At 49.9% G+C, this 60,948-nt stretch overlaps 1 protein-coding gene across 1 annotated transcript; it reads right to left on the bottom strand.

Annotated features, from left to right (window-relative positions):
• Positions 1–1,299: 1,299 nt before the first annotated feature.
• Ptpn1 (protein tyrosine phosphatase non-receptor type 1) lies at positions 1,300–45,925 on the bottom strand. Its single transcript, XM_090352518.1, has 9 exons — positions 45,747–45,925; positions 13,544–13,634; positions 10,097–10,197; positions 8,220–8,318; positions 5,453–5,590; positions 4,070–4,279; positions 3,672–3,833; positions 3,330–3,547; positions 1,300–2,665 (listed from the first exon to the last, which is right to left on the bottom strand). Exons 1-9 carry the CDS (start codon positions 45,807–45,809, stop codon positions 2,446–2,448), a joined length of 1,302 nt encoding a protein of 433 aa, XP_090208644.1. The 5' UTR covers positions 45,810–45,925; the 3' UTR covers positions 1,300–2,445.
• Between the last annotated feature and the right edge of the window lie 15,023 nt (positions 45,926–60,948).

The raw sequence follows: 60,948 nt of genomic DNA, 5'->3' as shown, positions 1-60,948 counted from the left end.
AAGTGACAGTTCTGTGAGGTCACAGAAGAACCTGAGACACCCCCACCCGCATGCACCCCGTATTCACCCACCTGGAAACACCTGGTTTTTAAATTTTATTTCTGTAAAAACGGTTGATTCCACGGCCATTGGAAAAGGTAAGGCCTGATGAGTAAATACCAGTTTAAGGCATGTGGCAGAGCAGCTCGCCCCCTCCTTCCACGTGGACACTCGCGCGTGTGCGGCCTCAGGCGGGCTCCAGGAGGCCAAATCTGGTGCCCCCGGCGCCCGCGCCAGGGCCCTGCAGGGTCGGCTCCAGGCTCCCCAGTCACTCTGGACCGGCTTCTCCCTCGGGAAAGGCAAAACGTGAAATGCTGGCGAGAGCAGGTGCAGCTCAGAGCCACAGGCGCCGTGGTTCTGGTAGGCCGTGGTGAGCACCGTGGTCCCGTGGCCGGGGTGGAGATGGCAGTGGCTGGCAGGCTGTCACCGAGTGCTTCCTGCAGCTGCCTGGCTTCAAACCTGGTCAGCTCCAGAAGGCGTGGTCGTGGAAGAGGAGGCTGGGACCAGTGTGGGGCTCCTGCTTGCTTCTGTCCAGAGTGTAGGTGTCCACAGGGCTGGCCATGCCCGTGGAATGTCTGAGTTTCAGTGGGATCTAGGCCAGGCCAGGCCTCACCGGGAAGTCACCAGAGTTGCAGTGGCCGAGGACCACAGACACATAACAGGCCACACAGCCGGCACTGGGGCAGGCCAGGGGCTCAGCAGTAAGCAGGAGTCAGCTCCTCATTCCAACACGGTGCTGGGCCGGCCCACGAAGACCTTGCATGCATTCTAGAATGAGGAAAGTACTCAAGAACAAGGTTCCAGCAGGTAAAGGAGACCAGGACAAAGCCACCAGACGCCATGCGCCATGTCAAGTCCCAGAGGTCCAGAACCATGAGACCATGTGCCACCGCCCTCACCACGGCACCACCTGAGGATTCTGTCATTACTGTACTGCGAAAAGTCCTGGCGCAAAAACTCTTCAGTACTTTAAGAAAATGCTAGTGCAGTATGGATGCCTTTGGGGGAACATTAAAAATAAATACACAACAGAGAGGTTTATAGCACACAGGCTGCGAGGGGGCTTGGGGGGATGTCGGGTATTGCCCACATGGGGCATGCCACCAAGAAGCACTCCAAGATGGGAGCACCGCCAGTCCCCTCCTCCACCCTCCTCACAGAGTGAAGGATTGGATGCTGACAGGAGGAGGAAGAGGAGGAAGAGGAAGAGGAGGAGGAGGAGGAGGAGGAGGAGGAGGAGGAGGAGGAGGAGGAGGAAGGCATGGGAGCCACACCTGGGGGGAGCATAGCACCCTTCCAGGCTCCACTCTGCTCTTTGCACTGGCTGGCATCCCGCACCCCAAGGGCAGGCTGCCAGTCAGCGGGGCTCTGCGGGCAGAGGCAGACGGGGGGGGGGGGGCAGGCGGTGGGGGCCGAGGTGGACTGTGGAGGGTCAGACTGTGCCATGCTGTTCAACAGGAGCCAGAATCTAGCCATGCCCCCCAGCCACGGCTCCCAAGGTCAAAGGCGCTTTGTGGTTTGTATTTTCAAACAGTAATTGCCACCTTCAAAAACTGTCCCAAGGGGGGAAAAAAACCCCTCTGCATCTTGATGCCCTCTGAGATGGCCTCCTCGAAGGAGGTAAGTATCTGCAAGGATGGCAGAGGCTGCATCTTGAGAGTACGCACGCGTGCGCAGACTCCACTGCAGGGCGCCTTCTGCTCTGGGGAGACCTATCGAGGCGTGTGGCTGCCCGGCGTCCAGGGACGGGCTCCTGCTGCTTGTCTCCTCAACACAGGGCAGCTGGCGGCCACCGCCCAGGCTCAAGTGCACGTGCTGGGGGCGGGCACCCCTCCCACACCGGGGTTCTCCTCTCCCGGGGAGCACACAGTCATCAAGCATGGGATTCTTTCCCCGGGGAATCACATATAAATTGTGAATCTGGTTACACCACCTCCTGCATGAGAAAGTCATTAAGTGCTAGTCTTCAAAAATAAAAAAAGCGGTACAGATATACATATATATGTATATATACATATACACACATATACATATATATGTATGTAGGTTAAAAACAACAATGTGTTGTAATTCTGCATTTTTTCCAAAAACAAACGAAAATAAAAGGAAAAAAAAAAAGAGTGTGTAAGAGAGAGACATAGAGAGACAGACAGACAGACAGACATATTTGGCATTTTCTCTACTTACTCCTGAATAGGTTAAGGCCCTGAGATTAGACTCTTATACTCTTGGGACCACAGGGCTTCCTGCACCCCAGTGCAGAGTCCTCGGCTCTCGGGGTAGCCCATCCACAGCGGCAGACGCCTGGACCTGTGATCTGTGTCTTCTGAGACTGGCTCAGGTCTCCACAGAATCAAATCCTACCGCCGGGCTGTGCCGGCGCCCACCTGTCTGCCGGCATGCCGGTCAGTGAAAACACACCCTGTAGCAGAGGTATGCACTCGCCGTGAGGACCGTGGCCATACACACGTGGACCAGGAAGGGCTTCCAGGGAGTTGGTGCGTGGCCTGGTGGCCGCTGCTCCTCTTCCTCCTCCTCTTGCTCTGCTGTGATGGGGAAGGCGGCCTGGGGACCTCGTAGCCCACTGCCTGCGATCCGCTTTCTCACTTCAGTGTCTTGCCGCGTGCTACGGGAGGGGAGAACGACAGGAAGTTTTTGCCCAGGGAACCGGGAGGCCACGCATGCTCTCCTCATGAAGGAGTCCAGTACAAACAAACCACGACGGTACTCTGGGTAATACCTATGCCAAGGCAGCTCCAAGGATGCCTGGGTGGTTGGCACCATGAGGTCCAGGTGCTGCTGGGCACAATGTGTGGCTGGCTTTCAGGGCAGCACACACCCAGCTGTGCCTAGTGCCTCCCCTACAAAGGCTGTCTCAGGGCACGGTCACCAGCGTCAAGACAGGGCTCACTGCTATGCAGCGCCACCTGCCGCCGGCTGCCTTCCCAACCACTGCCGCCCTTACAGACTACTCTGAGTTTGCCTTTCCCAACAGCATGGTCTACAACACACCATGGACAGTTTTTATTTTAGCGCCCCTCATTTTTCATGAAAAGCGAAGGCTTCCTGTGGGGACGGAAGTACACGGGCTGGAGGACCGTTTGGATGGAATGTCATGGCAGGCACAGACACGCTGGTCCCATCCAGACATCCCCACAAGGTGGCGCTAAGACCACTGGGTTGGGAGCGCCACTTGCCAAGGAGAGGCTGTGTGGCAGGTTCTCAGTGCGAAGGCATTTCTGGAATGGAAGGTCATTTCCCTCTGCCTCAAGGCACCCCTCTTGCATTACCTGTCCAGGCTGTCGGGGACGTTTAAGAGGGTTCTGGCTTCTTCCTTGATGGGCCTGTCCTGATCCTCCATCTCACCCTTTACCCACTGCTGGGTAGAGAAGAACTCCTTGCATTTCCCATTGTGTGGTTCCAGGATTCGTTTAGGGGGTCGGGGGGGTGGGGGCACGTGATCGGGTGGGGGTTCTAGGTCCTCGTGGGAGAGCTCCTTCCACTGATCCTAGGAAGAAGAGAAACAAGGGCAAAGCCATGAGCGGGCAGTACTGACTGGCCTGGACGTCGGGTCCAGCGGCTGACCACCCCCGCCCAGCCCTGAAAATCCCCGCAGTGGACTGAAGAAGGACCTGCACCGAGGCGTCTCCCATGATGAACTTGGCGCCTTCGATCACGGCCAGGTAGGAGAAGCGCAGCTGGTCGGCCGTCTGGATGAGGCCCATGCGGAACTTCCTCATCTCCAGCAGCACTTGCTTGATGTCCACAGAGGACGGCTCCTTCCTTTTGTCCATCTGGAAGCAGAGAGCAGATGTGTTCAGCCAGCACCACTCTCCAGCGGGAAAACCCCCGTGCTGCACATGGGTTCGAGGGGACTCTGACTACGAGGCCCTGTCAACCTGTAGACGGTGCTGTGCTCAAGACAGATATAGGGGCAGGGCAGCAAGGTCAAGGCTGTGTTTCCTGAGGGGACCCACGAGCAGCCTGGCAGTAGGTGGGGGAACTGGGTCTCCCCCTCTTCCCTCCTCACCAGCAAGAGGCACGTGTCGGCCAGGCAGAAGGTCCCCGACCTGCCAATGCCAGCACTGCAGTGCACCACCGCTGGGCCGTGCTCAGAGCTCAGAGACCCCGACTCCCGGACTTTAAAAAGAAAGTTCAGGAATGAGGCTGGTGATTCGGGGACGCCGAAGTCAGGCCACGTGGTATAGTGGAAATGTAAGATCTCTCGAGTCTCTCGAGTCTGAAGGAGAAAAACACAAATGAACAATAAGAACCATCTGTGCAGGTCACTGTGCGTGCTCATGCTCGTGCGCGCGCTCTCTCTCTCTCTCTCTCGTATACCCTACACGCAGGCACTGACTGCCCCCCCCCCCCGCTCAGTCTCCCACACCCACTGCCTCACAGGTCACAATGACCCTCAGTGCCACCCACAGAGTGGCGGGCATGGGGTACACATCTCAGCACTTGGAAGGCTGAGGCGGTAGCACTATGAGTTCAAGACCAATCTGGGCCACATACTGAGACTGGTCTCAAAATAACCAATAAAAACCTCACTGAGCTTCCTGTGTTTGCTCTGCTAAGTGACAGAGCTCTCACGCTGCGAATCCTGTTACCCCAACAGGCATCGGGAAAGGCTCCTGCCTGCCTATAATCCTTGCTGCTTAGCAGGCTGAGATCTGAGGATCACTGTTTGAAGCCAGTCCAGGCAGGAAACATCTGTAATCAGCTACGCAGAAAAAGCCAGAAGTGGGTGCTATGGCTCACATGGTAGAGTGCTAGCCTCGAGCAAAAGGTGCTCAGGGATGGAGCCCAGGCCCAGATTTTAAGCCCAAGACTGGGGGTGGGGGGGAGATAAAATAAAAGCTCTTTCTGGTTGTCCTCTTCCTACCAGGCTTCCTCCGTGGGCCCTGCTACGGCCTGTGCCAGGCTCTGGATGCAAGTCAACTATGAAGCCGTGAGGAGGGGCTCCAAGGCCTACTCAATGCACGCAGCAGCACAGCCTGCCACGCAATGCTGTGGGGCAGGGAGAAGCGGCGCCCCCTCCCTCTCACAGACAGTTTGTGGACTGCCCCTTGCCACCTCTCCCCATAAACCCCTGCCTGACAGAAGAGGAAATGGAGACACTGGCAGGTGACAGCCTGGCTCCAGAAGTGCACTGTGCCTCCTATGGCACCATGGGCTAGCACAGGCCTTGCCTCTCTGCTGTCGCTAACGTGTCACGAAATGTCCACACAGCAAATGGCCCCAGGAGAGGGGCCAGAAAACTTCACTGGCCATAACAGTGGAGAACGCAGAGCACAGTGAGAAGGGGTCATTCCACATGTTCTCAGGCTCAGTGAGTGTGCAGACTGACAGCTGCAGGAAGGCTGCATCAGGTGACGCCCCGAGACCCTGAAGGGCCCTCCATACTCACCGACAGGTTTTCCAACTCTAACTGGCGGACTGTGTAATACGACTTGACGTCTTCAGAGATCAGCATCAATTTCAAGTTCGTGTCATCAAAGATCATCTCTTTTTCCTCCTTCTGAGGCCAGTACTGTGCACACTTTAACTGAAGGAGGAAAGAACATCACTTACTGGGCAAGAAACTGCTTTGCTAGGACAGTGGTAAGGCATGGACTCGAGGACTCTGAGGCCGGGGTTTCCTCCTGTCCTGCCCGCTGCACAGAGGTCAGACCTTCTGCCCGCAGCAGTGCGGGCTCTGCACCTTGTCTGCCAGTTACCAGGCCCAGGGCTTGCCACTCACCAGAGGCGCATGTGGCTACCTCCCTCACACTGCCAAGCTAACCACATTCTACCCACAGGGAAGCTCACGGGCCAGGAAGGATGGGCTGCAGGAAGCCTTTCGAAGGGCTGAGGGCCACAAAGGATGCTGGGAACTCTGAGATGCTCAGAGGTGGGGGAAAGGAGCAGGCTCTCCCTGTCATCCTGGTTTTGTAAGTTCAAAAACTACTTAATTAAAGCCAGGCGCAGTGGCTCACACCTGTAATCCTCCTAGCTGTTCAGGAGGCTGAGATCTGAGGATCAAGGTTCAAAGACAGCCCAAAGCCAGCCTGAGCACTAAAAAGTCTGGTAGCCTTGAGCTGAAGTGCTCAGGGACAGGGCCCAGGCCCAGAGTTCCAGAGTACCAAGAAATCAAATTCAGGTTGATGTGCATGCTAGGTAAGCACCACTAGGCCAAACTCCTGGTCCAAGCACTGAATCTGAACAAAGTGTATCTAGGCACTGAGCGCTGACTTCAAGATCCAGGACAGGCACAAAAAAATAGTTTTCTCTAACAAGGGGCTGGGGCATGGCTCAAGTGGTAGAGCACCTGGCACGCACTGTGATCCTGTGTTCAAGTCCCAGTGCCACCAAGAAATGGCAGATGGAGCTGTTTAAGCCCTCCCCCGGGAGCAATTACTTTCAGAAGGACAAAGCAATCTGTCATAAGGAAAAGCTAAGATCTCAGGCCACATGTCTGCTCATCAACCAGTGTTTACCTACGCGTCTACAGGATCGAGCTCTGCTCTATCATTACCCATAGGAAAATTTGTTTTAAACGTACAAAATTTAAAAAAGGACAGGAGATCACTCCTTTCAGTTACCCACCGCAAAGAGCCCAGCTCTTTCTGGAAAGCAGCCTACTACTGGGATCGAACCAGGGCCTTGTTGGGATGGCAAAGACAATGTGCCTGGTCCCCAGCAATTGTTTGAGCTTTCTAAACAGCCAGGGAGGGCCGGGAGTTTGGCCTAGTGGTGGAGTGCTTGCCTAGCATGCACGAAGACCCAGCTTTGATTCCTCGGTACCACATATATAGAAAAAAGCTGAAAGTGGTACTGAGGCTCAAATGGTAGAGCTCTAGCCTTGAGAAAGTCCAAGGACAGTGCTCAGGCCCTGAGCTCAAGCCCAGGACTAGCAAAAACAAAAACAAAAACAAAAACAGGAAGGAAGGAAGAAAAGAAAGAAGAAAAAACCCAAGAAAGCAAGAAAGAAAGCAAGAAAGAAGCAACGAACCCAGGTCACACTCTAGGTCAAGCGAAGGTCCCCAGCTCACTCCCTGACCATACAACAGTGTCAGCCTTATACATGCACTCTAGCCAACACCTCCAAAGTCAATTTAAAAGGCAAGCCAGGGAGGATCTGATCATTTGGCTGACCCTGCCTGCAGAGCTGGCTTCTGGGAAGTGGGAGGCCCGGTAACGGGCTAACATGTGTCCTTTCTCATGTGCTAAGTGGAGATGGGGAGCCCCATGCATTTATGGGGGCTACAGGCAGGCTTTCCCACAGGCTGTGGGGACAGTTTGCTGGGAGATGAGCGAAGACACTGTCAGCCCTTCCATGGGTGACAATATTGACACAGAGTTGAAAACCTCAGTCCCACAACACAAACTGTCCTGCACCCAATCACACGCCAGAGGAACCCACATACCAACTCTCACAGTCAACAACACCAGTTCCAAGTGCACCAGCAGGCTCCTTATCGTCAGCCTTGGATGGGACAACCAGAAGGCCCTGCAGCGCAACAATACCCAAGTCCATGGCACACGGTGAGACGCACAGGCGAGGAGAAGATAGTAGAGCCCTGGCCAGTGGGCAATGGCCAAGGGCTGTTTTTCTCTCCCTTGTGCATCTAATCCACTTGCTTATAACTAATCTATATTTTGCCATTCAGATTTTTTTTGTTTTTTGTTTTGCCAGTCCCTGGGCTTGAACTCAGAGCCTGAGCACTGTCCTTGGACTTTCTCAAGGCTAGAGCTCTACCACTTGAGCCACAGCACCACTCCAATCTTATTCTTTTCTTTTCCTTTCTTTTGTGGGCCATGGGACTTGAACTCTGGGCCTGGATGCTGTCCCTGAGCTCTTCAGCTCAAGGCTACCGCCCCCGACCCTTGAGGCAAGCCCCACTTTCTGCCTTTTGTGTCCAGGCTGGCTTTGACCTTTGATCCCGAGTAGCTAGGATAACAAGCGTGAGCCACCGCACCTGGCTCCACTCCCATCTTTTTCTGTGTATATGGTACTGAGGAATTGAACCCAGGTCTTCGTGCATGCTAGGCAGGCATTCTTCCACTAGGCAGTCATTCAGGTTTTTAAATCAAAGCTATGCCGTAGAGGGACTACGATGCGCTGAAGAGAAGGAAGCTCGAGTGTGAGTGGTGGCATTCTGGATGGGCACATGGACAGCCCAGCAGAGACTTACCGACCCTTTCTCCATCACACGGTTCAGCATGACCACACCCCTGCTTTTCTGCTCCCACACCATCTCCCAGAAGTGCCCACATGTGTTCGGCAAAGGGCCCTGCAAACAGACAAGATGCCCCGTGACTCGGGAGACATGGGTGATTAGCAGGTGCCAGGGCCTCCAGTGCTCACTGACTCATGTGAGTGGTGGCTGAGGCTAGCACAGGACCCATCCATCCTTTTCTGCCCAGTGGTCACTGCCGTCCAGTCTGGCTTTCTGGCGCATGGCAAAGATGGTGTTTACTAAATATGGACCATGTTGCCTCCTGGCCTGGCCTGGCCATGGAGGGTTTCCACCAGCTCTCTGCCAAGGACAGATGCAACGTGGGACAAAACCACCAAATGTGGGTGACAGGTAGTGTGGGTGACAAGTGGTGTAGGTGGAGACCAGCTTCCACGGCCACTTGTCCTTGTGACCTCAGGCAGGCCACCTCACTGCGGTGTGAATACTAGTGCATCCACCTTGAGAAGGCCAGACACGGTTTCCGGAGAACAGCCAGCACCATTCTCACAGGCAGCCATGAGCTGGGTCACGGCCTTCGCCCTGGGACAAGCGATCTAAGAGACATGGCAGAATGCTTTGGGAGCCTGGTGCCCGGGTTTGGGGTGCTTGCCAAGAGGTACGTGAGCACAGACACTGACTGGATCTAGAAGGCAGAGCCTGCCGTCGAATGCCAGCACTGCCTGGGAGGACCAGCTCGTGTGCAATCTGCCTGCTCTCCAGCTCTCAGCAGCCTCTTGCTCTCCTCTGAGCCAGACAGGTGCACTCTTGCCTGCACGTGCCTCATCTATCCTCAGCTAAGAGAAGGGCAGCTCTTGGCAGGGAGCAGTCCACAGCCCCCGGCTGGCCACCAGGCCTTGCTCCTGGCCCGGAAGGCCCCACTGGCTGGCCTCCACAGCTGCAGCTCTCTGCACATCACTCTCAATAGATGGGTTGGGTCTGAGGGATGGAAGACCAGAAGGGACACAGTCCCAGCTTAGCGGCCCCACCTTAGAAAATGGACACAACGCCACAGGTTCCAAGTAACGAGGGGGTGGAGGGAAAAGGAGGGCTGAGGGACGCGGAGGAGGAGGAGCAGTGTGAGCATGGGAATTTCTCCATGCTTGTTGGACTGTGGCATTACAAACCAAAGTCAACTAGTTGAAAAAAGTCCATAAGAACTTGAGGTTCTCTACAAAGATCCATCCTCGGGAAGCTCTTCCCACCCGCATCAACCCCCTAGCCATCAGCCCAGCCTGTGCCCACACCAACGCTGCCCTGCCCTGCGGACCCGACACAGCACCGTGCATGGGACCATGGTGGAGAAGCCCAAGGCCCGGCTTCATGGCGGCGTGGGGCCCACAGGCCCATCACCTGTAATGAAGCCGACAGGAAATTCACAAGGTGACCGAACGTTATGGTTTGGAAGGTTACGGCACACTCAGGGGACGCCCTGTGTGTTGGCATACACAGAATGGGCCTGTGGCAAGGACTGTGACTGGCTTTCTTCCAGAGATGCGCAGCCTCTGCTGACCCGTCCATCAGCCTCAGGAACTCAGTCCCCACAGGTTCCGGGCCTCCTCTGGCCCCGATGCTGCCGCCCTGGCCAAAAGACCACTGCCAGCTTCATCCTGGTTTTCTTATGCTTCCTTTCTCAGTAACCTATTTCACATGTCCTGGAAACACTGGCAGTGCTGCCAAACTGAGTGTCTTGAGGAAAATGTTCCTCCTTCCCGCGACACTCTCTGGTTTATAAAAACCATTCTCTAAAGGATGTGGAGATATCACTCGAGGTATAGACAATGGCATCCTGAAACAGGCTGCCACTGAAGAAATGACTGGGGCTGTCTGTGTACCTGGGTGAGAATGTAACTCCTCTGGGCTTCCTCCATGGTGATCAAGCTGGCATTAATGTAGTCGTTATCTTCCTGATGAAGCTTGATCCGACTGTGGTCAACTGAAAGGCAAAGTGCACTCAGCTTAGCGCTGGAGGGTCAAGTGTCCACACTGGCAACACACTCCACAGGGAATGTTCACACTCGTTCTGGTGGCACTGCTCCCCTCTGTGGGGTGACTGGCATTGCAGAAAGCTTTCTCTGAAATGTCTGAAACATCTCACTAAATCAAGTGCACTGAAGCGTAGACCAGGCTATGTCGGGGGCAGTCTGCCCTCAGCACAGAGCATTCTCACCAAACCTCGTGGGCTGCAGGGATTCGTGACAAAAATGTAGTGTCCTTACCAGGAGCTGGTGGCTCATGACTGTAATCCCAGCTACTAAGGACTGAGCTCTGAAGATTATGTTTGAAATCACCCAAGAAGACAAATGTATAGGACTTTCTCTCTGCCAAAGGCCAAGAAGAGCATGAAGCCCTGAGTTCAAGTCCCAATATTGGACCTACCTCCCATTCCCCTCAAAACACACACACACACACACACACACACACACACACACACACACACACACACACAATCATAGTGGCCTCAATCTTTAAAAGGGAACAAAATTGACGGATAGCAGATAGGCTAGAGGATTGCACCTCACCCTGGGCCCAGGAGTAAAGGACTTATGAATACAACAGCAAAGTTACAACTTCAATTCCTTTAAACAAGCTTTTGAGTTTTTTAAAGTTCAAGTATAATGAACTGGAATGACTCTACTTCCTTCATACATCATGATCAAGATAACGTAAGAGGAGTCAGGCACAGTGGTGTATGCTTATAATCCCAGCACCTGGGAAGAAGAGGCTTGAAGCTTCAGAATTCTAGGCCAACCTGAAGCACAGAGTAAGACCCTACCTCAAAAAAAAAAAAAAAAAAAAAAAAAAAAAAGAGAGAGATGGGGCTGAGAGAGTGGCCTAGTGGTAGAGTGCTTGCCTAGCATGCACAAAGACCCAGGTTTGTTTTCTTGGTACCATATACATAGAAAAAGCCGAAAGTAGTGCTGTGGCTCAAGTGGTAGAGCTCTAGCCTTGAGAAAGTCCAAGGACAGTGCTCAGACCCTGAGTTTAAGGCCCAGGACTGGCCAAAAAAAAAAAGAACAAACAAGGGGCCATGGCTTATACTTGTAATCCTAGCTATTCAGGAGGCTGAGATCTGAGAATCATGGTTTGAAGCTGGCCCAGGCTGGAAAGTCCATGAGACTCTACTAACACCAAAAAGCTGGGAGTGGAGTTGTGGCTCAAATGGTAGAACACTAACCTTGAGCACAAAAGTTCAAGGACTGCACTAAGCCTTGAGTTCAAGTCCTAAGAAAGGCATATACACACAAACCAAACCAAAACTCAAATGAACAAAAGACGTTTAAAAGATTTAAATTGGAAAAATTAAAAATTCACAAGCCCAAAACACTGAAGGCATACAAGTTTAACTTTCAGAAATACAGTTCTTAAAAATTCTAGGGCAGGAGCTGGGCACAGTGGCTCACGGCTGTAATCCTACCTTCTCAGGAGGCTGAGATCTGAGGATCAAGGTTCAAAGCCAGCCTGGGCACTAAAGAACTTGAGACTCTTATCACCGAATACTCACTAGAAAACAAACGGGAAGCGGGGCTGTGGCTCAGGGGTAGGGTGGTATCTGGAGCTGAAGAGCTCAAGAACAACCCCCACCCGGGCCCGGAGTTCAATTTCTAAGATCCACCAAAAAAAAAAAAAGAAAGAAAGAAAGTTCTAGGGCCAGGAGTTTGGCCCGGGTTTGTTTCCTTGTACCACATACATAGAAAAAGCCTGGGACTAGGTCGGGGGGGAGGAGGGAAGGGAAGGGAGTTCTGCCGTTATTAAAATACAAAACAAAAACCAAATAGTCCGCAATCATTCCTTTGTCTCAAACAGTGCAACCAGGGCCATTTTATTGTCTTGCTGGGTGGCCCAGCCCATGACACATGGGACTCAGTGACCCCTATACACAATATATTGTCCCTGGACCACAAGAAAAGGAGACAGATGTTAGTTACTAGGGCTGAGTGGTGTGTGGCTTCTGTTCTAAAGATCCCAGGAAGCGGAGTTGCTGAGAAGCAGCTTCTGTGGCGAGCAGCCTTCATCACCGTGGAGGCTGGCAGAAATGAGGACGTTAGGGATAGCTGGTGCTGTGGGACGACTAGGTTCAAGTAGCACGGATGAGCCAGAGAAAGCGTTTCGGCAGGCAAGGCTGCGCAGAGCCCTGCTCTGGTGGACGAAGGCCAGCGCTGTTATGGTCACCCCCAGCTCTGAGAGCAGGGTAGCAGGCCACCTCTCACCCAGTCGTCCTCCCTTCTCCGCTATTACCCCAACAGCAAGTCACGCTTCTACTGGAGAGCATGGGCAGCAGGGGAATGGGCGAGAGAAACGAGTCGACATGGTGAGGAAACACTGCTAGTGAGGGGGAAAAGGGCGAACAATGGCTGTTTCGTCACACTCACCAGCTGCCTAGCCAGAACTCCAGAGCAGAGGTGCTGCTATTTTCAACAATGACCAAGAGAGGATGCAGACTGGAGTGCCAGATCAAAAGCCCTGGTGTGGGGCATGGTCCCGTGTCCCCAAGGCCCTCACGGGGCCTGGTAATCATATTCTCTGGACTTGCACCTGAGTGAGACCCTGGGCTGAGCAGCTTGGACAGGCTAAGTATGACTCCTGTTTCACTGCCAACCAGAGAGAGAGGAGTCATTTGCCAAAGTCATGCCGTTCTCAGTGGCAGAGCTGAGATACACCAGGCTGGGAGGCACAGTCACTGCACCAGGGCTAGGCCTGTTCTTCAGTGTTCCCAGGCACTGAAGTAACTGCCTGAGTGCCATCAGCTGCCACAACGCCTTCCTCGAAGACGGACAACGTCCACAGGCCTCTGAGGCCCTGCAGGCCTGGCAAAGTCCAGTTCTGTACTTAGCTCCAGAGTGCCCTGCTTCCCCCAGACCCTAACCTGCCCAGTTATTTCCTTCCCTTCACTGGGAAGGCAGTCATGAGAGCAAAGGGCAGGGGAGAGAACTGGCAGAAGTGGGGTGTGGTAGGCTGCCCCCACGTTTGGCATAGTTCTGCTGCTGAGTCACCCAGAAGAGGTTGGGTATGCGGCCCCACTCCACTTCAGCTGGTGGGAAAATGACTCATCACACAACAGCCCAAGCTAAACAGAAATCCTTTGAACTTCGCAGAATTTTCCAGAAACTGAGACACCCCCCCCCCACTGGAGTGGTGGAGAAATGAACCATTACTGTAAGTGTCAAGTGCCCTTCTGATGGGCAACAGCAGTGATTAATCTCCACGAGAGCCTGGCCTAAGGGCTGAAGGATGCCAGCAAGGCCCTGGCTGAGGAAGGGGCTGCAAGCGCAGGTACTCACAGGGGCTCACGTCCCGGTACCGGTTCCGGTTTTTGTTCTTGGGTAGCTTTGCCACTCTGCACGGGAAGTCACTGGCTTCATGACGGATGTCCTGCAAAAAAGGATAGAGTTCTCTTTTGAAATGTCTGGCACTAGAAATTCATTCAGACATGTAATGGAGCTCCAGCCGTGTGCCAGGCATGGAGCGCTACTCAGACCTCAAAGTGGGCCGGACAGTACAGGAAGGGCAAGGTGCTATTTGAGAGGCCCATGCACGGGAGGAAAGCAAAAGGGATCACTCAAACCCCCTGGGATGTAGCTGGGGGGTGGGGGTGGAGGGTGGGCTAGAAACCACCAGCTGGAAGAAGGGGGCAGGAATGCCAGAATGACGAAGGCCTGGGGGCTGCAGAGCCCCACTCTATACCAAAAACAGTGGGTAGGCTGTGGGGAGGATGACAGACGGCTGGAGGACATGGGTGGGCAGGCCAGATCTTGAGCCTACAATGTCAGGAGTTCCAACTGGAACCTTTTGTACAGGGACACTGACACCAACAGCCATCAGCTGTTCTAGGAGAAGGCAAACAAAGCCACCGCCCCTGGATCACAGAAGTCTAGCTGCAGCTGAGTAAGTGTCCTACAGCACTGCTGACTTTAGGTACAGGCTACTCTGTCAGTGCTAAACAACAAGCACACGCAACAGCATGTACACAAGAACTGCCACGAAGCAGTGCGTCCAACACCTGGTGACAGTCCTAAGTTTTGCATTTTGTATGATTAAAAAAGAAAGCCAGGTATTGGTGGCTCCAAACCTGAAATCCTAGCTACTCAGGAGACTGAGCTCTGAGTATCATGGTTCAAAGCCAGAGTCAGCCCAACGAGGAACGTTCATGTGACTCCTATGTCCAATTAACCACCAAAAAGTCAGAGGTAAGTTGTTGTTCAAGTAGTAGAGCTATTCTTGAGCAGAAAACAATCAAGGGACAGCAACCAGGCCCGAAGTTCAAGCCCCAGTACTGGCACAAAAATAAAAGAAAGAAAGGAAGGAAGGAAGCAAGCAAGACAGGCAGATCCACAAGGGGAGAACAGAAGAGACAATGGCAACAGAATTCTGAAAGCTGGAAATCAGATGGCTCAGCTGGCCTGAGAAAGCACAACTTTAAACCATAGTAGGAAAAGCCCAGAGTCCATCAAGGAGCTGGAAATAGAGCTGTGACTCAAGTGGAAGAGCACTAGCTTTGAGTAGAAAAGTCACAAGACAGTATTCAGGCCTTGAGTTTGAACCTTAGCACTCATGTAAATAATAATAATAACATGCCACTGAGATTAACATATATACAAAATTTAGAAATAAACCACAGTACATATATATGTGTGTGCGCATGCACTCATGTGTTTTTTGTGGCATGACAGAGGCCCTACCACTTCAGCTACACCCCACCCCACCCCAGCTTTCTCTAGATGAGTCTCTGTGTGGTATACCTTTTCCCTTTCCCTTTCTCTACCTATCTACAACCTCCTCCTCCTCCTCCTCCTCCTCCTCCTCCTCCTCCTCCTCCTCCTCCTCCTCCTTCTTATTTATTTATTTATCACCAGGGCTGGGCTGTTCCTGAGTTTTGTTTCTCCCTCAAACCTAGTGCTCTATACCATTTGAGCCACAGCTCCCCTTCTGACTTTTCTGGTAGTTAATTGGAGATAAGAGTTTCATGGACTTTCCTGCCCAAGATGACATCAAATGGTGAGACTGAGATCTCAATTAGCTAGGATTATGACACCTGGCCATATCTCTCTTTTTTTTTTTTTTTTGCCAGTTCTAGGATTTGAACTCTGGGCCTGAGCACTGTCCTTGAGCTTCTTTTGCTCAAGAATAGCATTCTACCACTTGAGTCACAGAGCTACTTCTGGCTTTGTCTGTATATGTGATACTGAGGAATTGAACCTAGGGCTTCATACACTCAAGGCAAGCATTTTATCACTAAGCCATATTCCCACCCCATATCCTTATTATTATTGTTATTATTTTGGTCAGTAGTGGGGCCTGAACTCTTGGCCTGGGCACTGTCCTGAGATCTTCAGCTCAAGGCTACCATGTTGAGCCACAGCACCACTTCCAGTCTTCTGGTGGTCTCACAGACTTCCGTGCTAGGCTGTCTTTGAACTGCAATCCACCGATCTCAGCCTCTTGAGTAACAAAGATTATAGGCCTGAGCCACTGGCCCCCAGCGTCCATATCCTTATTTTTAAAGCATAATTCCTGTTGTCAGCATATAGCTGGGTTGTGCTTTTTAAATCTACTCTGATAAAGACCTTCCTTTAATGCTAGCATGTGCATCATCAACATTTGGTGAGGATGTTCTTGATGGTTTTCTTTTGCGCTAATCTGCTTCGAGTTTATGGAAATATGTGAGTTTTACTGCGTTCACTAATGATCTACACAACATTCTTCCAAAATTTTGGAGGGAGGGGCTGGGAGTTTGGCCTAGTGGTAGAGTGTTTGCCTAGCATGCACAAAGACCCAGGTTCGACTCCTCGGCACATATACACAAAAAGCTGGAAGTGGTGCTGCTAGCCTTGAGAAAGCCCAAGACAGTGCTTAGGCCCTGAGTTCAAGGCCCAGGACTGGCAAAAAAAAAAAAAATTTGGAGGGAAATTGAATTACACCATTTTGGTGCATCTTCAACCTCCAGGAGTGATTTCTTCTGCAGTGCCTGAACGGCTAACGATCTTCTAAGTGCAAGTTTCCATTTAGATCATGTATTTTTCTTCCATAAAACTGCTATCTTCTACTTACTTCTCGGTAGAGGTTACTATTCTTCATACATCCTGAATTATTTACACTGGTGCTTTAAGATCTTACCTGTCAATTGTAATTTGCATCTCTTGCCTGAGTCTTCCCAGGTTAAGACTCCCAGATCCTGCACATCTCAGCTCTCGGCCGTTTCCACTGTGCGGCCCATGAATCCCCAAGATGCTTTCCTCGCTGCTGCTATGAATTTGAGTGGACACTGGCAATTGTGCAGCTGATCTTTATCCAAGTTCAAGGAGCCTCACTCCATGGAGGACACACACTGTATGCAGCCAAAAAGGCAATCCTTTTGGAGCCTTCTGGAGTATTCTCTGTGCAGAGCAGTCATTGGTAATGGTCTGCTGGACAAGCTGTAGCCATTTTAGCCTCTTTGAATTCCAATCTCTGCCTCTCAAACTGAGGAGTCTGCCAGGCAGGAAGTTAGGGACTCACCGTAAGTCCTTTCTGTCTACTCAGGTGATACTTTAGGTGATATCAGATCAAGGCTGGCCCTACCTTTGGGTCTGGATGCTGTCCTTGAGCTCTTCAGCTCAAGGCTACCACCCTACCCTTGGAGCCACAGCACCACTCTGGTTTTCTAGTGGTTAATTGGAAATAAGGATCTCAGGGACTTTAGTGCCTGGGATGGCTTTGAACTGGGATCCTCAGATCTCAGCCTCCTGCACCTAGCTAGGATTGCAGGCGTGAGCTACTGCGCCGGGCTGGGCTTCAGGTGATACTTCTAACAGCTTCACAATTCAGTGTTAGTCACTAAGCAAAATTTCCACTTCAGAATATGTGCCCAACATTTTTCTGGATTTGGGAGCTGGCTAGAAACAAGGGGGAAAAATCCTTCCTTCATGGAATTTAGCTGCTCTAAAGGAAAAAGACAAATAAAACCGATTGTGTGTCATGATTCTAAGCTGCAAAATAGAGAAAGGCAGGAAAGGGCAGATTATTCTAAGCAGGATGGTCACAAGAGGCCTTGCTCACAGTCAAGTGGCATTAGAGTGGAGACCTGTAGGAGGCCAGGAGCCCAGGGGTGAAGAACGCCTGGCATGCCTGCAGGACAGCCAGGGCACCACTGAGGCTGGAGTCAAGGCAGGAGGGGTGGAGAGAGAGTTGTGAGGTGACAGAAGCAATCCTCAGCATTTGGCTCTAGTCTGAGGATTTCAGAGCTCCAAAGTCAGGGGGCCCTCCTGGCTGCTGCATGCAGGGAGATTGTCGGTGTGGTGTAGAGGGGATGCAGTGAGAAGCTGGTGCAGAAATGTGGACAAGGGGGTGAGAAGGAGTATCTCTTCTAGTGAATCCCGAGCGATGATAAAGGAGACAGGCATGCTCCAAGGACAGTGATGTCAGAATTACCAGTCCAGAGCCACAGGAGAGGGAGTGTGAGATCTGTGGCAGAGACGAGTATCTCTCCAACACACACACACACACACACACACACACACACACACACACACACACACTGAGGGCTGGTAGCACCTATACAGTTCAAGGTCACTATCAAGAAAGAAAATGCTGATCTATAAAACTTTAGAAAATTATCAGCAAAAGAGGATTTTTAAGATTTTAGGACAGTAGCAAAGATGATGCTGGGCTGGGATGTAGCTCAGTGGCAAAGCCTTTGCATAGTAAGTGCGTCCTGGGTTCAATCCCCAGTACTAGAAAAAAAGAAAAGGAAAAAAAAATGGTGCCACCTTGTTTCTTCCACCATCTGTAGGAAAAGCAGATTCCTGACTGGGGAACAAGGTTAAGTCCAGCCCACTGCCAGCATAAAACAAACTAGACCATTGTGCTATGAAGCTGATCCAGGATTAAATAAACACTTCTCATCTACCCAGTGAATGAACTTCCTATGAGAAAACAATAAAATAAAGGCCTCGAACTGATGAGACAGTGACAGCCTGTACAATGCAGAGCCAGAAAGAAATAAGAACCTGTCATGGAAATAAGTTCCAGAGGTGCCCCCACAAACAAGAGCCTGGAGTATGCCAGGGGTAGGCTACTTTGCAGTAGGAAATTAAATGGGCCAACAATCAATAGCAGATTCTTCGTTTCCTCTCTTCCCTGGCCCAGTGTTTTCAAGAGCCTACCTTCTCTTCTTGGTGTAGATTTCAGAAATGTGATAGACTAATAGTACGCCTTATGGCAAACAAGCATGCTGTCACATACAACTGGCCTGGTGCTCACAGTTCAGTGGATCCAGTTCCATTGTATATTTATATAGGCACCAAGACACCCTGAGAGATCAAAATCAGCTGTCTTCCAATTTTCAAGAGAGAAGAAAAGGTAACTTTTCCCAAAGTTCCCATTTAGCTGGACTCATCAACACTTGACCAAATTTAAATACAGCACCTCCTAGGCTGGAGATCTGGAGAGGTCCCAAGACCCGAAGAGCGCCTCCCAGGGAGTACATGAGGCCCTCGAACTAGCTTTTGTTAGTACTTACATCTCCCAAATCCAATTAGGCAGAGAGTCAAACATGGGTAAATGCTGGCATTTTTCTTTACTTCTGTGGTCTTGAGACAGGGTCTTGGCTCTATAGCCCCCAATGGCCTCAAACTCCTGCCTCTGCCTCTCAAGTGATCAGATTATAGACATATACTACCATGGCCTGGATCTGAGCTCTTACTTCTGAAATTGCTTCGCTAACCAAATAGGACTGCTGGCTCTAATGTGCTTCTTTCCACTTCCAAGACTAGGGGCCGTCTGTGTAAGCAGTTTGTGCTAAGGAGCAGAGGAGATTCCCATCATCAGCAGGCTGTATAGTCAGATCGCACAGGGTCCTAGCCCAGAGCTGCAGCAGGCACTCAGTAACTGCCGGTGCGTGGTCCTCAGCCACACACCAATGTGCTGCCAGGGCAGCACACTGAGCTCTGAGAAGGGGCAGAGACAATGCCAGATTGGTGCTATTTCTCTATTACTACAAAATGGAATATCTTGGAATTTTTGTTCCACTTTTGTAGTTGCCTGCTCAGCCTCGTGAAAACAGAACATTAAAACAGTTCTTAAAATGTGAGTTCCAAAGCAAAAAAGGTACGAGACGTGGTATTCACATCCATGCTAGAGGCTGAAGTGGGAGGATCCTGGGGCCAGGCTGGGCTACCCAGCGCAACAACACAAAACCTAAACACCAACCAAATAAAAAGCAGGCACAGTCCAACATTAAAACCAAATAAACAAGCCAGGCACTGTAGCTCACGCCTGTAATCCTAACTACTCAGAAGACTGAGATCTGAGGAGCAAGGTTCAAAGCCAGCCTGGGCACTAAAGTCCATGAGACTCATCTCCGACTAACCACCAGAAAACAGGAAGTGGTGCTGTGGCTCCAGGTGTAGAACAGTAGCTGAAGAGCTCAGAGACAGTGTCCAGGTCCAGACTTCAAGCCCTATGACCGACCAAAAAAAAAAAAAAAGAAAAGAAAAGAAAAATAAAAACTAAACCCTGGCAAACAAAGAAGAAAAACAAAAGGGCAGAAGGGCTATATTTGAACAGCGCCAGTAGTGATATGCTGCCCTAAGTACACAGGAAAAGAATCCTCCAGTGGCACTTTCTCTGCTAGAACTTCAGAGCGTGCAAAGCCCATGTACCCACAGCTCCTGCCCCAAGGTCCCTCCCCAAAGGGAATCTAAGGGGATTTGCTCACCTTGTTGCCTAGGACTTTAGGGAAGCTACTCCTTCTCAGAGTAGGCAGATAGGTAGGGCTTCCTGCAGGGAAATGCAAAGTAGAAAAGAGGACACCTCAAAGAAAGCAGGTGAGCCAGCAAGTGGGGCGTGCCACAGCAAGTCCAAGGAGGACACAAACAGAGTTGGGGACCTGCCTCAAATTCTACACACTAGGACATGTGCAGAACACATTCTGTTAATCAGGAAGCTCATTATCACTGAGCAAACAAAAATCCCATAGCATAGTCAACTCTAAGAACTACATACTGATTAGAGGTTAGCAGTCTTGCAAATAAAAAGCAAGGTATATTCTTTACAATAGTGAACTGGAAGGACAACATAATTTACTACAAACATCTTAGGAGACAACTGAGGACATACTTCAATGACAGATGCATCACGGCCCAGGATTTGATCCTTAGCACCACACGAAATGCCTTAGGGAAATGTTTTTTGTTTATTCGTACTCCATATAACATTAACTGGTACTATGCTCAGTATTACACTTTTATTTGTTTTAAGTAGAACTGGGGTTTGAATTCAGAGCCTTTCACAGGCTTGGCAAGAGCTCTGCCACTGAGCCATGTCTCTAGCCCTTTTCTGCATAGAGCATTTTGAGTCTTGCTCTTTGCCCAGACTGGCACCTAAACTAAGATCCACCAAGTCTAGGATTCTCACAATTGTTGTAATGGCAAGTAGGTGCCATGTCTAGCTTCTTCCACTGAGGTGAGGGTGTCATAGGCTCTTCTGCCTGAGCTAGCTAGCATCCGAGAGCCTCCTGACCTTACCCGGCCAAGCAGTGAGAATTACAACAGGGAGGGCCATGGGCAGACAGTAGTGGGGTTTTTTGTTGTTGTTATTTTTTGTTTGTTTGTTTTTGCTGTTGTTTTTCCATTGGTCATGGGGCTTGAACTCTGGGCCTGGGCACTGTCCCTGAGTTCTTTAGCTCAAGGCTGCACCCCTACCCCTGAGTCATACCACCACTTCTGCTTTTCTAGTGGTTAATTTTAGTGTCTGGGCTAACTGTGGATCCTCAGATCTCAGCCTCCTGAGTAGCTAGGATTACAGGCATGAGCCACCACGCCAGGCAGTTTGTTTTAAATAATAGGTAAAAGGCACAAAATTAAACTAATCAATACCAAGCCATTTTTTTTTTTTTGCCAGTCCAGGAGCCTGAACTCGGAGCCCAGACACTGTCCTTGGACACTTTTTACTCAAGGCTAGTGCTCTGCCACTAAAGCCACAGCACCACTTCTGGCTTTTTCCATGTATTTGGTACCGAGGAACCCAAACAGGTTCTTCATGCACGCCAAGACAAGCACTGTACCACTAGGCTACGCTCCTGGCTCCATTTTTTTTTGGTGGTGGGGAGGGAGGGTTGGTTGTGGGGCTTGAACTCTGGGCCTGGGCACTGTCCTTGAAGTCTTTAGCTCAAAGCTAGTATTCTACGACATAAGCCATAGCGCCACTTCTAGTTTTGGGGGACTTTCATGCCTGGGATGGGGCTTTCATGCTTGGGCAGGGTTGAACCTTGATCCTCAGATCTCAACCTCCTGAGTAGCTAGGATTGCAAGCATAAGCTTGTTTCTGGGCATCTGGGCATCTATAACAGGGTCTGGGCCACAGTTTAAAGAAATGGAGTTACAAATCACTAACATCAACTACCTACTACCTATACCATATAACCAAAACAGTCAAATTCCCTCACAAATAAGGGGATAAATAGGGGCAGGAATGGGACCATGGAATGCCCTCCACAAGGTTGGTGAAGGAAACTTCCGGTGCAGATGGGAGGCTAAATCACACGCTGATGTGATGCCCTCTCTGCACTGACCCCTCACACTCTGAGGTGCAGTGCACATTCCACGCGAAACAGAAGACACTGGTCAGTTACATTTAGAGAAAAGCATGAAGCACAGCTAGACTCCAAACAAGAATGAGAAGAATGAGAGGCTTCCTACCAAAATGGCCTATGAGGGAAGCAGTGTACAAAGCGGAGAAGGGAGCCAGCTCCAGACAAGATGAGCCGCTGATCAACGGTACTGGGAAGTTGCCCTGTGTCAGGGACTTAACTACCTAACTGTCCTTCACACCAGGGACCAGTGAAGGAACCATGTATAAAAAAAATGAACCAGAACAAGGAGGCAGGAGCTAGAACAGAACAAATGAGGAACTTAGAAGTCAAACTGATCATGGAACTTCTTTAACGGACAACATAAACTCTAGACAGATCAAAATGTTAGGAAATTCAATGATCAGGGAGGCATAACCCCCATGGCAGCCCAAAGCAGAGACTGGCCACAACTAGGTGGAGACAGGGGAGGGGCGGAGAGGAGGGAGGGGTGGAGACGAGGAGTAGAGCTGCAGACAGTGAACATGAAGAGCAAGAGGCTGCACGGCAAATCACACTACTGTCTGGAAGTTGAACAGAGCTTCCGTACTGCCGCTTAATTTAAAAAAGCTCCCAAGTATTCCAGCCCATTCCAAAGGCAGAATATAAAAAAGGGACCCCTGTCACTAGTGCTGACCCTGAATCATTTTCAGGAACAAAGCCACTTTGTGTACGTGAGTAATCGGCTATTTTTGATTCTCAAGGTCTGATGTACTTTCAGACCTGGAATTATCTCTCAGCCACACTAAATTGGCCTCGAATTGGAGCACCCTATTTTAAAAGCAACATTGTTATTAGTGGGAGCAGATTGATAAGGTGGTCTACACTGAAAACTTTAATGCAGACAAAATGAATTCACGCCTTAAACTAGAATTTAGAGTCCACTTTCCGAGTGTCTGCAGTGAGCTGCTTGGGACTGCCGACACAGAGGACTGCTTGTGCAGTTTTTTTGGGGGGAGGGGGCAGGAGCGGGAGTTTGGCTTAGTGGTAGAGTGCTCCCCTAGCACACACAAAGCCCTGGGTTCGATTTCTCAGTACCACATACATAGAAAAAGCTGAAAGTAGCACTGTGACTCAAGTGGCAGAGCGCAAGCCTTGAGCAAAAAGTGTTCAAGGACAGTGGCCAGGTCCTGAGTTCAGTCCCCAGGACGGGCAAAACAACCACCACCACCACCAAAAAAACCCAAAAAAAAACAAACTACCTTGTAAAAGTCACTGACTTTTCACCATATGTTTACAGACTTTGAACCTTATTTTCACAATAGCTATTGGTGTCATTGGTGTCAATGGGCAGAGAAAGAATCAGCCTTCCAGTAAGCACTGTCAATCAAATAGTTGGACGCAGCTGGACTTTTCCTGTAAGCTCAAAGCAGTCTAAACAATCAAAGCTCCTTTCGCTTCGGTTTGTTACCTTCTGCTTTCAGGCTCTGTGGGGAAGACAGTGAGACAGCTGACCAACACAGCAGCTGGCAGACACCAAGGCTGTAGTTCTCCTCTCAGGAGGGTGCTGCACCCCCCCTCCCCTCCACACCCAGCCCAGGTGCCTGTGTGGTATCAGCTCTCTGGTATCTGGGTATCTCAGCCGCCCTGACAAAGCTCCTACCATGCTTTGGAGCATAATTTACAAATCTGAATGGGAGAAACAAACTCAAAAGGACGACAACTTTGGTGAAGAATTTCTTAATTACTCTGCAAGTGATAGGAGGGTCTGTTGGCTAAAAACCAGGAAAAGCATGTGTAGGACCATGGGCTAAAAGAGTCCATGCAGGACTTGCCCACCCATCACGCACGTTCTCAATGCCGTTTGAGGGAATGAAGAAAATGCATGCCCCAGAAAACTGAAGTGAGACCACAGAAATAAAATGACAGGTTGGGGAGGGGGGAAGCAGGTAAGCAAACTCTTTCTATGGCTTTTCAAACAACTTTGAATATAGATCAATGAAGCAAGGTGTAAATCCCATGCCAAAGTCTACCAGCTACCATAGGGCAGCAGTAAGGACTGAGTGGAGAAGACACCGGGCCAACCAGGCCCCGTGTGGCAGCCCCCACAGATAGTCAAGGTGGCAGAAAACCAATAGTGAAAATGAACAGTCTGTCCAGGGCAAACAGCAGGAGTGGTCACTTGCACAGGGAGAATGGCTCAAAGGCCACAGTCTCTCAGGTCCTGCCTCTCTCTTCCTGCTTCTTCCGGGGCATAAATGAAGGATTCTAGCACTAAACATGCCTAAGACCCAGGCACCAGGCTGTTCCCAGAAACCCATATGTATCCCAAATATATGAGCCATTAAGGGTAACTTTGGCCTACACACATTCATTTTCGTTAGAATCTCATCTATGAGCAAGATAGAATTCTACTAAATTAAAGCTAATTTAGGATGATGGGGAATAAATAGCTTTTGATGGTCAGTAGAAAATCTCTGAGGCAGTTTGAAGAGTGAGAGCTGCCGCCTCCTCCTCTTCTTCCTTCTTTTTTTTTTTTGCCAGTCCTAGGGCTTAAACTCAAGGCCTAGGCAATACCCCTGAGCCTCTTTGTGCTCAAGGCTACTGCCCTACTATTTGAACCCCAGAGTCACCTCTGTCTTTTTTTTTGGGGGGGGGGGAGTCATGGGGCTTGAACTTGGCCTGGGCTCTGCCCCTGAGTTCTTCAGCTTAAGGTTACCGCCCAACCCCTGGGCCTGGGCATTGTCCCTGAGTTCTATTGCAAGTTCATGCTCTTAAATTATCTTCTGAAAATTCTCAAGAATTCTGTATATTTAAATTCCCCCCTGCCCACTGCTGGTGTCTTCCAAACACCACACCTGGCTTAAACTTATGTCTTATTTTTGCCTCACAATGATGCTAATAAAGTAATGCAAGCAATGATATAAACTGAGTAACTTTTTTTTCCCCTTTCTACAGTACTGGGATTTGAACTCAGGACTAATCCCACTTTCCAAGCAGGCTCTCCAGCCCTTTTTGGCTTTAGCAGTTATCACTTTTTGTCCAGGATGGCTTCAGGCAATGATCCTCCTAGCTCTACCTCCTGAGAAGTTGGATAACCGTGTGTCACTGTGTCCGGCTTGCATCTGCCCTTCTAGCAGCAGTTCATGCATACAATGTAACTTGGCTGGCAAGCGCCCTGTGCCTGCTGGGCACACAGTCATTCAAACCTATGACAGTTTGTCTCCCTGACTTTTGACTTCTAGTCATTTGGCATATTAGGCGAGTCTTCACTCAGCTTTTCATAGACATCAACTGCTGGAGAATACTTTTCAACTTTTTCACACAATTAAAAAGCTCTATATATGGGAAATTAAAGGTAGGAGAACAGATAATCACAAAATTGCCATTGGAGCAATAACAACAGAATCTCCCTGGCAGGCACAAGCCTTTGGTTCAAACTAGCACCACCATCAAAAGAATTACAAATTAAACAGAGGGGCCGGGAGTGTGGCCTAGTGGTAGAGCCACCCAACTCCCCTTGGGTAGCATGCACAAAGACCAGGATTCGACTCCTCGGCACCACAAACGTAGAAAAAGCCAGAAGTGCTGAGCGCCAGTGGTTCACGTCTGTCACCTAGCTACTCAGGAGGCTGAGATCTGAGGATCAAGGTTCAAAGCCAGCCTGGGCACTAAAGTCTGTGAGACTCTTATCTCCAATTAACAACCAGAAAACCAGAAGCAATGCTGTGGCTTAAGGGGTAGGGTGGTAGCCTTAAGCTGAAGAGCTCAAGGACAGTACCCAGGCCCAGAGTTCAAGTCCCATGACTGACAAGAAAGAAAGAAAGAAAGAAAGAAAGAAAGAAAGAAAGAAAGAGAGAAAGAAAGTGCTGTGGCTCAAGTGGTAGAGCTTTAGCTTTGAGAAAGCCCAAGGACAGTGCTCAAGTATTGAGTTCAAGCCCCAGGACTGCCCCCCCTCCAAAAAAAAATTAAACAGAAACAGATTATGGAGACTATGTTCACTCTTTGGATCTAGTAAATTTAAGATTGAGAGGAATGAGAGGTAAAAATTTAGGGATTATTCTAGCCAGGTGTGGTAGCACATGACCACGATCCCACCACTGAAGAACATGAGGCAGGAGGGCCTAGAGTTTGGCCTAGTGATAGAGTGCTCAACTAGCATGCACAAAGACTGGAGTTTTAATTCCTGGGTACCACATACCTAGAAAAAGCTGGAAGTGGTGCTGTGGCTCAAGTGGTAGAGCTCTAGCCTTGAGAAAGCCCAAGGACAGTGCTCAGGCCCTGAGCAAGCCTCAGGACTGGCAAAAAAAAAGATCAGGGAGGAGGATTGAGAGTTCAAGGCCAGCCTATCCTACAAAGAGAAACTCTATATCCAAGAAAGTAAGTATCATCCTTCTTCCTAAGAAACATTCCATTCATATCCAATACTTATCTGGCAGAGATGACTTTGCGATTTAACTTGAAGAGTTGAATATATTTTTAAAAATACATTTTCTGTACTATGGAGGCCAGCAATCAACCCTAGCTGATGACATGATCAATTTGAGAAAGCAGAGAGAAGCCAAATCCTTCCTTAAGAGGGCTTGCTCAATATCTCAATGCCACAAGTTAAAACAGACAGGAACCAGAATCCATACACATATTGCCAGATCCAGCCCAGGGCCGGAACTCTGACATAAATAACTTAAGCCTTCAAATAGTTGCTGTGGGGTAATAGCCTTTGAAAATGTTATACAATTTGCTATATAACTTTTCCTACAAATTTCAAGAAACAAGGACCTGCAAACCTTGGAAGGAAAGGAGCCATCTAACAAAATATTAGTTCTGTTTATCTGTGGATCTAAGGTGTGGACAGCAAAGCCACTTGCTGAGGATCCCTTCAGAGCCAAGCCCAGGGGCTGTCACGGCTCCTGATCTTGCTTCTTGGGGTGGGCCAAGTGTTGACAGGCAGTGGTTACATCATGACCCCTGTTGTCAGGGAGCTTGGTCTGGGGAGGAGACCAGGTAGCTTCAAAAACAGGCTGCCCAGTCGAAGGCCAGTTGAGAGAGAAAGATGTTCAGTGAGCTAGTAAAGTCTCAAGTTCCGAGGAACCCATGTAACTAGAGGAAGAAGACTGCACACCTGTCCATGCAGACTATGGCTAGCACAAATGGAGGAAAGCCATCAGATTCTATGTCCTAGCCATGTCCCCAGCCTGTCTTGATCTGGCTGCTCAAAAGGCAAGCTCAGCAACGAGGACCCCTTTCCAGTGTGTGCAAGCTCACAGACTGCCATCTGGCTCCCTCTCAAAGCTCCAGATGCTACACAAAAGGCACCACACAGAGTCGCCACTTGCTATGTCACAGCTCACTCGTGGCTTCACTAAAAACAACAACATAGTGATCCCTCACCTATTGCAGGAGTTATGTTTCCTAGACCCCCACAATAGGTGGAAATCCATGCAGTAGCATGAAGTGAACCGAGGGATGACTTTCTACTGGCTGCTACTTCATGGATTTTCACCTACAGTGAGGTCTCTGGAATATAATTCCCGCAATAAGCGAGGGATCACTGTACCTGCAACTCAGGAAGAAGGATGATACAATTTCCACCCTTGGACACAGGGTCTCTACATAAAAGATAGGCTGGCCTTGAACTCCCAATCCTCCTGCCTTACCCTCTTCAGTGCTGGGATTACAGTCATGTGCTACCATGCCTGGCTAAAAAATTCCTTGCCAGGCTTGTGGGCAAGCACTAGGCATAGGCTAAGCTCCTTGCCTCTGCTTAACCAGGCTGAAAAGGCCCTGGAGAAGAGGGGGAAAATGTGCCCCGCTCTACTCTAAAGGACTGGGCACTGCCAGTGTAGCACGATTCCTGCAGAGGGGACTCACTGCAAGATCAGGGAAAGCAGTGAAGCTGGATGATGAAAACAAGGGAAACACTAACTGCCGGAGACAGAGGCAGTAACTGAACCACCCCAAGAATGGACAGACTGCCAGAGGTGGAGCTTCAGCTCTGTGGTAAGACAGAGGCAGTAACTGAACCACCCCAAGAATGGACAGACTGCCAGAGGTGGAGCTTCAGCTCTGTGGTAAGTAGATTTATCTGCTCTGGGGGTCAGGGAGTTGCTGGCCAGGTGTGGGCAGAGGACCATTTCTGGAAGAACGTGCCTCTTCCCTCACTTCTCTTGCCGGCAACGCCCCTCCAGACAGGGCACATTACTGGAGAAGGTCACACGCCATTGGACATGGAACATGGCTCTCCCAGCCTCCCTATAAGCAGAGAAAATACAGGTCCACATCTGAATATCAGGAAGACTCCTCCAGGACAACCTGAGACATGCTGTCCAGCCGACACTAGTAGAGCACATAACAGCCCCCCAGAGAAAGGCCCATGGTTCAAGCACATGTGGTGAGCACCATCTCATTTACTGCTGGCCCTAAGAGCATACCACACCCACAGTAGCCCATGGACCTTAGGATGCACCTGCTGGTATAGGGCATGACAACAGCCTAGGCCCTGGACACAAGCACACTGCCTTTGTCCTTGAGTCCAAGTTAGTGGTGGTGCTGCTCTGACCTGTGCCTCCATGTATACGTATGTGTGCGTGTGCATATGAAAACGCTAAATCATAGTGGCAGTATTGAAGGGTTTACTATATTGATCTGTTTTTTTAAAGTGTGGGATGCTATAATCTGACCATGTTTCTGGGGGCTCAGCTTGGCTGTGTGATTCCAGGCACAAGGCAGAGGCAGTAGCAGAGGAGGACCTCACAAAGTTGGAGCAATCTTGGCCCCATGCTCTGGGCCTCTTAGAAGCTGAATGCTAAGCCAGAGAACCCCTGTGCTGAGAGAGTGCAGGGATGGAAGAGGAAGGAACAGGCTGAGATAAAGGCGGTAGGATGGAAGGAAGTGCAGGGACTCAGCCTTCAGAAAGTGCAAGGTCATCTATAAAGTCACTTCACAAAGGGGGAGCTCATGGCCCAGGCTAGAAAACCCATCCCGACCCACCCCTTCCTTCCTAAAGCCAGGGGAAGCCTGGTCCCTCCAACAACCACAGAAAAAGGAGTGGCTGGATTCCACAATGTCTAATTAGGAGCAAAAAAGAGGGGAAACCCCATTCTTTAGAAAAAAGGGACAAATTCATGAAAGGTAAAGGGGAAGGCTGAGGAATGAAGTGGCAGAAGGTACAAAAGCTGCAAAATGTCTTAGGTCTGAACGAGACGTCAAAGAAATAGTGACTGGACAGGCCAGAGGGCTGTCGTCCACCTGTAATCAGCACTCAGGAGGTGGAGGCAGGCAGGCAGGCAGCCAGACTACACAGTGAGACCTTGCCTAAAAAAAAAAAAGACTTTAAAACAGTGCAAGAAATCAGAAATCATAAACATGAACTATGGGGGGCAGCTCAGGTGAGGAATGATGGCCAGACAATAAGGACAGGAGTATAGAACTAAGAAACATAAGGAAGTACAGACATTCTTAAATACCAAAGAGTTTCATCATTATAAAAATCCTTCTGGAAACTACAAAACAGCATGTCCACAACCAACACCAAGTGTGCAGGTATGCAGGTGTGTCTTCTACACCTCTATCCAAACTCATGGAAACCAGTGAGTTGTCCCTGCATGCATCAGCCACCTGCCCCCCCATCCTCTCTCCCTGCACACCTGCTCTTGTATTTTCTCTCTCTCTCTCTCTCTCTCTCTCTCTCTCCCTCCCTCCCTCCCTCCCTCCCTCCCTCCCTCTCTCTCTCTCTCTCTCTCTCTCTCTCTCTCTCTCTCTCTCTCTCTCTCTCTCTCTCTTTTCTTTCTTTTGGTGGATCATGGGCTTAAACTAGACCTAGGCTCTGTCCCTGAGCTCTACAGCTCAAGGCTACCACCCTACCCTTGATCCAAGCCCCACTTCCTGTTTCCCCACTTCCCATTTTCTTGAGATTAATTGGAGATAAGAATCTCAGGTCCTTTTGTACCTGGGCTGGCTTTGAACCTTGATCCTCAGATCTCAGCCTCCTGAGTAGCTAGGATTAGAGGCGTGAACCACGGGCCCAGTCTGCTCTTGTATTTTCTAGACTGTTTTCCAGGCAAACACAGTACTCTTGTCTCTCCCTTACAGCATAATAAAGTTTTCATTTTCTTAGCTTATCATTTTACCTAGAACCTTCAAAATAGGTTCAATAAAAGCTGAATTGCCAGTCCTGGGGCTTGAACTCAGGGCCTGGGCATTGTCCCTGAGCTTCTTTTGATCAAGGCTAGCACTCTATCACTTGAGCCAGTGATACTTCTGGCTTTTTCTGCTTATGTGGTACTGAGGAATCAAACCCAGGGCTTCATACATGTGAGGCAAGCACTCTACCACTAAGCCACATTCCTAGTCTTGCATTTTGACAGGCAGTTTGCCTGTCACTCCTTCGGAGTGCCGAGCCTGTACTCACTGTAAAGGCCAGCTGGAGCTCAGGGATATTTACTCTGGGGAGAGCTGAAACCCATGGATCCGAAACAGAAAGCATTCCCACCCTGCACCTGCAGGACCTATCCTCTAAGGCTCCTTCCTTGGTGTGGATACATGTAATCTTAGCTACTAGAAGGCTGAGATCTGAGGATCATGGTTCAAAAGCCAGCCAGGGCAGGAAAGTCCATGAGATTCTTAGCTCCAAGTAAACACCAGAAAACTACAAGTGGCACACTGTGGCTCCGAGTGGGAGAGTGTTGTCCTGGGGCTTTTGCTCAAGGACAGTGCCCAGGCCCTGAGTTCAAGCCCCACGATCAACAACCCCAACAACAAAAGCAAAATTTAAAAGTAGCCCCATGAACACAGCCTGCTTTCTTTTATGGTCTACTGCAGTTTGTTTCTGGCTGTTAATTAACATCTGTCCGACTACGCTTGCCTCAGTCACCCATGGGAGTGAAGGCTGCTATAGCCAAGAGAACAGATGACACCAGGTAAGGGGCCTGCCATGTCCATTCACCACACTGCCCTCAGCCAGCCTAAACAAACCCATGCCACAATGACAAAAAGCGCTGTACAATGGGGAATCAATTATTTTCACACGAAAATGTCAGTTAAGACAAACCTACAAAACCCAATGTCCAACGCAGAGAGAAGCAATCCACTTCTAAAGCTCCCTTCCTGGCAAGAACAGACATGACACACCCTTCAGCTCTAAGCCATGGAGCCATGAGGCATGCCCAGACAAGAACAAGGAATTTAGGGTTATTTTTATGCCTTCCCTTCTCCAATTAAAAAAATTAAAAATTCATTTCCTAAGACCTAGAAGATGGAGGCAAAGTTGAGAACCACAGCAACGAGAGTCAACCACAGGACTTGAACCAAGGAGAAAAAGATAAAATTCCAAGAGGAAATACTTTACCTGGCTAGAATTTTTGCTAGGAACTTTCTGGTAAGATCAAAATCACAACCAGGTGCCAGTAGGTCACACCTGTAATCCTAGTTTCTCAGGATGCTGAGATCTGATAATGGTTCAAAGCCAGCCCCAACTGACAAATCCAAGAGCTTTTATCTCCAAATAATCAGGAAAAAGCTGGGGTGGAGGTATGACTCAAGTAACAGAGTATCAGGCTTAAACAGAAAGTCAAGAGAGGGCCAGGAGTGTAGCCTAGTGGTATACTTGTCTAGCAAGAAGCAGCCCTGGGTTCAATTCCTTGGTACCACACACTCAGAAAAAGCCAAAAGTGGTGCGGTGGCTCAAGTGGTAGAGCATTAGCCTTGAGGAAGCTTAAGGATAGGGCCCAGGCCCTGAGTTCACACCCCAGAACTGGCAAAAGAGGAAAAAAAAAAAAAAAAAAAGAAGCCAAGAGAGAGAGAATAAGGTCCTTAGTACAAGCCTCAGTAAGGGCGTGCGAATACACTTTACATGCTCACCCAAGCTCAAAATCTCGGAAATTCCAAACAAATGAAACTCCAAAGGCAAATTGCTTAGGAAAAATGAGCAAACCCTGGAGATCAAGTATACTCCTATTCTCATCCAGTTCTGGTTCAGAGGACCAGCCACCCAACCACAAAATCATATGCTACCAGAGCTTTGCTTTCACCAAACCCCCCTACTTCCTGCCAGCGTTGCTCAGGCTCAGCTTCCAAACACATGAAGTCTGCATGAAGGAGACTGACAAGTCCCATCTCTGCTGTCTTCATACTCAGCTGGCACCCGGGAGTGACTAAAAAGCCTCCGGGGAAGTGCCAGAGCCCTTGCATGACAAGGAGACAAAGCCAGGTGGCAGAGCCACAGCTCGCAGAAGAACCCATGGTCATGAATGAAGACCAGCAACATGCAAGGCAGGGTCGGGGATACCAAGAGCTACACAGATCCTTCCTCACCTGCAGAAAGCACTGGGGGTACTTTCTCTCTGGGGGACAGGTTACGCCCAGGAGCTTAATGTAAAGGACAAGCGAAAACAATACATGCTGAAATAATGGCAGGTCAGTAACCCATGATTCATTCACGCAATACCACAAAATCATAACCCCCTCCTAACTACTTCCTATTAACCAGTTTCCAATCCATGACCCTTTCAGACAGCACCTTGAGAACTGCTTCCTAAGTATTTTCTATTTTCTAAGTCAGGCCCTGCAAAACTCAGGAGATTCCATCCAGCAGACAAGTGCAAATGACTAATTGGCAAAAAAAAAAAGACTTAAATCATTGAAAACAAAAGACTTGAAACACTGGACAGGTGCAGTGGCTCACGCTCATGAATCCCAGCTACTTGACTGCAGATAGAGTCCAGCCCATGGAATTAATGACAGCCCCATCCCAATCAGCAAGTAAATATGGTGCTTCATACCTATAATCCCAACTACATGGGAAGCTGGAGGATCACTGTCTAGGTCACCTGGGCCAGGAGCGGGGGAAGAGGGAAGACTAAAAGAAGCCAGGTGCCCATGGCTCATGTTTGTAACCCTAGTTACTCAGGAGGCTGAGATCTGAGGATCACAGTTCAAAGCCAGCCCGGGCATGAAAGTCCATGAGACTCTTATCTCCAATTAACCACCAGAAAACCAGAAGTGGCGCTGTGGCTCAATGTGATAGAGTAGTAGCTTTGAGCTGAAGAATTCAGAGACAGGATCCAGGCCCAGAGTTCAAGTCCCATGATTGACAAAATAAATAAATAAATAAATGAAAAAAGGGATGGAGGTGTGACTCAAATGGTAGAGTACTTGCCCAGTAAGCAGTGAGTCATGAGCTTGAACCCCAATACTGCCAAAATAAAAGAGGTGACAGACTGCAAGGAAGAGATAGGAATTCAGAACAGGCTTAAATGCAGCAGTCCAGTCTAAGAGAAGGCTGCCATGTAAGTGGAAGGGAGGAGGTTCCAGGGAACGGGACAAGCTCCTAGGGGACAGCACTGCCACCAACTCCTAAGAGAGGAGCACCAGGGAGGGGCCAGCTCTCAATCTGAGGCCACTACTACTCCCTGGGCCAATGCCTGCCAGAGGACCTGACCAAAGGCACAGGAAAGGCATGGCTGGGGTCAACCCTTGAGGATCTCTCTCACCCAGGCCCAGAATAGATGGACAATGCCCAGAAGCCAGACCTAGGGTAACAGGAGGTATAAAAGGGGGTGGGAGAGAGGGTTCATGGATCCAGAGAAGATATCAGAAGCAGGAAGGCAGATGTGACAAGGTCTAGAGTGGTTGACAGCCACCCCTCCCCCACACAGGTATTCTCAGAATGGTGGACAGTCACCCTACACACACACACACACACACACACACACACACATACACACACACACACACACACACACACACACACACACACACACACAGAGGAAATCTTCCTCCCCAAGACTGTCTATGTTTGAGAACAGTGGCATCTCTATACATGCCATGACTAGGGAGAGTGAATGTCACTGGAGGAGCAGTGAGACTGAATGTGAACATGGCACTTGGGCAAGGTGAAGCTGCAGGGCCTCGGCAGCCTGGGCTCCCAGGGGAGCCAGTCAGAAAAGCCCAGGATGGTGAATGGTAGGTCTGGAGGCCCAGGGTGCAGAGAGTCTCAAGAAAGAAGCTACATGACCTCCTGTGCACCAGGTTGTCCCCTCCGTGACACAGAAATGATCCCAAAGGAGAACCAGAAAGTGAAATCTGAAAGACTACCACTTCCCTTGGAAGACACTTGGTCTGGGTACCACTTATCTGTGTCATCCGTGTGCTTTTCCCTTTCACATCTTCAAGTGATATCAAATGATGACTACTGGGGGATGCGTTTATTTGTTTTGAGATAGAATTTCCTCACAGTAGACTAGGCTGGCCTCAAACTTGAGATCCACCTGCCTTCTCCTCCCAAGTGCTGGGATTATAGGGAGGAATCACCATGCCCAGTTCAACATTTTAAGTAGGCTAGGAAGATAACTTACTGGTAAAGGGTAGGCCCAGAATATAAAGGCCTTGTGTTCCATCCTTAGCAATGAAAAGGAAGGAAGGAAGGAGAAAAGAAAGCTATTCCTATGTATAAAATTTGGGGCTAGACTTTTTTTCTTTTTTTTTAAGTTGGATATGGTGGATCACAACTGTAATGCTAGCTGAGAGGCAGAGATCAGGACCATAGTGTTGGTCCTTTTAAGATTGGGGGGAGGGTAGTATCTTACAAGGGAAACAGCTATCTCCGCCATCTCTCTCTCCCTCTCTCTCTCCCTCTCTCTTTCTTTCTTTCTTTCTTTCTTTCTTTCTTTCTTTCTTTCTTTCTGCCAGCCCTGGGGCTTGAACTCAGTGCCTGAGCACTGCCCTTGGACTTTTCTCAAGCCCAGTGCTCTACCACTTGAGCCACGTCCAGCTTTTTCTATGTATATGGTACTGAGCAATTGAACCCAGGTCTTCATGCATGCTAGGCAAGCACTCTATCATTAAGCCAAACTCTCAGCCCTGAAAACAGCCATCTTTACTGCTTCTTCTAATTTGTCTTGATAACAGATGTTTAAGAAGGGCAGAAGAAAAAGCTCAGCCTACAACATAACAAGCACTTTCATGGCTAAACACAGATAGAAAGGGCCTTAACACCAGCTTCTCTGTAGCCTAAATGTTTGCTTTCTTTATCCCATGAGAGAGAGGATATGTAGAGAAACCATCTAATCATGAGCTCGATGAATGGAATCATTCCTAAGGAAGCCACCAAGCCCAGTCATTGACAGCACTGCTTCTGGGGGAGCTCACAAGCAAACTTAGGCAAATTACTTTTGATCAGCTCCCATAGGGGAGACCAAATTTCAATCTAATTGTCATCAAAAATAGTTCATTGAAACTGCTGAACGTGGGCCAAATACATAATCATAGTCAGTTGCCTAAGATGGGAAAATCTGAAGTGGCAGCCTCAACTTCCTCAAAACAGAAGAGGACAACGAGGATGACAGGATGGCGATGACCTTGTCAGGACCTCTGCTGGAACTTCAGTCAAGGGCACTTCCTCCCTCAGGCCACCGGCCCTTTATCCCGGTTCCAGTTTTATTCTTCTCAGGGCAGTACACAACCACACACAAAGCTAGACATCAGGTTAGTTCTAGCACTGATGTTTAAGGTCAAAAAAAAGGTCACCCTGGAGTGAGGGCTATGACCTCAATTTTCCCTACAGCCAGGTGATGCATGAGCCGTAGGGAACATGGCTACGCCCATCAGAAAGGAGCTGTGCTCCCGGCTCAGCAGACCAGTGCCACGTTGCTCAACACCAGGGACTTCATGTAAGAAGCCAGAAACCCAAATCTGTAGGCCATCTACACATTGTGTAGACCAGGCAAAACGTGAGTGTCAGTAACCACCACATAGATAAGAGGTTAGAAAACTGGGTGAGGTAAACCAAGCTGAGAAAGACAAACTGCACATGCTTTTTCCTCATAGGTGGAAGCTTGATCTAAAATACACCAGGACCTGATAAATTCTACAGGACTCTACACTCCGTGGGACCAAAGGCAGATAGATACTAGAAGAGCACAAAAGCACAATGCCTGTGTCTCTGATCACTCAAAATAATACTTGCATACTTGCACTGTCCTTGGACTTTTCTCAAGGCTAGAGCTCTACCTTTTTTCTATTGCATATGGTACCAAGGAATCAAATCTTGTTCTTCATGCATGCTAGGCAAGCACTCTACCACTAGGCCAAACTCCCGGGCCACAAAATAATACTGAGATTAAAAAAAAAAAAAAGTTGGGCAAAGGCCAAGCAAAGATCAAAGCTACCAAGTATCTCCTCATAGGTGCTAACAGGTGAGGGCCCAGGACAAGCCCCAGTCTCTTCCCAGTACATCACTGGGAAGTGATGCCACGCTGGCTCACAGGTCTCATCGTCTGCCACTTAAGGCCCCTCAGTAGTCACAGCCATTGGGATTTCCAAGCCACCCACAGCCCTGGTGAGGGGTTCAGGGTAGAGTAAAGGCAGCTTGGGACCCAGGCGTGGATCCAGGCAGACTAGCACCTACTTAAGGAAAAAGCTGTCCGCCATAGGCGGGCTGAGGAAGGGCTTCTATCACCAGCCGCAAAACCTTGTACTCAACACATTGCAGAGAATAGATTAAGCCCTACCTTCAAAATGCTGTCTTTTTAGAAAGCATGTTTTAATCGCAAAGAACACAAAGCTAACAGGGAATGGACCTAAAATTAGCTCATGCCACAAACAACCTATCTTGCTTAGCACTTCCGTGTCATCAACCTACAAGACCAGACATGAAAGGCATTTGCCAGCTGAAGATAAAATGCCAGCTAAGGCCTTTCACTCCAGTGCCCCTTCTTCCTTCTACAGAGGCACTGGCACATGAAGAGGCTCAGGATGGCATTCATTAACTTAGAGACAAGTACTAGGAAGGCATCAAAGCCAGTAACGGAAAGAAAAGAAAGAAAACAGCTCGGTCCCCACCGTTCTTAAGCCATTAAAAGAGGAGCCACCTCCTGACATTGCAGAGATTCTCGAAGCTCACCACACCCATCTCCAGCTGTGGCCACACTGACCGCTGAGGAAATGCCAGTCTTCTCCCTTAAAACCAAGTGGGCTTCCTGCTTCTTCTTCTTCTTCTTTCTTTTCTTTCTTTCTTTCTTTTTTTCTTTCTTTCTTTCTTTCTTTTTTTTTTTCTTTCTTTCTTTCTTTCTTTTTTTTTTTTTTTGTGGGTCATGGGGCTTGAACTCTGTCTGGCCTGGGTGCTGTTTCTGAGCTCTTCAGCTCAAGGCTACCACCCTACCCCTGGGCCTGGGTGTTGTCCCTGAGCTCTTCAACTCAAGGCTACCGCCCTACCCTTGAGCCAAGCCCCACTTCCCATTTTCTAGAGGTTAATTTGGGTCTCAGGTCCTTTTGTGTGGAGCTGGCTTTAAACTTTGATTCTCACATCTCACCCTCCTGAGTAGCTATGATTACAGGTGTGAGTCACCACACCCAGTTGGGCTTCCAGTTTCTAAAGCCACTCACTATCTCACAAAGCCACATCTTCCAGCAAATAGGAAGATTCTCCAGCAAACAGTCTGTTGGGGAAGACCAAGTTTCTTGGTCACCACCAAGAAGAACAAGATGCAAAAGGAGGCTGAGGGGACAAGTGCGAACTTTTGGAAAAGGTATGAGGCTTAGCCCAGTTCAGCCTCACACCATGCAGGATAACCTGTTAGTGATTATTTTGGCAAGTTTTGCAATCTGTTTTTGGGAAAAATTTAAGCTTCCATGGGAAAAGAGCAATGGTTAGAGATGAGAACAGATCCAGCCTTCTACTACTCAAGTCAGGTGATGTGCTCAAGTTCCCAAAGCATTCTGTTAAGCAGGCAGAGCAGGCTGGCAAAGAAGGAAAGTGGCAGACCTCGCTGGGTATATGTAGTGTGAACAGACTCAATAAAACTCTGCCAAAGGCACTAAACTTCTAGGATTCATAAAAACACACTGGCAGTGGTTCAGAAGCATGTAGAAATGCTTACGAAAGTTGGGTCCTGGTGGCTCAGGCTTGTAATCCTAGCTACTCAGGAGACTGAGATCTGAGGATCAAGGTTCAAAGCCAGCACAGGCAGTAAAGTCTGTGAGACTCTTACCTCCAATTAACCACCAGAAAACCGGAAGTGGCGCTGTGGTTCAAGTGGTAGAGTGATAGCCTTGAGCTGAAGAGCTCAGGGACAGCACCCAGGCCCAGAGTTCAAGCCCCATGACTGATGCAAAAAAAAAAAAGAAATGCTTAGGAAATGGGGCTGTGAGACGACCATAAAGAGTCCCCAACACCCAGCAAAGGGGTTAGCAGCACACTCAGTAGAGAACTTATCTAGTAAGTGCCCAGCTGGCCACGAGTCCACTCACTACACACACATACACAGAGGTGCAAGGTGGGTAGTGGAGTGTTCAAGTTTTTCAACAGAGCAGTAGACTAGCTAACAATTAAGTATGGCTAAACCAGCTAGCACAACTGAGGACTGCTCAAGAAATTGAGAGATGGGTATAATCCCAGCATTCAAGAGGCAGAGGTAGGAAGGTCAGCCTTCTTGAAGAAGTTAGCAAAACACTGTCTCAAAAAACCAAAAACTAAAAACAATAAAACAGGGTTAGGGGTGTGGCTCAAGTGGTAGCTGATTGCACTTGCCCAGCTTGCACAAGGCTCTGGGCTCAAACTCCAGCACATATGAAAAGAGAAGACATGGTTGAAAGCCTGTCAACCTCAGGAGGCTGAATGTAGTCCAGGAGATTCTCCCAGCCCACTTCCATGGACCATCCTAGTGACCCTGGTCACAAGGCGGGGGTGGGGGTGGGGAGAGGAGGGAGTGTGCATGTCCAGGTAGCACATAACATATAGTAACACTTTTAAGTCAAGGTGTTCAAATACTGTGCATATCAGGACAAAGCAACAGAGCAAAGAGACAATGACTACAGTGTAAGAGGAAATATTGGCCCCACAAAAGAACCCTGGATGGATGCCTTCTCAGAGCTCCAGGGTCTGTGCAAAGTTTAGTCACACAAACACTTAGGAATCAGAGAAGGTATAATGCGCCTTTATCCTTCCAGAAGCAAACCAAGCCATGACTGCCTGCTTGTGAAGGAGGACACGATTACCAGGGATCAGTTCAATGGTACATGTTCTGCTGTCATGGAGCCTATACCCAAATCACTGTATTACACAGACAGTTGCTGTTTGTTCTACTGAGGGAAGTTCCATTCAGATGTGATTCCACTGTTAGAAGTTTTTACATAAGTCATATTTTAAGAGCATGCCAACTATTTGGAATAATTATCTGATATTCGCTTTCCTGTAAATAATCCCACAACAATGTATAATCCTCGAATAACCAGAACCCAAGAGAATAAAAACAGCGAGCTGTTTGCTGGAAGTTGCTGTGACGATTTTCAATAACTCCTCCATAGGAAGAGAAGTGCCAGGAGATCCATTAGCACACAGTGTTCCCTCCTCCCTCCCTAAGCAGCAACTACCCTGTCGTTTTACAAACGATCTTTGGGAATGGTGCGGTTGGCCTATAAAAGCCACCAACAGCCCAGGTTTTGCCTTCATCTTTAAAGAAAGCTACATCTCAGTAGTTTTCTACATGAATCACTTAGACCTGGAAATAAGTTTCCCAGAGGAAATGTAGTTTTCTCTCCACTCACCACAGGTAGCCAGAATCCTTTCTTACTAAGCACTCACAACTGTAAACGTGTCTCTCTCTCTCTCTCTCTCCCTCTCTCTCTCTCTGTGTGTGTCTCTGTCACACACACACACTCTATGCAATGTACACGTGAGCTTTCTGGAAAGGCAGGCAGCAAAAGGGGATACCACACAAAGCAGAGCGCTGTGTCTAATAGTGGGGTCCCCAGCACTTTCTCCCCAGGACAGCAATGTGTACAGCAGCACTGCATTCAAATAAAGAGGTCACATGGAGGTTTATTTCTAAAATCACAGCATAAAGGGCTGCTAGTCTTCATGAACACAGCTTCACTGAACCTTCTGTAAATTCTCAAGAAAACCACCCAGTCACCACTGAGAGCAGCACTGTAAGCGGGCCATGTGCCCGGACTCCCCCAGCCATGAGCTCCACTTCTCAGAGGTCCATACCCCTCAGGAAAAAAACCCAGTCCTGGGCTGCTAACCCCATCAGCAAGCCCCTGACGTCCCATCGTACCTGCCTGCCCCTTACACAATCAAGGAGCCACTGTAGCTCTTACAAGGATGACTTCAGAAACACTCAATGCTCTTGTGAGTACATTAAGGACTTTTATTACTTTCATTAGTGGTAACCTGGGCCAGGACCATCTTTACAAAAGAGTATGAGCCAGAAAGACAGGAAGGGACCCAGGCAGCATTGAGCACTGCAGCTGAGACTACAACTCAAAGTCACACAGCAAGGACGTTAGCAAGGGAAGATTACAGTCATGCCCTTTTGGCCCTAAGGTGTCTGATCAAAGGGTTTTTAAAAACATGATACCTTTCCTTGTTATATTCTGAAAAGTTCAGACTCCGAAAGGGTTGCCACTTTATGGGCAAGTGTGTTTTATATCCCATAATTACAGTGCTCTATGAAGCAGCTCCTCACCAAGGTCTCGTGGAAGACCTGTGCGGACACCTGGGGCGTGCCAAAGCCTCCAGCAGTCCTGATCCCTGCACCCGTCCGTCCCACACCAAGCGCACACCTCCCGTTACATCTCAACCTTTGTGATGGACAAAAAGATGAGGTGACTTCTATGGATGCCATCTCCAGTCTCTCTTCTGAGGCCACACACACCCCCTCGAGGAACCAGAGCCCAAATGCAGCACTTTCCTTTCAGCTGCCTCCATTGCTGGCCCCACTTCTACAAGAGGACTTGGGAACCAGCCTCATACAGCTAAGGCTCACACAACTGGGCTAGCCAAGTATGTCAACAGAGTCAATGCCAACGTGTGCAGGACTATGGGACGAACAGAACAGACAGCACAGGTGACGTGGGGCAGCAAAGGCCCTGGCCAGGCCCATGATCAAAACACAGAGCAGCAGCTATAAGGAAAGCAGGGCTCTAGTTGTCTGGAAGGAATACATGGGGCCCAGAGCAGAACCCCCTGAGTTCTGCTAGAAGGAGCTAGAAGGTACACGCTGTGCCAAGGCACAGCCATGACAGATAAGGCTGAGACCAGCCCCTTTCTCCATCTCTCCCCATGGTGGCTGGATGGGGCTGCAGGGCAAGAGACATCTGTACTTTGGCTGCTGTGCAAGCAGTCTAGACCTTGACTGGCATTAGGACTCAAGGGAGTGTCAGGCTCCATCTGTTTTCAAGCCATAGCCGTAGTGATAATGAGAGGAGTAACCCATGGCGGGGACGTGGGAGAGGGCTGAGGGCCCGACTAATGGGGGACAGTTCCAGTCACTTCTGCAGGGCAAACTACACACTAGAATGGATGCCAGTGACCGACCCAGGAAGGTGGGAGAGAGAACTGAGAGCTCTCCAAGGTCCCCAACACGCCTGGACACTCAAAACATACCATGGCATGGCTGGTGCCAGACTACCTCACCTGGAAGACAATGACCAGGTAGTTCCAGGTTTCCTGGCTCAGACATAATCAGGAACCAGCCCAGCCTATTTTCCAGTATTATCTGTCACCAGGAACAAATTAACATAAACGCTGCAGATCATGTGGGTCTCCAGAAAAGACCCATGACTAAAGGAATGGCACAGAACACTACCAAAATAATTCTGCAACCAAAGCAATCAGAATAGACAATCTTTAAAAAAAAAAAAAAAAGAGAAAATCAGGTGTGGTAGGGGAGGTAAAGGCAGCTTAAATTCAAGGACAGTTTGAGCTGCAAAAGGAGGCCCAAAAAAACATGAGCTGGGGCTGGAACTCAACAACTGTATGTGCAAGTCCTTGTGCTACATACCCAGTACCACGGAGCAGGGGAAAAGGGAAGCAATTATTTCTGTAGTTCATAATCTGAAAAACCTCACCAGGAAGTTTCATATTCAACTTTTATTCTACAGCAGTACACATTCAATTAATGACATCAATCAATAGCAGGTATTCTGTATAGGTTTCCAAGAGCTCTTCATGCTAAAATGCCAAATGGCATAGAGAGGAAGATAACTGGAAACATTCATACAGTTTACCATTACTCCCTGCTAACTTCCGAGCCACCTGAGAGGGCTTACTGCCTCCCACAGTACAAACCTGTCCTGTACGTATGCAGCCAAGTTCTTCCCTGCACTGATTCAACTTGTGCTCCTAGACAATCACAAGTGGAGACCAGACACCTAAGTTTGGTTCATGCAAAGAAGCAAGGCTGAGCTACAGCATGTAAGGCTAATGGGTTACCCATGATGACTAGAACCCCCAATCTCCATGGCATTTCCGTTTGTCTTTTTTGTTGTTGTTTTTAACCAAAGTGAGTCATCATATATAGATCTTTCTCCTCTGCATAAAATTTAGGGGCTTTTTTTCTTCCTCTAAAGAGAATGGTGTTTAAATAAACATCATTGGAAGCTTTTACTATTTGTGTTCTTGAAATATAGTCTATATACCAGCAGGAAATTTTAGTGCATTGTAACTATGCTGCAAGATGCTTTTAAACCTAGTCAGGCATTAAACTGCATTTCACAATGAAGCTAGCTATAAAAGCAAATGCCAGCCGGAAGTGGGCCCATTTTAAAAGTCCCTGTAACCTGGACAAACCTTGCACTCAAGTCTCACCGAATGTGATGTCTCCTTTATTCAGTCATGTCACTTACACTCAAGAGGGTAGCCTGTGACAGAGAACTGAAGAATCTAGAGATCAGAAAGAGTATCACAACTTGAGGGGCAGGCAACACTCCCACGGCAGCTCAGGCCGCTGTCCACATATGCTGACAAAGCTGGCTTTTTATAGAGCCGGCTGTGTATTAGACCAATCCTACTTAGAAGCTTTAAAGATTAAAAGCACGGGCCATGCTCATTTATCAAAACAAGCCAGGAAAGATCTTTGCCTGAAACATTTGTTTTCTAAGCTGCCAGTTGTCAGTCCTCAAAATGTCCACTTGGCCCTTTGTTCTTTTCCCATTTGTTCCAACTTTGTACACCTTTTGTCTAATTAGAGAAGTCAAAACAAGAAATGGTTACACTGCACATATGATGTTTTCTATTTGCAACAGACAAAATTTCTGTTCTATTTAGTTTTCTATTTGCAACAGACAAAATGATTTGGTATAAAGCTGCCTTCATTTCAATATTAACTTCCTAAACTTCCATTTTGGGCCAGAAGTAAACACATTCCTTTTAATTCTTGAAGAACAAATAATGAGCTGTGGTAATTTACATACACTGTGGAAAATTAGCTAACTTCAGTTCAATTAAGGTCTTTTTTTTTTTTTGCCAGTTCTGGGGTTTAAACTCAGGGCCTGGGCACTGTCCCTGAGCTGCTTTTTGCTCAAGGCTAGCACTCTACCACATGAGTTACAGCACCACTTCTGGCTTCTTTTGTGTAAGTGTTAACCAATGAGTCAAAGCCAGGGCTTCATGCATGCTAGGTGAGCCCTGTACTGCTAGGTCAAACTCCCAGCCCCAATCAAGGTCATTTTAGATTGCTTTTTAAAATGGCACCATGGTACGATAAAAGCTACTTTATAAGCTTAAAAAAGAGAAGGGCTTCTAATTTCCATTTTAGAAAAGAATAGTACTTGCAATGTAGAAGTAAGAAAAGCTCACAGTGGCAAGTTTTTTAAGATTAAAAGAGGGCTGGGCTAGATGGCTCACATCTGTAATCCTAGCTACTCAGGAGGCTGAGATTTGAGGTTAGCAGTTCAAAGCCATCCTAGGCACTAAAGTCCATGAGACTCTTATCTCCAATTAACCACCAGAAAATTGGAAGTGGCCCTGTGGCTCAAGGGGTAGAGCGGTACCTTGGGCTGAAGAGCTCAGGGACAACACCCAGACCCAGAGTTCAAGTCCCACAACTGACCAAAAAAAAAAAAAAAAAAAAAAGAGTAAAAGAGAGCTGGGAAGGTGGCTTAGTGGTAGAGTGCTTGTGTAGCATGCATGAAACCCTGGATTCATTCCTCAGTACCACATAAATAGAAAAAACTGAAAGTGGTGCTGTGGCTCAAGTGTTAAGTGTGCTAGCCATGAGCAAAAAAGCTCAAGGAAAGCGCCTGAACCCTGAATTCAAGCCCCAGGATTGGTAATAATAATAATAGTAATAGTAATAGTAATAATACTACTCCAAGGAAAGCAGCAGTTCATTAAGCAGCAGGGGAAACCTTAACATCTTGATGTTTAAATAGAGAAATTGAGGATTTTTAGGAAAAGTAATTGAAGATCAAGCTGGCCTAGGCCAGTGGCATTCTTCTCTATACAGTTAAGGCTGAGCGTCAGGCCAGATCACTCTGACCTGAAACTCGGTCGTAAGAAACTCCATTCAACTATACCTTATCTGTGATGGGATAATTAATTTCACATGAAGACACTCTGTACTCTACTGGATACAGAAAATGTGTTCCAGTATTTTCAGTCACTGGTGGAATTCATTCAGTGCTAGTCATGGAACACAAATATTATAGCAGTATTGGGTACACTAATACAGATAAATCTGTCAGAAGCTCATCTACCCTACCCAACAGCCAAGAAGAAAGAATCCTGACAAGGAGACTTGAAATAAAGGCCACCAAGAAAAGGCTTTTGTTAGGTCAGCACACCAAAGAACTGCCTAAATAAACTCCGCCCCCCTTGGAAAAGAAATTTCAAAATAGATTTTAATACTAAAGCAGATGGATCTCACAGTTTTCCTTTGGGGCCTAAAAGCTGAAAACAGAATAGACTGTCCTCTTCCTTGACACACATAGCAAAACCTATTATTTTGCACAGGGCTTGTTGAAGATACCCAGCGAGTGTGGTTTGGCTAATCCTCACACCCCCGCAATGACATTTAATCAGGAGAACACATTTTCTTTAGAGGGTTTAGCTCTGTGACAGACTTCTTGGTGTTCTTAATCTGATGTTGTACACACAAGTGAGAAATTCTACCTTCCTAGTTATTTATGAGTTACCATAACCCACCCCTTGATGAGACAAGATCAATCTCAGTCCTGGTGGAAGATGCCCAATTCAGAGAGGGTTTGCCTTTATGGTTTCCTGCCTAGGACCTCAAAGAGGAATAAGTGGACTAGGAGGGGGGGTGGGTGCAGCAGGACTCTGATTGGAAGGCTAGTAACTAGCCTGTCATCCTGAGGGAGCCTCAACTCCCTCTCCCTCCCCTCACACAGCAGAGGGGGGGAGGGGGGAAAGACTGTCACCATCCACCGCTGAGGATGCTATTGTTAACCGAACGTTCCTCCACCCGGAATTATGTGCGTCTGTTAGTCCTATTCCATTCCAAACTCTGCCACAGATGGGGTCTCGTCTGCCTCCTTCGACAAATGCCACCTCCGGCGCCTAAGCACGGAATCACTGGCCAGCTCAAACCAATAAATGAATGAACAGGAAAGGGAAGGGGACTGTCACCTCAGAGCCTGCAAGCACACCGAGCCAGGGGAGAGGAAACGTGATGGCGGTGGGGGAGCCTTTCCCCCAGGGAGACAAAGGAAGAGAGTCTGGGGTGGTCCCGTCCAGGAAAGGAAGTCGTGGGGACGTTCAATCAACCTGGGGGACAAAGGGTGGACGGCAGGGGGCGGGGCCGGGAGCTGGGACTCGCGAGGGGCTGCAGCAGGCACTGAGTCTGGAGGGCACCGGGAAGTGGGGCCAAGGGGGGCGGCGCTCCGAGGGCAGCCGGCGCGGGACCCAGGGGATGCGGGGCCCAGAGGGCTCCCAGCGGGGACTCGTCCCAGAGGCGCGGGGCCCGGGATCGGCTGGCACTCCCGCAAGTGGGGCTCCAAGGGGGGCAGAACCCGGGCTCGGAGAGCCCAGAGGGGTGGGGGGCCCAGAGGGCACCGGGGCCTCGGCGCGGTGCGGGGCCCGCGGGGGACAAAGGCGGCGGCGCGTGCGCCGCGGTGCGCTCGAGTCCCCGGGCCGGCTCTGAGGAAGAGGCAAGCTGCCGCGGCCTAGGCGCCGGCCCGCGCGGCCCGGCGCTCGGTACCTGGTAAATGGCCGCCCAGCTCCCGGCCTTGTCGATCTGCTCGAACTCCTTCTCCATCTCCATGGCGGACCAAGGCTGCTACTTCCCTCCTCCTCGGCCCCGCGCACTGCCGGCCGCCCTAGGCCGCGTCGCGCTCCGGAGCCCCGAGGCCCACCGCCAGCCTCCAATGCCGCCGCTGCCGCCGCTACCGCCGCCCTCGCCGCAAACGCCGGCGCCGCCGCCGCTTCTTCATGTCAACCCGGCAGCCGGAAGTGCGCACCCCGCCCGCCGAGGGCCCCGCCCGATGGACGGGAGAGCCAATCATCGCTGAAGAATCTCAATCAGCACTTCCGCGGGGCGGGGCCGGGGCGGGGCCTAGAGAAACGGCCTCGGCCCCGCGAGACGTCCCGCGGTGCGCGCGTTTCCCCGCCCTGGGGAGACTCGCCGCGGGCGGGGCGCGCTCCCGTTGCCTAGGCGACCTCGAGCCCCGCCCTCGGCGCTCGGGCGGGCGCCGGTGAGTTCAAGCCTGGACCGGGGGAGTTGAGTCCCGGCAGCGCCGAGGCCCCGCCGAGCTCCCAGGTGGGCGGCGTGTCCCCCCCCCGCCCGGCCCCCTGCCGGATGTCACCTTTTAAACACGGGACGCCCCAGGGCGCTGCAGTCAAGTCCCCTGCGGCGTGCGGGGAAGGTCCGGTGGGCCTGGGGCCGGGCCTGGACTCTGGAGCTCCGGGCTCCGCGGACGGGAGGCGGCCGGGCTCCGCGCAGGGTGGGCTTCCCAGCTGGCGGCCTGGGCCCAGGTTGCAGGCGCGCAGCGGGCACCTGCCGAGGCACCCCAGCGCGCCGTCTTCTCCACGCTGAGCGCGGACGAGCTCACCGAGGCGCTCGAGGAACCGGCCCGCACTGAGTCAGTGCAGTGGACCTGGCAGGCCGGTGTCCTTAGAAACCACCTCTGCCTGTTCCGGGGGAAACGGCCTTCATGTAAGCCTGAAGCTCGTGGCGACCCAGAAAGCTGAGCGCTGAGGCTCAAAGCGCAAAGCCAGCCTGGGTAAAGAAAGCCTGAAGCCAGAGCTGCAGCTCCAGTGGTAGAGTTCCAGCCTTCATGGGGGTGGGGAGGGAAATACGCTTAAGAGACAGCACCCAGGCCCTGAGTTCAAGCCCCAGTCTTGGCAAACACACACAGACACACAATGCAAATCTTTTTTTTGGTAGAAAACTCTGAGAGCAGGAAGAAAGCATGATATCTGCACTTGCATTTTGCACCTATCTCTTTTGCTCTGAGTCTCTTTCCTGAAATGGCCTTGGGGTCCAGGAATTATAAGACCACAAAGACAACTTCAGCCACCTCTAAGGAATAACAGAGCCTGGGGACAGACCACTCTCCAAACAGAACACTTTCCTATAATGAAAAGGCTGCACCTGGAGCAAGAGTCATCTCTTGAGAACTAGATTGCTTCTGACAAGCGAGGGAAAAGCCTTGGAAACCCCTGAAGAACCAGAAGTGATGTCCAGGTTGAATCAGGCCTCACTTTACTGGGATTGTTCATTTGTATACACTTGCCTGTCCCTCCCCTGCCCCATTCCTCCCTGAATCTACACCTAAAGCTCACATCATTGCCAAACATGGGCTGTGGAGATCTCTCCATCTTCCCTCCTCTTTCTGCCCCTTACCACTCCTGGTCTCTTTATTGGGTATCCTCTCTTTCCTAGAATAAAACCAAATTCCTAATCCTGGCTCCCAAGCCCACTTGACCCACCCCTGCTTTCCCATCTTGATTCCCCTGTCTACCCAACACAACCTGTGTCCTTCACCTATACCTCACCATTTTCCACCTCAGGACCATTGCACCAGCTGATCCTCCCATATGACTCACCCTGCTGGAAAATTCCCTTGTCCCTGTATCCAAGGTCAGGTGTCACCTCCCAAGGCAAGGTTCACCTCAAACAGCCCTAGCTCTTTCTTTCCCCCAGCCCTTGCCACAAACTCTCTTTATAGATACATGTGCATATAGGTACACACACACACACACACACACACACACACACACAGTGCTGATGCTAAGGCTTGGACTCAGGGCTTTGCTCTCTTGCCTTGCTTCTCCCTACCTACAAGGCTGGCACTCTATCACTTCCAGCTTTTTTTTTTTTTGCCAATCTTGGGGCTTGAACTCAGTTTCTGAGCACTGTCCTTGGACTTTTTTCAAGGCTAGTGCTCCACAGCACCACTTCCAGCTTTTTTCTATGTATGTGGAACTGAGGAATCAAACCCGGGTCTTCGTGCATGCTAGGCAAGCACTCTACCACTAAGCCCAACTCCCAGCCCAACTTCCGGCTTTTCGATGGTCAATTGGAGATAAGAGTCTTGTAGACTTTTCTGCCAGTGCTGAAAAGGTCTATCTCAGCCTCCTGAGAAGCTAGGGTTACAAGCGTGAGCCTTGAGGGTCTGGCTTCTCTGACTTGATTTTCTTTGCCCATCCCTGCCCAGGTTCTAGGAGGGTGTTTTTCTGGTGACTTGCTCCCATCCCTCACAGCTGACGTTTGGTTGGGAGGAAGGACTCAGTGCTTTCCCATCTCCTGCAGTGCTAAGCCTTGGCTTTCCTACTTCACTCCCTGATTCCTTGCCCAGCAGCCCAGAGCCAGCCCTACCCAGAGTGCCCAAGGCAGTGAGGCTGTGCCTGGGAATCCTGATGCCTGTCAGAGACTTGTGGCTGTGTCCTGTGGGGCTGGAAGCTTTTCCAAGTGGGCAAGCCTGAAAAATGGCCTTGAAGGACTTACCAGATTTCTCTGCCTGTGTTTCAGAGAGTTAGCTAATTGGGAAGATGAGTTAAACACTTTAGATGTCCTGAGAGTTGTCTGCAGAGCATAGGTGTCATCTGGTGTCCTGGACATTGGTGTCCTGTGCCTAGGACACTGCCAGCAAACGTCTAGACTCTATGGACTCTAGTCTTGGTAGTTGGTTCCTTGGTACCGTATCATCCTGGGAGGTGCCCAGTGCCCAGGACTTGCATCCAAAGAGACCATACTGGGACCCAGGGGCCTCACCAGCCCTCCCACAGTGGCCAACGCCCTGTCTTTTCCCTTTTTGTTTTATTTTATTTGGTTTATTTGTTTGTGTCAGTACTAGGGCTTGAACTCAGGGCCTAGACATTTTCCCTTTGTTTTTTCACTTAGCTGGTACTCTGCCACTTGAACCACAGCTCCACTTCCAGCTTTGTAGTGGTTAATTGGAGATAGCATTCTCATAAACTTTTCTGCCTGGTCTGGCCTGGACCTGTGATCCTCAGATTGCAGCCTCCTGAGTGGCTAGGATTACACACGTGAGTCATCTGCTCCCAGTTCACCAGACTTTTGATGGTTTTTTTCCTAGGTATCTAGTTTTGTATTTATGAGTTTCTTATCTGTCATGACTACTAAATGTAAACTTGGGCCTAGAGTTTGGCCCAGTGGTCAAGCGCTTGCCTAGCGTGCACAAAGACCCAGGTTCAGTTCCTTGGTACCACATACATAGAAAAAGCCAGAAGTGGTACTGTAGCTCCAGTGGTAGAGCTCTAGCCTTAAGCAAAAGAAGCCCAAGGACAGTGCCCAGGTCCTGAGTTCAAGCCCCAGAACTGGCAAAAAAAGAAAAAGAAGAAGGAAGTTACTAAATGTAAACTTCACAAGAAAGAAAAAGAGAGGGAAGTTACTTGGGTGCTGTTCTGTCTTCTATGAGCTTCACGTCATTCCCAGAGCAGCCCAATCTTTAGAAGGTTCTAGAAGCTGCTTCTCCTCAACTTACAAGTAGACTCAGAGCTAGAAGGTCCTTGGAACTCTCCTGACAGCACTGAGAGCACAGCCAGGCAGGCACACTCTCCTAGTGGAGGGAGGCTACCAAGCTGGTTGACTAATCTGGGGGAGCAAAAGACACCCCTGAAGATGGAGAAGGCAACAGAGTCAGGCCAAAGCACAAGAAGCTGGAAACATGGGGACCTCAACGAAACCCCAACAACGCTGCTAGCCAGTGAACTGCTTTCACAGATAGGGATGTGGATGCGGGGAGAGGGTCAAGGGCCCAGGATGCTGGTCTGAAGGGAGGAGCGTGAGACTGGGAATGCAGAGCTCCCAGCTCCTGGCGCTGCTTCTCACGCCTCACAGGCTTGGGGCAAGTTGCTTAACTTCTTACTGTCAACCTTGACACCTTCCTAAGAGAAAACCCAACTGAAAGTGGCTTTTGCAAAATGGGAAATTTACTTACTGAGGAAAATGGGAAGTCTAAAGGTCTTGCTTTGGGCACAGTTTAATCTAGGGGCTGGAGCAATGTCATCGTGACTGGGGCTCTTCGCAGCTCACTTATCATCAGTGTCCTGGCGTCCTCTGTGCCGCACTCCCAGGCAGGCTCTCCTCCTCCAGATAACCAGGGCACCCCTCCCCCGCCATGCAGCAGGCCAGCATCCTGAAGCTCAGCCACCCAGCACAAAAGAACCTCTTTTCTTTCCCTGGAGGCAGCAGTGAGGATTCCAGCCTGTGCACTGGCCTGAGTCCCGTTGGTCCAGTGGAGGCACACCGTCTCTAAGTCAGTCTCTATTCAGAGGAGAGCCTGGCAAATACAAAAACCAAGGAGTGAAGACTTCGGTGTGGTCTCCACCACTGTGTCCTCAGCTGGGAGCTGTACAAACGTCCCATGAGCTCCCACAGGCAGCTAGGCAGTGGTAGCTCACACCTGTAATCCCACCTACTCAGCAGCTGAGACCTGAGGATGGTGGTTCAAAGCCAGCCCGAGTAGGAAAATCTATGAGACTCTTTTTTCTAATGACCTACCAAAATGCAGAAGTACAGTTGTGGCTCAAGTGGTAGAGCTCTAGCCCTGAGCACAGAGAGGCTCAGGCACAGAGCCCTGAGTTCAAAACCCAGGACTGTTAAAAAAAAAAAAAAAAGAGTTACTGTCAGAATGCAACACACACACACACACACACACACACAAGCGGTAATGACAGTGAGAGGGTATGACTTGAGGTAATTGGATTGCGTTAGGGCATGGTGAAGCAGCACTATGATTATGATTACAATTATTATTATTACAAAAGGTGAGGGGTTCAATGGTTAAATGGAATGATGACCGGATGGCAGGGTGGAATGCCTTACAGGAAGCTTGGCTGTTACGATGAGCAGGGTGGGAAGAAAACAAGCTGCTGCCTGGTTCGGACTCTTCCAGAATACATGTTACAACGTGCTGGCTTCCATCTCCTTTTGACTCCTGGGACGTGAGCAGAGCTGGCTTTGAGGGTGCCAGCTCTGACGAAGGGCAGGACCTGCGCCCCTGTGCGCACTGTCCTCACTCCATGCCCACACGTGGCTTGTTTCTCTCTCCTTGTCCTGAAATTCTTCATCGTTTTTGAACAAGCCGGAATATTCATTTTGTACTGAGCCCCTCCAATTCTGAGGCTAATCCGAATGCTCATATTTTGTGTTTGTGTCCTGGAAGGAGTTGAAGTGCTCTTTGTCCTTTTATTCCAGGAGAAGCCCCTGCTCTTGTGGGATGTCTGAAAACAGTGACGTTATCCAGATATGGCAGATTAGTCAGTGTAATTAGGATGGCGGGGTACATTGGACATTCGCTGCTGTGGGTCAGGTCTGTGAAGTGAGCTCTTTATCGGCATTGCCTCACATAGCAGCTTCACAATGCATAATGTGTGAAAGATGTGAGGGTCTGTAGCAGGAATGGATCCCTTCTAAGTAAAAGAATTCCATTCTTTTTCTCTCATTCTTTCCATGCCAGTACTAGGGCTTGAACTCAGGGCCTCTTTCTTTCTCTGGGCTTTTTCACTCAAGGTTAGCACTTTACTACTTGACCACTGCTCCACTTTTGGTGGACCACTTTTGGTGGACCCACTGGCTTTTTGGTGATGAATTGAAGATAAGAGTCTCATGGACTTGGGGCCAGGAATGTGGCCTAGTGTTAGAGTACTTGCCTAGCATGCACAAAGCCCTAGTACCACATACACAGAAAAGGCTGGAAGTGACACCGTGGTTCAAATGGTAGAGTGCTGGCTTGTAAAAGCTCAAGGGCAGTGCCCAGGTCCTGAGTTCAAGCCCCAGAACTGGCCATAAATAAATAAATCTCATAGACTTTCCTACCTGGACTGCTCTCAAATGGAGATTCTCAGTTCTCAGCCTCCACGGTAGCTAGGACGACAGGTCTGAGCCACTGGCACCTGGCTGTTTTCCTTTTCTGTACTGTGTCTCCCCAGCCTTTAACCCAAAGGCTACGTATGGTAAGATTTTGTTCTAGGATCTAAGGCTGCCAGCTGTGAGGTCAGATTGCCCTAAAGTCACTTTTCCTCAATTCTCTTTCCTGCAAACACCTAACCTATATCACCTACTTCCTGTGTGACCACAGCTGGCCAATAGGAAGTAAGTGGGTTTGCCATGGACCACAGTCCCCTCCCCTCCCCGCCACCTCTCTCCTCCTCCCCCCCCAAAAAGCCTGGGAAGACTCGTTTCTTTCTGCTGTGGCAGGCAGCTGCTGAGACTGGGCAGATTAGCGCTCATTGGAAGGGATGAAAGAGGACAAGATGGAAGGATCCTGGAATACACACGTGTGCACACCCACACACACACGTGTGCACACCCACACACACACGTGTGCACACAAGCCTGCCCCAGCAGTCTCAGACTGCTGGCACGCTGCTGGCTATGTGAGGGGCCTGTGGAGGGTGGGAGCGTGGGTACCAGCCGATCCTAGCCGTCCAAGGCATCATTCCGAGGGCAGAAATAAATTTCTTTGCTTAGGAATGTCCGTTAAAGCCAGTGAACATGATTCCACTCGCTCCAGCCATTTGGGTGGGGGCGGGGGGCAGAAAGAGAAGGCAATGTGCCCTTCTTACTGTAGTATCTTAAACCAGCCAAACATTCATCCTCATCTGTTCCAGGAACAGAACCCTCAAGACGGAGCTCATGACCAATCCAGAGACCTGGGCTCTTGGGTCTCTGCAGACCCTTTTTATCCCCTAACCCCAGTTCACCCCATTTAACCTGAAGCCAGTGTCACTCAACATGGACTGCACTGCTGTCTTTCTACGGCTGCCATGGAATGACTACATCTCCTTTCCCTGCCCTTCGCATCTCTTTATTTGTCATATTGGGGGGAGCAGCCAGATCCACCGTGGGGCTCCTGGCTTGGGGCCAGAGGTGTAAAGCCCTGGGAGACTAGCCTGGCATCGTGGTTGCTTAGCAATCACCACGCTGGTTCCTGGGTGCTGAGAAAGAACCACCCCATTCTGAATAAGAACCTGTGGAAAGAGTGGGTAAGAGTCCGGTCTTCTTAGTCATGGGGCCCTATTATTAGCTATTAAAGGGGAAGCTGGAAATTTAGGGTTACTAGGGTGATAAACAGTGCCCAGCCATATTGATTCACCCCAGGCAGATGGCTGGCAACTTCTGTGCCTCCTCTCCTCTCCTCTCTCCACTTCCCAGCGCACACCATACTCGTGGAGGCTAGAAAGCTAATACACCAAGTTCCTTGATGCCTCACCTCTGAAGTCGGCTCTGAGCTCCAGGAAAGAGAAAGAGAAAGGAGAGGGGCGCTAGTCCCCGACAACGTTGTCCTGGCCCAAAGAGAAGCAAACCACTTCCTTCCCTCCTCTGCTACTTGAGACCCTCGGCTGTCATCCCCTGTCCCCACCTTCCTCCAGCCCCAGGCTGCATTTCCCCATTGCCTGGTAGGAAAGCACCAGTGTTCTCTTGTCCCTGGCACTCTAAATCAGAATCTCCCTCCTCACTCCCTACTTCTGCATTTCAGCAGCCAGGTGCCCTGAAAGCAGAACTGGGCCTCTGTGGGCCCCCAGGCTGGGACTCCTCCCCAGTGTTCTCCCCATCCCATACTGAGGCCTTGGCACTGCCTTCAAGGATTTCCCAGGCTGTGCCCAGCTCAGCACCTGGGCAGAAGTGGCTCCCTGGATACTTGCTGAGTGAATATTTGAAGGAGTGGATCATCAAAATCTAAAGCCAACTCCCTCCCACAGCCCAGCCACCTACCTCACACTCAGGACAAAGTGGATCTCGCAATGAGAAAGGGGAAGCCAACCAAGTACCTAGCTCCCAGTATCCAGTTCAGATGGTTGTTTTCTGGAAATTTCTGCCCTCATTAGCACTTAGCCAGTTCTGACCCTGGACTTCTCAAAGGAAAAAAAAAAGAAGAAACTTAAAAAAAAAAAAAAAAGGGTGGGGGTGGGGGGAGGGGAATGGGGACCAAGACATGTGAAAGGTATCAATGTACGGGAATTAATGCACCTTCTATCTGGCAAATGTCATGTAACCCTTCTATTAATTACAATAAATATATATATATAAAAAACAAGGATGCAGTTCCAGGACGATATGATAAAAAGTCCTTGAGACCTCATCCCAATCAATAGATGAGTGTGAATGTATGCCTCTCTTCCTAGCTAGACTGGGAAGCAGGAACAGCAGGCTTTTGGTCCAGCTCAGAACTAGCCAGAGCAAAAACAAACAAAAAAAAGGTCTGGAAATGTGAATCAGTGGTAAAGTGCCTCCCTAGCAAGTGCAAAGTCGTGTGTGTAAAACCATAGGACCATATATATGTATACACATACATACATATATACGTATACACATACATACACACTATCCAGAGGAGAACCTGGCAAATATAAAAACTGAGGAGTCAAGGCTTCTGTGTGGTCTCCGCCACTGTGTCCTCAGCTGGGAGCTGTACAAACTTCCCATGAGCTCCCACAGGCAGCTAGGCCGTGGTAGCTCATACCTGTAATCCCAGCTACTCAGCAGCTGAGACCTGAGGATGGTGGTTCAAAGCCAGCCTGGGCAGAAAAATCTACCAGACTCTTCTTTCTAATAAAATACAAACAAGTCATTAGTTCTCAGGGCCTTTCACATGCTAAGCAAACATCTAGCACTTAAACCTCCCCCCAGTCTGAGAATACCTTTTATACAGTTATAAAAGGCACCGAGTATGGTGGCTCATGCCTCTAATCCTAGCTACGCGGGGGACTGAGATCTGAGGATTGTGGTTCAAAGCCAGCCTGGCACTAAAGTCTAAGAGACCCTTATCTCCAATTAATCACTAGAAAATGGGAAGTAAAGTGGAGTTGTGGCTCAAGGGGTAGGGTGGTAGCCTTGAGCTGAAGAGCTCAAGGACAATGTCCAGGCCCAGAGTTCAAGGCCCAAGGCCCATGATCCACCAAAAAAAAAAAAAAAAAAGCACCAGTGACTCATGCTTGTAATCACAGCTACTCAGGAGGCTGAGATGTGAAGATCACAGTTCGAAGCTAGCTCAGGCAGGAAAGTCTGTGAGATTTATCTTCAATTAACCACTAAAAACACCTGGAAATGGAGCCTATGGCTCAAGTGGTAGAGCATTACCCTTGAGTAATAGACCTGAGATGACATCCAGGCCCAAAGTTCAAACCCCAGGACTGACACTAAGTAAATAAAAACACACAAAGAGCTGAGCATAGGTGGCTCTCGCTTGTAATCCTAGCTACTCAGGAGGCTGAGATCTGAGGATCTCAGTTCAAGGCCAGCCTGGGCAGGAAAGTCTGAGACTCGTATCTCCAAATAACCACCAGAAAACCAGAAGTGGTGCTGTGGCTAAAGTGGTAGAGTGTTAGCCTTGAACTAAGGAGCTCAGGGACAGCACCCAGGCCCAGAGTTCAAGCCCCATGACTGACAAAACACACACACACACACACACACACACACAGCAGGGATAGGAGGGGGCACAGCTTAAAGAGTTTCCAGAAATTTCAGAATACCAGCTTGTACCCCCTCCTATCCTGCCCCCCCCAGCCCGCATCAGGGGTAGCCCCAGCTGCTGTCTAGCCCCCAGCTCTTTCTCCTGGCCTTGGCCTTGGCCTGTTCATGGAAGGACATCCATCTGTCCTTCCCCTGCTGAGGCCAATATTTCAGTCTGGGAGGAAATGGAGAGAGAGCTGCAGACACCCATGGGGAGCCCTGCTCTGGACTACCCCTCCTCCCCAGTGCAGGGGTCACTGAGGACAGCTGGGCTGCACTGCATGCAGCAGGCAGCGGGGCGGGCGGCAGCGGTGATGGCGTTTATTGGAACTGGAGATGAGCCAGCTCTGGGGACTTGGAGCCTGTCAGGGTGGAGCACCAGAGAAAGCTACCCTTAGGGGGTCCAGGACTTCCAGCAGTTCCCTTCTCCTGCACCTGTGTCTCTAAGGTAGGAGGAGCAGCGGCTTGGTGGTCCTAGAGGGCTGGGAAGATTTAGTGAGTTGGGACACGGCTGCCCGCTGGCCGCCATGGCTGGACGTTGTTCTCCTCGCTGCCAGGAGGGACGGGAGATTTCCACAGAGGATGTTTGGTAGCGATGACCAGAAAGACAAAATAATTTCACAGTTAGCCCCGAGACTTAGGAACAGCGCGGAACAGGCCAGGCGTGCGGTCACGGGTCAAGGTCACGGCCATCCAGCTGTTCTTGGAGTGCTGAGCAGGGAGCAAGGAGACCATGGAGCCAGGGACCCTGCCTGGCCACAGACCATCCCCCTCTCTTGGTCCTTCGGCCTCAGTCTCACCACCCTCAGGTGCAGAGGTCCTCAGGGTGACCCCACTTGTGACATGAGCCCTTTGGGGAGCTGTGTGATGACCCCCCGGCCTGTCCTCAGGAGACATGTGCTTCCTTGCGGGTCTCAAAAGCAGTCCTCGCTGCATGCAGGGTGCCCAGCTACCTCAGCCCCCGGCATGTGGGCAGGAGGTTTGGTTCCTTCGCCAGCAGAGGTTCTGGAATTCTCCGCAGAGCCCTCACTGATGCTGGCTCTGCAACTGGAGAGGGAAAGCCCCTGCACCTAGCTTGCAGTGCTCTGGGAGCAGACGTGGGGGCCCTGGCTGCTCCCTGCAGTCTGCGGTGCTGCCCAGAACGCCCGGACTTCCACGGTGGGGGTTTACTGGTAAGATGGCCCACAGTGTCCCTGAGCTCCTCCATTCTCTCTCCACTTCCCCTCTGCCATCCAGCCACTGGCTTCATCCAGAGGGGACTGTGTGGAAATGACACAGTCTGAGGACCAAAAGGGCCTGGCAGGCCCGGGAACCAGAGAGGAGGGACAGGGAAAGCCCCACCCCCACGGGCTCCTCAATTCCCTCTGCAACAGGAAGCCAACCAGGTCATTTGTCAACTACACAGTGGGGAGAGGAGGAAGTAGCTTTCAGCTGGGTGCTGTCCTGCCAGGCCCCCCAGGCCCTGTCACCGGTTATTTCATTGGCTGAGGGCAGTGTCCCCCCCACTACGCCCCAGCTCTCTGAACTGCACAGCACACTGTTCTTGCCTAGTCACCCCCTGTGCAATAAGCAACTACACCCTGGTGATGCACCCTGACCAAGCTCTCTGTTCTCTTTCCCCTCACTCCAGTCCAGGGTATCAGCGAGGCAACATGGATTCCACGTGCCAAGGAAATCAAGCCTGGCCTACTTCACTTTACCGAGTGACCTCCACTTCTGCCCAGGTATGGCAAATGACAGGATTCCATTCTTTTTCAGGGCAGAGTAGTATTCCTTTGTGTTCAGGCACCACATTCATCAGCTGATGTGTCTCTCGGCTATTATGAGCAATCCTACTTCAGATGGAGACATGCCAGTGTCTCTTCCACTGACCTCATTTTTTTTTCCCCAGAAAGATTCCCAGGAGGGGAGGAGGCTGAATCACACTGAGGTTCTTTTTTACTCTTTTGAGAAACTTCCCACTGACTTCCATAGTGACTGTACTAATTTACATGTCACCAACTGTGTGCAAGAGTTCCTTTTCCTTGTATGAAATCTTTGTGTGTATGTGTGCCAACACTGGGGCTTGAGCTCAAGCCCTTTCATTCTCTCCTTTTTCACTCTACCATTTGAGCCACAGCTCCACATTTGGCTTTTTAGGTGGTTAACTAGAGATAAGAGTCTCACAGACGTTTCTGCCTGGGCTGGCTTTGAGCTTCAATCCTCAGATCTCATCCTTTTGAGTAGGCAGGATTACAGGTATGAGCCACCAATGCCAAGCTCCATTGTTTTTTTTGAGATAAGACCTCCCAACATAACCCAATCTGGGCCTCAAACTCATGACCCTCCCACCTGAGGCTGTCAAATGCTGCGATTATAGACAGACACTATCATGCCCAATCTGCATAAGCTTTGAATAGGACTGTGTCTGTTCCTCTTTCCCATACTGTCACACCACCACAATTATTCTACCATGCCTGGAGCCTGTTCATGCCATCTACCCACAAAAAGAGCCTCTGCCGGTGTGGCCAGGTTCCAGATCAGATCTCAAGTTAGATGGCCCAGGCCGGCAAGGATAGGGCTTCAGGGGTCCTCACAGGGGGCAGAGATGACTGTGACAAGTCAGGGAAGGTGACGTGTGAAAGGAGGAGTAGGGGACACTGCTCAGGGCTGTGCTGCTGCGGCCTGTGGAGTCTGGAGAGGGCAGAAGCACCTTCCTTCCAGCAGGCAGGCTGCCACCTCCAGCTCAGGAGGGTGAGGAAGGAGCAAGCTGGTTCCAGGGGGAAAGGGGCCTCCTCAGGTCTGTTGCTGCTGAGTGCAGAGACCGGCACTGCTGGCCCTGCCTTCATGGCTGTGCCGGGCAGGGTTGGCAGGAAGCTGTATAAATACATAGATGTGGGCCAACATCTCTGTCATCTTCTGCTGCCTCTATTACAGTTTTTCCCGGTTTTGTGACTCTCTGGAAGTCCCCAGCCCGCCACTGGAGCCAGAAGTTGTGAAACTACCAGACTCCCTGACTCCCAAGAGGGGTTTTGTTACCACTTGACACAGGCAAAATCCCAGGAAAATGAGAGAGGCGAGGAGGAGAAGAGACGAAGAGGGGAGAAGAGGAGGAGACAAGCTGGGTGCTGATGGCTCACGCCTGTAATCCTGGCTACTCAGGAGGCTGATCTGAGGAACACAGTTCAAAGCCAGCTCAGGCAGGCTGGTTCCATGAGATTCTTATGTCCAACAAACCACCAGAAAACCACAAGTGGCGCTATGGCTCCACGTGACAGAGCACTAGCCTTGAGCACAAGGGCTCAGGGACAGCACTTAGGCTCTGAGTTCAAGACTCATGACAAACAACAATAAAAACAAAAGGAGGAGACTCGAGGCTAGAGGAAGAGGAGAAGACAAAGAGGAGGAAAAGAAGGAGAAAGAAGACAGGAGGGTCACCCACGGCCGTGGCTGCCCCCTCGGGACAGCCGAAGCCGGGCAGCCCTGCTCACGCCTGGAATCCCAGTTACTCAGGAAGCTGAGATCCGAGCATCAGGATCCCAAAGCAGCCCCGACAGGAAACACCCTCCAAGCGCTCGGCGGAAAGCTGCAGGTGCAGCTGCGTCTGCTCCAGGGGCTTCCGTGCCTTTCTGTTCTGTGCAGCTACACCGTACTCAAGACGAGGAGACGTGGCCGCCTGGCACACTTGGTCCTGGCAGCGCTGGCCCGTCGGGCAGCCATCTTCCGTCACCTGACTTTACAGACAGGATGAACGCTCAGGGGCCTCGGGAGCCGGGACCTAGCGGTCCTGGTCCCCACCCTGGAGGGGGAGTACAGGTCTTGGCCATTCTTTTCAACACCTGCTTACCTGTGTGTGCCCTATAGGGGTGCCGGGGACCCTGTAAACCAGATTCACCACCTAGTCACTACTCAGTGATTTAGTAACTTTTTTTGGGGGGTCAGTCATGGGGCTTGGACGCTGGGCCTGGGTGCTGTCCCTGAGTTCTTCAGCTCAAGGCTACCTCCTACCCCTTGAGCCACAGCACCACTTCTGGTGGTAGACTGTGTGAGACCCCCCAGGGCAGGACCTGGGGTGTGAGGTTACTCTGGGCCCATCTGGTGCAGACAGGGCGCCAGGGTCCCTGGCCCATGACTCACAGCCGCAGCCAGGACCTCAGCCACACCACTGTGAATTGCAAAGGCCACTCCTGCCCCCTAGAGTTGAGCCACCCACAACCTACACTTGTGGTACACTTGTTTCTGGTCTGAGATGCACTCATCTCCTCAAGCCTCAGCCCTGGAGAAAAGTGACGGTGCATTCCAAATAAAAACAGCTCTGTCTCTTCACATGAAGAGTTAAAAGAAAACGTTTCTAGGGGCCAGGAGTTTGGCCTAGTGATAGAGTCTTGCTCAGCATGCAAGAAGACCGGGGTTCAATTCCTCAGTACCATACACTTAGAAAAGCAGGGAGTGGTGCTGTGGCTCAAGTGGTACAGCACTAGCCTTGAGGAAAGCCCAAAGGCAGTGCCCAGGCCCTGAGTTCAAGCCCTGGGACTGGCAAAAGAAAAACAAGTTTCTATTACCAGGCACTGGTGACCCATGCCTATAATCCAAGCTACTCAGGAGGCTGAGATCCAGAGACTCAAATTTGAAGTCAGCCCAGGTAGAAGAGTCTCCGAGACACCATCATCACAGAAACTAGGAAAAAGCCAGCGTAGAAGCATTGCTCAAGTAGTAGAATGCCAAACATGAGTGAGAGTGCAAGGCCCTACACTCAGACTCTTACCAGTACACACAAACACAAGTGTACTCATGTAGGTACACATAATTTCTACATGTAATCCCACTTAGGAAGGAGATATAGACAGTGGGACTTGAAATCTGAGTATGACAGCAAAAACAAAAAATTAGGACTAGTATGGCTCAAGTGGTAGAGCACCTTTTTGAGGTCTTGAGTTCAAATTCTAGGACTGCAAATAAATATATATAAACATAAATATACAGAACACATACTATATGTAAATACAAAGTAAAGTAAGAATGGAAATGTAGAACGTGTTGAGGTTTCTATTTTAGTTTAAATATAAACATAATATTTGTTTTGAAAGACTATGAAATTAGTACATTTATTCTTTAAAAATGAAAAACATTGGCTGGATGCCAGTAGTTCACTCCTGTCCTCCTAGCTACTCAGGAGGCGGAGATCTGAAGATCTCAGTTCAAAGCCAACCCGGGCACTGAAGACTGTGAGACTCTTATCTCCAATTAACCACCAGAAAACTGGAAGTGGTATTGGGACTTAAGGGGTAGGGCGGTAGCCTTGAGCTGAAGAGCTTAGAGACAGTGGCCAGACACAGAGTTCAAGCCTCATGACTGACAAAAATAAATCATTGAATAAGGGGGAGTTTGGCCTACTGGTAGAGTGCTTGCCTAGCATGCACGAAGACCGGGTTCGATTCCTCGGTACCACATGCATAGAAGAAAGCTGGAAGTGGTGCTGAGGCTCAAGTGGTAGAGCTCTAGC

Source organism: Megascapheus bottae, chromosome 18 (assembly GCF_031878675.1).
Source record: "Megascapheus bottae isolate mThoBot1 chromosome 18, mThoBot2.hap1, whole genome shotgun sequence".
In the NCBI taxonomy this organism is placed as follows: Eukaryota; Metazoa; Chordata; class Mammalia; order Rodentia; family Geomyidae; genus Megascapheus; species Megascapheus bottae.
The sequence above is the reverse complement of the archived record's forward strand: the minus strand, read 5'-3'. Positions and strand labels throughout refer to the sequence as shown.

Bases quoted from the DNA above. Each gene is read 5' to 3' on its own strand.
- Ptpn1 (XM_090352518.1), bottom strand. From the start codon at position 45,809: ATGGAGATGGAGAAGGAGTTCGAGCAGATCGACAAGGCCGGGAGCTGG. The intron at 10,198-13,543 runs GTGAGTACCTGC...TTTGCCTTTCAG, and splicing joins GTACCGGGACGTGAGCCCCT to TTGACCACAGTCGGATCAAG. The intron at 5,591-8,219 runs GTAAGTCTCTGC...TTCCTCCTTCAG, and splicing joins GTGTGATGGAGAAAGGGTCG to TTAAAGTGTGCACAGTACTG.